General features: G+C 35.0%; 1 protein-coding gene across 1 annotated transcript; it reads right to left on the bottom strand.

Annotated features, from left to right (window-relative positions):
• Positions 1-49,010: 49,010 nt before the first annotated feature.
• LOC129256970 (DNA replication licensing factor mcm2-like) lies at positions 49,011-69,336 on the bottom strand. The gene is made up of 17 exons (XM_054895203.2): positions 68,893-69,336; positions 63,397-63,584; positions 62,620-62,789; positions 62,101-62,186; positions 61,309-61,483; positions 60,773-60,992; positions 60,315-60,522; positions 59,674-59,808; positions 59,096-59,287; positions 55,135-55,228; positions 54,566-54,816; positions 53,952-54,116; positions 53,451-53,609; positions 52,609-52,761; positions 51,621-51,803; positions 51,003-51,158; positions 49,011-50,592 (listed from the first exon to the last, which is right to left on the bottom strand). Exons 1-17 carry the CDS (start codon positions 68,896-68,898, stop codon positions 50,482-50,484), a joined length of 2,652 nt encoding a protein of 883 aa, XP_054751178.1. The 5' UTR covers positions 68,899-69,336; the 3' UTR covers positions 49,011-50,481.
• Between the last annotated feature and the right edge of the window lie 723 nt (positions 69,337-70,059).

The following is a 70,059-nucleotide window of genomic DNA, read 5'->3' as shown; positions in this document are numbered from 1 at the left end:
GGCAAACCCTGGAAATATGAGACCAAAATGATTGGAAACAAAGAAGTTATGGCCATTTTACTTTTTTCGACTCTTCAATAGATGCAATGGTCACTGACGCGGAACGAAACAGTGAATTATGAAGGATGTTATCGTAGGAAAACCTTGAAAATATTAGACCAAAAGGAATGAAAACAAGGAAATTATGGCCATTTTACTATTTTGAATTTTTCAATAGAGGGCGCTATTTTTAAAGTTAATAATCACTGAAGCGTAAAAAACCAAGGAATTAGAAAACATATTACCATCAGCAAACTCTGAAAATATTAGACTGAAATAAATTAAAACAAGTAAATTATGGCTCTTTTACTATTTTGCACTTTTTAATAGAGGGCGCTATTTATTCAGGTAGTGGTCACTGATGCGCATTACTACGTTTGAATTATGAGGGATGATACTTAAAGCAAACCCTGAAAATATGCGACAAAAGTGATTGAAAACAAGGAAGTTATGGCCATTTTCCGATTTTCTTAATTTGCATTTCAATAAATATGAACATTTTGAACGTAGACTATCTTGGATTTGAATTTAGGGCAAAAAGGCATTTTGAAGGGCAAGTAGTATTTTTTTCATATGAAAGAGCAATTCTTAAATAATCTACTGCAAATTCGGTAGCATGCAGGATGCGGGAGTTAGGACGAGATTAGTAATGGTATGGAAATGGACTTGAAATGGACAAAATGGCGCCTGCACTGTCATGCATGAATGATTTTAGAAAATGACATAAGAGATACACAACAATGCATCCCGGACATAATGTCTACCAAATCGGAATTAATTTGGATGAGGAACGGAGGCAGGGGAGGACTAACAAAAATTACATGTTAATCAAATTGGATTTTGGCAGATTTTGCACTCCATAGGAAGCTACATTCTCGAGTCAACCATTTTAGACCATATGGCACCTCATAGGTTAAGTTCGTTTTTGAGTGAAACCGATCCCATAGACATTGTGTACAATTCTGTTGTTGATATGTGTGCATTGTGATTAGTATACCATGTGTTCAGATTGGCTTATCTTGAAATTTTCTGTTGTAACCTATGTCGTATTTGGTATCACTAGAAAGAGCATTTCAATGTGGTGACATTGATACCACTTTTATTTGTGCGCAAGCAATAGACCGGAAGTAAATGCCATATAAAGAAAGACATTAAAAATGAAAGTTTTTAATCTGACGTCAGATTTTTGTCAGTTTCTGTTACAAAAGGTTGACAAACGGTTGAAGTATATATCAATCCTCATATCTGCCAAGTTAGAAAGAATAAGCTTCAATAATAAGAAAATAAGAGCAAGTTGAAGTTGTGCTGGCATTATAGTGCATTCTTGCATATTTTGCTGATTTTCGGGAGCATTTTTCAGATATTTCGTCAGTGGTAAGGTATATATTTTTCTAAATGGCATGAAAGGGCATATCTTGAACACCCTAAATTTAAAAAAGGGTACGGGTTTGGCCATGCATGACGCAATGAGGAGCATTCAAAGGTAAGCGTTTTTGAAACTTTAGAGGGCACTATTTCAATAACGGAAGGTCAGTGATGTGTGAAAACTAAATAGTATGTATGATATGGTACCAGTATCAATTCCTGAAAATATGAGCTCGAAATAAATAAAAAAAAGAAAGTTATGGCCATTTTACGATTTTTTAACTTTACATTTCAATAAATATGAAGTTTTTGAACAAAGGCTATTTCGGATTTGAATTAAGGGCATGAAGATGGCATTTTAAAGGTCAAGTTATGCATCACAGATGATGGAGCAATTCTTTGACTATCTATAGCAATTTGTTAGAAGTCTGTAGCATGTAGGATGGGGGAGTTAGGACGAGATTAGTAATGGTATGCAAATGGATTTGAAATATACAAAATGGCGCCTGGATGGTCATGCATGAGTGATTTTGGAAAAAGGAAGACGAGAGGCACAACTAGGGATGCTGGACAACATGTCTACCAAGTTTGGATGAATTTGGATGAGGGACGGAGCCAGGGCAGAGCTAACAAAAACCATGTGTTAAACAAATGGGATTTTGTGGAAGAAGAAGAAGACGACGGAATAGGAATACGGAACAAGAACAATGCAACGTCGCCATTGGGCGTCAATGCAAAAAGAGCATGAAGAGAAGAGCAAGGAAAGGGGAAAGAAAAAAAAACCAATGGCTACAGATCACATTGAGGTGTCCAATATAGTGTATATTGTACATGGATACAAACAGGTACAAATTTCCACCAAGCTCATAAAACTTTGGTATAACAAGGAAGTGGTTCATCAAAATACACATAGAAATATACCTCTGAGGCAATGTGGAAAATAATTGTCTGTGAAATATGTGTAAAACTAAAACACTTCAATTTATCAATAAAATGTTTTTCAAAGTGTATTTTCCGTGTTTACAGTATATGATAACCACCAGGTATCACTAAGCCACCACTACAATGAAGAGGGGAAGTTACATCAAGGAAATTCAAACTGATTTCAGAAGAAATGAAAAGACACTATTTCTTCCAAAAAGGATACAATTATGCTGACTAACAGTGAACAACAATTCATGTCTGTTTCATTATTATAACTGACTCAAACAATATCAATTTATAGGAATCCAGAAAAGGGTTGTTTTCTGAGCTAATCAATCTGTGTTGAAGGGTGCATGTATCTCATCTTTTCTTACAAATTGGTCTGGAGTTTTGTACAAACTAAATGTGAAAATCCTTGATTTGAGGAATTTCGCTTTTCCTATGGAGTAAGTAACAGGGAACAGAAATGAGAGAATAGGATATGTTTTGATAGAAGAATAATACAAATTTAGGGTGATTTTGAAAACCTTTGAGAATTGAATATTGTTTGAATCTTATCCCTAACCCCCCCCCCAAAAAAAAAAAAAATAATAATAATAATCAAAAAAAAAATTTAAAAAAAAATTAAAAAATGCTGAATAAAAACTGTGGTGGTTGGAAGTCAATGTTTTTAAGAACAGTGTTTAGGCCTATAGATACATGAAGGGTTACAAGCAGCCTAGAAGCAAATACTTGCAAGTACCTTCAAGTCTTATAAACTTACAAAACCCAAAGAAGCTTTATGTTTCTATACCTACATGTAAATTGTACATTCGTGTCTAACATCACCATTATTACAAAATTTATGAATAAGTTGAATGGGTCAAATATCAGCTAAAATATTAGCTCATTAGAAATAATATTGTACTGTATATGACAGTCCAATTATTATTTACTATCTGATTTCTAATAAAAAGCAAATCATATAATTGCAAACATCCTGTTTTAGAGGTAGAATTTACAGCCCACTGAATTGGTTTGGGGTTAAAAATAACACCTAATATTGGGCATATGATGGTTTCAATAAAAACAAACAGATTAAACAATGAAAACATATGACTTGCATTGAAAGCTCACTGCAGATTTGTTTAATACATTATGAACAATGTCACAAATTTGACAAATAATACAGCTTTTGATGGGTAATAGATTACATTATTCATGATCAAAATGATTAGTGATGTCACTGAATTTGAGTTTTATTTGAAATAAGTCTATCATGTTGTTTATGTGTGAAATTTCACTATCAATGTAAAGTTATTGAATAATTAACAAAAACGAGCAAATGCACACATGTATATAAAAACATATTTATAAGTTCAATTGGGTAGTCCACCCCAAAATTCAATTAACAATGATTAACAGATCTAAGCATAAGCATACATGCAATTATATAGAGTACAACAGGAGTACAACAGAAGTACATGTGATATCATAAAAGCAAAACTTTGACATTTGAAACATTTTCATCCTCAGTCACATTTTTGTATCCAATTAAACCTTTAACTTTCTCATTATTATACATTTAATTTGAAAAGGAGACTAACCCTTTAAAACATCATCACTTAATAATATGGACTTTAGCCTCAATAAGTTTTCAATACCATGAATCTTCCACATATGAATGATCCATCATGCAAAATTCTTTTCCTCAAACAAATTTTACAAAGAGAATGAAAGGTTTGCAATATATTTCAAAACATGACAAATTTGGCATCCTATAATCATAGAAATTCATAAATTTATCAAGGTTAACATGTTAGGTCTGCTTATTGTACAGTGAGATACTGAGCTTACATTTTAGAAACTTCTCATTTCCTCCTTACCAGTTACCCATACAAAACTAATAAAATAAATACCTCTGAAGTCAGAGTATTGTCATAGTCAATAATTCTAACCATATTGAACTATAAAAATCATTCAGATTTTAGAATTAATATGGGGTGAGAAATAGAAACAAAATAAAATGCACAGAAGACAGTATTTTCTATTTATGGTTTTGGTATTTTTCAAAACAGTATGGTTGTTTCATGCCTTATGTATGGTGCCCAGCCCCTTGATCGATATTTTATTATGGGTCAAGTCCACCCCAGAAAAATGTTGATTTGAATCAATATAGAAGTATCAAACAAGCATAAGCCGGAAAATTTCATAAAAATTGGATTTAAAGTTTTGCTTATTTTTCACAGAAAGTTATATGCACAACTCAGTGAAGTGCAAATGAGAGAGTTAATGAGGTTCCTTTAATAATTTAATATTCACTAAATTAATTTTTCTATTGTTTGAATTAAACAAAATTTCAATTTTTTTTTTACAGATTTTGACAATAAGGATCAACTTGACTGAACCATAAAATGTTAAAACAATGGTAATGCCACATGTTCAGGGAAGAAGTAAACTTTGTTTCATATGACAATGAGGACAAAATTTGAATAATTCATATCTCATACTACAAAAGGAATAGTGAGTCGGTGATGTCATCAGTCACCTCATTTGCATACTAACCAGGACATGCATATATAACTTTTAACTGTGAAATTAAGCATAAATTAGAAATGTTATTTTCTTATTTTACATACAATTTTCACGAAATTTTCAGTGTTATGCTTCAAAGTTTTTCTCTTTTAAATGAAATCAACTTTTTTTATGAAGTGGACTTATTCTTTAATGCATAGGGTGGAGTGAGTATTGGTTGTGCACATACAACCATTACTATATAGAATAGAACCTCACTTTATTTTTCTGCAAAAAATCTTAACACTTTAATATGTTTTGAGTTTTGACCCAAGACTACTGATACAATGATTTAAATGAATGTTAAGAAATTGTGTCAAAAAATATGGAGAAGGATTTACACATGCATGTGACTGGCATGGATTAGTGCTTTTTTGCATGAAAATGGTATTTTATCAAAGAGTAACAGATTGAGAAAAGTACCCAGAAAATGAAATTTGTTACAAATAGACCTAGGCCTACATGGATATACATGTATCATAAGCAGGTTAACATGTACTTTCCAGTTTGCTATGCATGATTCGTCATTCATTATTAAAGCGCAGTACCTCAGCAGAAGGTCTACAACATTCAAGACAAGCAGTGGGGAGTATAGTCTGTGAAATAAAACACTCATCTCTTGGGGCCAACATAGGCATTAGATACACGTTTGTCCTTTATAATTTGTTGATGATCTGCTGAGCTATAATGCCAACAATCCATTTATACATGCCCAAGAAGCAACATTTTAAATTGAGTTTCCATTACATTACCTTGCATAGGATTCACAAATGCAACATAAATTATATAACATGCAAATATAATATTTTACTGACAACATACATGTAGGCCATCAACGATCGTGCAATGTGAATACTCTCAACTCTTTGCCCAATAGACAAGCGATCCCAAAAACCTGTATAGTTGAGCAGATCTACAAATACAGGAAAAGTGCAATCAGAACTCCATAGAATTGTATTTTTCAAATCTGATTTATCTCTGCGTGGATTTCAAAATGCTGCCTTTGAAAATGAGCAAATATGCACAATAGGGCCGTCTGCACCATCCCGAGTTTTCAAATTAGCGCGCTATTTCTAATCTGGCAAATTATCCCGATCTGAAAAATCTCGAGATTGTTTGCAATGGAGACGCAATTATCGTGCTAGTTTGCAGGATTAATCTCGAGATTGCAATCCCAAGTCAACTCACTCGAGATTGGACTCGGGGTAATTTATTCATGACGTCAGTCCATAATGCAATTCACGTTCCACTTCCACCTTGGTCAAAACATAAACACATCGCGATCGTACCAAACACATGCACTTTATACACGCGAATAGACCTTATCACAAATAGCGTTCATCGTTTCCCCAATCAGCAACTATGGTGTCCCACCAGTGAATGGATTTTGGGAGAGACCAGACCGATGGGGGAGGCGCTCATTATCGACGATGGTCATAGTCAATAACAACACTGACAGCAGTGTCATCTTATTTATTTATTTATTTATAAATTCATTGCAACCATGACAGTTGGATTATTGACAATGCAAAGTAGTACAATTAAATACACAATTACATATATGAAAGAAATATTTAAAAATTGGTGAGAAATATGTAACAATACTGTACATTAATACCAAAACAAGCAGGGAAATAACCAGCATAAAAAGGAAAACGGAATATGAAGAATAAGCAGGGAATGAAAACAAGAATATCTATTCAAAGTTGAAAAAATACTCACATGAAACAGGGGGGGGGGGCAAAAAACCTGAACCGCATTTCTTTATAAAAAGGTCAAACCAGATCATTCAGAATAAATTAGGATGGTTAATAGGTAATTCGGGTGGGAAGGAGGAAGAGATGGGGAGAAAGTAATAAGGAATATGAGAAAGAAAAAAGAGAGAAGAAGAAAAAGAAGATGAATATGAAGGAGAAGCAGAAGAAAAAGAAGAAGAGAAAAAAGAAAGTTGAAAAAAAGGAAGTAGAAAGAGAAGGGGGAGTATGAAAAAGGGTAAGGGGCCAAAAAGGAGAAGGAAGGAGGAAAGAAAGAAAGAAAAGCAGGAGGGAGAGAGAGAGAGAGAGAAGATGAGGAAAAGGGGAAGGGAGCATAAAGAATGAACCTGGAAGATGTATCACTTTCAAGTATACAGACTTAACATTAATGTTGTAAATCGGATCAAAAATCAGATCGAAAATCGGATCGGCAGTTAAGCTTCTAAAATCGAAATCGAATCGAAAATCGAATCGGCGATGTTTAAAAACAAAGGAATACATCAAAATGTTGTTCGCGGTCGCGCGCATCTTCCTGACACAGTCACAAAGACGAATGCATTGGAATGGAAGTCGCCAACATGCGCGATCGTTTGGAACATGTTTTAAAGCCATGGGTTTTGAGGTGTTATTGCTTTAAAATAAACCGAGTGACTTTTATTAGAAAGATAAACGAAAGACGCATCTTCCGAGCAAAGGCGCAAAGGAAAATAAAATGAAAATATTTCTCATAGATCACAGGTTAATGAACGATCGGCGGGACATCTTTTAGAAGTATTTTTAGGTGCTAGCGATTTAGAATTATTGGAATGATCTCTTACGACGCATCATCTTAAAGTCGCAAGTGCAATTAAAATGAAGTAGACGACGCAAGCACACACGATGATTTGAAATATGTTATTAAAATGTTTTAGGTAGCTAGCGTTTTCAAATCAATTTGAAGTTCACGGCGGGGTCCGCTATCACCACGAGGTTGAAGAGAAGATGTCTATCATCATAAAGGGGGTAAGAGAGTAGCGCAGTAAGCTCCGTCAGTAGCACGATCTTTAAAAGTTCACGGCGGGGTCCGCTATCACCACGAGGTTGAAAATAAAATGTAAATCATCATAAACGATGTAAGAGAGTAACGCAATGAGCTCCGTCAATAGTACGACCTTTCAAAGTTCACGGCGGCATCCGCTATCACCACGAGGTTGAAAATAAAATGTATATCATCATAAACGATGTAAGAGAGTAACGCAATAAGCTCCGTCAATAGTACAGTCTTTAAAAGTTTCTGGCGGGGTCCGCTATCACCACGAGGTTGAAGAGAAGATTTATATCATTATAAACGATGTAAGAGATTGGCGCAGTGAGCTCCGTCGGTAATACGACCTTTCAAAGTTCACGGCGGCTTCCGCTATCACCACGAGGTTGAAAATAAAATGAATATCATAAACGATGTAAGAGAGCAACGCAATAAGCTCCGTCAATAGTACAGTCTTTAAAAGTTAATGGCGGGGTCCGCTATCACCACGAGGTTGAAGAGAAGATTTATATCATTATAAAGGGGGTAAGAGAGTAGCGCAGTGAGCTCCGTCGGTAATACGACCTTTCAAAGTTCACGACGGCATCCGCTATCACCACGAGGTTGAAAATAAAATGTATATTCATAAACGATGTAAGAGAGTAACGCAGTGAGCTCCGTCGGTAATACGACCTTTCAAAGTTCACGGCGGCATCCGCTATCACCATGAGTTGGAAGAGAAGATATCTATCCCCTTAAACATTGCCATAGATAATACCGCGACTTTCTCCCTGAATAATGCGACCTCTAAATAGCTAGCACCTCAAAAACAATCTTGAAATATGTTCTGAGCGATCACGCACTGTAACCAGATCTACGCCGATTTTTTATTTTCGATTTTTTCCTTCAAGGGGCATGATCGAAGATCGGCAAGTGATTGCCGATTGTGGTGAAATCGAATGGAATCGGTTGCCGATTGCAAAATCGGTTACAAGCTTACTTAACATGATAGCAAATCTGGGAATACGCAATATTTAAATATGAAAATGTATGTATAACATCAAGAGACTGCTGATCCTTTCAACTGGGTAATAAATAAACTCATTGTCTAATGCGCCACAGACTATTCTTGTTATTGAAGGTTGTACAGACACCAGGGGATAAAACTCTGTTTGTACCTCTTGTTTTACACGTTGGCAAGGGAAATTGTTTTCTGTTCCTAAAATCATACTTATACTCTTTCTTTGATGGAAGGAGGTTATTTAAGATATGATCTGACTTTTGCAATTGGAGGAATTGCTTTTTACACATGATTTTCCTGCGGTCGGATAACAATTCTAAGTTTAATTACACATGTATTTGAGTGCCTCAGTATTCGATAATTGTGGGTTGATTATACGTATTGCTCGTTTTGTACAGATTCCAGTAATTGTGATTGTTCGTTTGTTACCCCCCTTCGCAAAATGTGAGCAAATAGCATTTCTTTCCTCCTCTCTCTCTGTTGTTGCCTCCTTATCCACCATGACATTAAAACCATCATATTTAACGAAGAATACATCACTTCTTCACTCGCTGAGTGCGGCTGAGCTGAGAGGATTGTTGCATGACACCGGTCGAATTCGGCGAAAGTGCTAGTGAAAGGAGTACATTGATTGCATATCGCGGGAAGTTATTCAAAAGCGCGCGCCGTTGAAACTCCAAGATCCGAAAGTGCGCATGCACGGAATATCCGGCCTGTTGCCTTGCTCGAGCAGGAATCGCTCATCTTGCGATGGTGGAGACAGGGTTTCTTGAATCTTGAGATTAATCGCGAAGAGGGCCGATCGGGCTAAAATCTCGAGATTGAGCAAACTCGGGATGGTGCAGCACCGCCTATTGATAAACATTTCTTGAGACCGACACATTATTAAGACCATAAATTTGTCACAAGAACTTTGATAAAATATTGTCAGGGTATGATTCCAGCTGAGGAGTAAGTTTCCTATATCTTGAAAGCTGGAATTGTTGATTTGGAACACCAGGACAATCCAAGTTAATTTTTTTGGAGAAGTTTTCATTAGAAGCATCATATAAAGGTGCAATTTGTGGAATATCTGCCCTAACTCTTGGAATATTTCTGGTATTCCATTATGAGCCATCAAATATTTAAAAATTCATAAACTAAAAGGTCAAGGAATATTTGAATTTTTCAAAGAATCAAAATAATCATGCATTGATTGACATTTCAACTCTCATAACAGCAGGTGAAATTTTGTTCTTTCTATCAATCATGCAAAAATAATTGAATGTCAATATCAAGATGTAAACCAAGGTTTGAGTAAACTAATTCCTGAATAATCACTGTATTCTGATTTCTTAATATCAATGCTTGATGGTTTCAGAAAGACCAAGGGGTGATGGATGGGGGCTCTAATTCCATTAAACAACTTATTTCCACCTTCAGTAGTGAAGTGTCATACCTTCAAAACATGTCAAAAATTACAGTAAGCAAAAGCTAATATAAACACAGTCTGATGAACTTAGGAACATACAAACTTTTCCCCTAATTTACACTCTAACAACAAATCAGTCAAAAATGACTAGTAAATATGGTCAGCTGGGTGCAACTTTTATTCTAGTCATATTTGACTATTTTCTAGTCCTATTTTACTAGAACAGAGTTATTTCTGACTAGAATATATGTCAGAAAGGTGATTACCGGTATGAGTGATTGTCATATCAGTTGCACCCAGCTGACTACTGGTCTAGTCAATTTGACTGATTTGTTTTAAGAGTGTATGGACTACTTTTTTTTCAAGTGACCCTATTATGCACTGTTTTTGTCTTACATTTCATTTCTATATTTTTCAATTTAATTTCCCCTTAATTACTTTATTACTATCTGCACTGAAACAATCTGCAAGCCTATAGTATCCCATCTGCTTGACCGAGAGAGAGAGAGCAATAAGTAATCTTACACCAACCAAGAGAAGTAAACAAGAATAATTTCATGGGAAATTACTCAAACCATTACAAAACAGTGAATGAAACTAGAAGTACTGGTCTAAATCAGTTGTTCATTGCACTGAAAATATTGTACATGAAATTCTAGTTTCGATGGATTGCAATTGTGGTTTTCAAAGAAAGTAAAATGACAGTACAGTGAAATACCAATGAAATGAAGTCCTTGGGATCAATACAATTTCTCTTTGTATTGTAGTGGTTACTCTATTAAGTTTGCCCCCCTTACCCCCCCCCCAAAAAAAAACAAACAAACAAAACACCATCAAACACAAAACTACATGTAGATGTAATGAGAAGTCACACAAAATACTTAAGAATCTGTTTGATATTGGAAACAGATATCCTGTCTATTGAACAGTTGTTTGATTGAAATAAGCTAGTATAAGCTCAATTAAGCACAAAGCAGATTGGGATTGGAGTAAAATAAAAAGATCATTATATGATTTGCAAAGTATGAAGAGATGATCATTGAGGATAATGATGGTGGTAGTGTTGGTAAAGTTCATCGTCACTGTAGTCATGGAGGAAGAGGAGAAGGGTCAAAGGAAGAGAATGCTGAGAAGAGCACAATTACAAGTTAAAAATAGGGGTACTCTGGGATGAAAATAATCATAATAGATTGAAATTCAACAAGTAAAATGCTGAAAATTTCATCAAAATCTGATAACAGATTTTATTAAGTTATTGAATGTTAGAGTTTAGCAATAGTTTGTGAATACTGAAAACAGTACATGTATGCATGCCATTATAATATACAAAAGGTGGGCTGATGATAGTCATGTGCAAACTTTCCTTTTTCTTTTAAAGGTCAAGTCCACCTCATAAAAGTGTTGATTTGAATCAATAGAGAAAAATCAGACAAGCATAATGCTGAAAATTTCATCAAAATCGGATGTAAAATAAGAAAGTTATTACATTTTAAAGTTTTGCTTATTTTTCACAAAATAGTTATTTGCACAATTTAGTCACATGCGAACGAGAGAATCGATGATGTCCCTCACTCACTATTTCTTTTGTTTTTTATTGTTCGAATTAAACATTATTTCACTTTTTGCAGATTTTACAATAAGGACCAACTTGACTGAACCATAAAATGTTAAGCAATGGTAATTCAACATGTTCAGTGAGAAATAAAACTTTGTTTCACAGGACAATGAAAAGAAAATTATAATATTTCATATAATAAAATACAAAAGAAATAGTGAGTGAGTGATGTCATCAGTTCCCTCATTTGCAAACTGACCGGAATGTGCATATAACTGTTTATTTTACATCCGATTTTGATGAAATTTTCAGTTTTATGATTGTTGGATTTTCCTCTATTGATTCAAATCAACACTTTTATGAGGTTGACTTGACCTTGTTATAACATGAACAATAACATTTTCATACATGTGTTTATGATATGTCTCCTTTGTAATCAAATAAGTTGCAGTAATGATTATCTTCCACATTAAATCAATTGTCAGTCCATTTTCCTTCATTCTTAATGGACAACATTTGAATTAATTTATTATTTCATAATTCATGTAATATAATAAATGAATAAGTGGGCATATAACATCCTCAGCCTGCTCATTGCATATTCATGAAGACAAGCATAAATGCATTTCATCAAAATAATGCATGACTTTGAAATGTCATAGCTTTATCAATGGTTATTGGATATAAATTAAGTTTTCATTAAAATATTTTTTATACTTCCCTGTCTATCATAAAGAATTCATAAACTTCATTCCTATAGTGGGATATGAACTACACCATTGACATAAGAACGTCAAAGTTTGAGGTGAGTAATTGTGAATCTATCAGGATTGGGGAAACAACAATCAAAGTTCAGCAGAAATAAACCCTTCTGGTACAACATTGGTCATCATTTTTTTTTCAGTTTTCTAAGAACACAGTCACGTCTGCGGATTTTGTAACATAGCAATTAGCATGGAATAGATGGAGATAACTTTACAATCATAATTCATAATCAAAACCAAGTCAAAATAACTATAACTTAACTATCATTTTCATCCAAAATAATAAATGAATGATGTCACAAGCATTTTTAAAGGTACATATGTATTCTCAATTATAAACATGAAGATAAATGGACAACTACCGTATCATGTATAATGTTGGGAGATTCCCCTTCCAATATTAAGGAGTGATGAAGAATGGTTTATAATCAAGAATTCATGAACTTCATACCTCTTTGAAGATGGGATGCTTTAGGCCTACCATTGCGAAAAATCAAATACACAGATATTCAAAGTTCAAAGAATTCTCAATCTATCAGGATTGTATGGAACAATCAAAGTTCAGCAGAAATGAACTCTTTAGGGTGTACCATATTGGTCATCGTTCTTCTGAGAATACACTCACGTCTTTGGAAACTGTTGCTTCTAAATAACAGTAGTGGTTTGGGAAGTAAGGGTTAAATTGTAGCCAAAAAAAAAATCAATTTTTATGACATCTTTGCATTTTCCTTCTTTGACAATCGGTGACATTTCTCCTGAAGATTTGAAGACATTAACTTTTTTCATTATATAATTTTTTCCTAACATTTGTTTAAAATTATAATAAAAAATCAAAATCTTAAATCGCTTGAAATAAAGCATAATTGGTAATTGTATTTCTGCCATCTGCAAAACTTTGCATGATGAATACCATACAAAACATGTATGGGTATTTGCATTCTTAACAAAGCATTGCACATAAAATTGCAGAATTTGGTCTATTATTCTTAAGAAAATAAATGAAAAAAAGAAAGGTTTCACTTTTAAAAAGAAGAGCACTCAGCCTAACAGAACAAAACAATTTAATAGTGAAAAACAATCACCCCTTCTCAATGATATAAATGGTGATAATAATAATAATAGTCATTATAAAAATGTGTATTATTTCAAGAATCAATATTGGTCAAAGCGTGTCACATGACATAACATTCAACTTTTTTGCGAAATGCACAATAGTGCAAAAAGTGTGCGTTGCACAATCAGACCAGTGCTATTACATGTACATGTTCAAATTCAAAGAGAACATAAAAATGAAAAATAAAACCTATTAATGACTTGTGTTCCTGTGTCACTATTTCAAGAAAACAAATTAATGCATTTGCCATGTCATGAGTGAAAGTAAAAACAGTGAAAATTGGTTTCTTCAGATTGTGCACAAAATTCATCCAACGATATTCAAATTATACTAGCAACTCATGTGGGCGTGAACAAACGAAATACCTATCCTCTAAAACGTTCACACATATCAACTTCAATAATTCGTACTTGAAATGCAGGGGCCGCGGAAAGGTCTTGAAAGTGGGGGGGGGGGGCTGACCATGAAAAAAACACAATCAGGTGGTCCATTTTATGTTTTTGTACACGGTTTTGGAGAAAAAAAAGTGGGGGAGCTGAAGCCCACCCAGCCCCCCCCCCCCCTGTTTCCGCGGCCCCTGAAATGAATATCTGAAATTGTCAATTCCACTTTGTTGAATGTGTACTTCTATCGAAATATATTGAATCACGTACCCCTCCCGACCAAGGGTTGATTTTCCAATCGCCATAAAGGTTTGCAGCCACAATCACAGTAGACACATCCATAAATTAATATTAATTACATTCGCTCCGAACATTGACTTAATTCTTTTCGCCAATCCCCTCCCCCACAAAGTCACAAACATCCCATCATTTTCATTTACATTGCGCACGGCCACCTCTCATTATTCTCATTCTCCTTTACACAAATTAATTTCAAATAATATTTTATTTTAAATCGTAGTTGTTACCGGGAGTTGTTAAGCAATTGTACAACGAATTCATGAAGCATTCACTGTGATGACTAAAAACATTTCTCAGGACCGTGACAGGTGCGTTCCATATTTAATTGGCAGGCAAAGAGTAATAAAGAACAATACAAATGAAAATACACTGTACGTATAACTCACATTAAAAAATGAGTCGTAATATGATAAAAAGTGTGAATAATATTAATAAATATTACTTATGAAAATTATAACAGATTCAATGAATATCTGAAGAAAAAAAAAACATTCCAATTAAATCAGTTTTGGATCCCATCTAATTTTGGAAGACTCGGATCCCCGCGGATCAAGGATTTTGATGCCATGTGCGATTTGTATTCTGTATGTGGCCGTGGCGAGCGCGAGTGCAGTGACACAGAACTTTATTGGTAGACACACCGTCGCGCAATTAATCAACACTTTCAATAGATCGATGTAGAGATCAAGACTTTGGAAATTATGGAGTAAAATTGGAATATAAATGTGAATAAATCATTTTGCTGTAAGTAAATGAGTTGGACATTATATCAATCCATTCCTGTGGCTTTGTCATTATTAACGTGATCGTTTAATAATTTTCTCAATTCGCTCTACGGCAGTGTCATCAGAAATGCATTCAATGAATTTATGTAGATGTAGCTATATAAGGCTGGGGCCTGGGACGAGATGAAACTAAATTTCGATCGAATTGTTATATTATTTTTGACACACTTTACTTTTGACAAAATAAGTGACAATATCAACTGAAATTCGTAAAATCTAAATTACATTGCCCAACCCAGTAACCCACGGTACCCCTCTCTCCTCACTTTATTTTTGAGCGTATTTACTACCATTTTAAAGACGTAAATAATGAGAGCAATGCGATACGCAAATGCGAGGTAAACATCTTCGCGCTTCCTACATAAGAGAAAGAGAGTTAAATTGGGCCTCGAGTCGAGGTCGTATCGTATACAGCATAGTAGCGAATCAAAGAAATCCCAGGAAGAAATCGTGGACGAAATAATCGACAAGTTTATTTTAGGATCTGAAAAGCAGATTGGTTTTTTTTTAATATTATTCAGTTTTTGTGTAGATCTAGGCCTGTTTTACAGTTGTCGGCCACGGTTGTCGGGGAAGTTCACGGTTGGCGGATTTGCTCTGAAAATTTTCAGGGTTGTCGACGCCCGCCAACCGTGACGCATGGTAGCGAGAACGTTGAGTGCAGTGCAATACCTATCTAAGGCTGCGTTTATGCGACCTCAAGCCAGAATCATGATTCAAAACACAAACATGAATCACAATATCACAGAATCAGCATTTAGACGACTTTCGTTCCAATGCTGTTTCTCCTCAGATTCGGGCCAATCCAGTGCGCATCACTAGTGCGCAGTTTGACAGAGGAAGTTTTCGCACGTGTTTCGGCTCTCGAAAAATCTTTTGCTTCCAGAATTCAGTTCTATACCTCATTTTGTTTACTTCTATCATATAGGGTCCATATGCTTCTATTCATCTTGTTAGTTTATCCAAAATGGTGTTCGGAAGTGAATTTCAGCGTAGATCCAATTCAATATTGATACTGTATACTCAACAACTGAGATCATTGTCTGTCCAGTTAATTCATTTACTAGAACTTGAAGTTGAAGACTTGACCAAAAATGAAAAGTAGTGGACGATGCGATGACCAACACAGAACTTGAACATGACAAGAAATGCATGCGTAGTACACAATCATGTACATACAAATGAGCATATAGAGCGCCTTGAGCTTGGCAAGAGTCAAACCGAAAGTAGCATAGAATCATGATTGTAATCACGATATCGTTTATTTGAACATTTTCGTACGTGATTCTGCAGAAACGTCTTTCCAAACGCCCCTTTTTTCGTGTTTCATGTTTGTGATTCTAATCATGATTATATTCAATTTCGACTAAACGCAATCGTGATTCTGCAGAATCATGATTTGAATCATGATTCTAGGGTAAAAAAGTGGCGGATAAACGCACCCTAATGCTACAGTCACATTTCCCCTACGACGGCCATATGGCGAGTCGAAAAGAGCAGTTTTATTCATTTTTATTCAAATCACCTATATGTAGCTGAATTTCTTCTCACGTACACTGTTCTGTGTATTATTCATATAATATCTGACAGAAGACGTTTCTACCTTGGCACGGATACATTTTATGAAGAGCCTAAACCCGGGGAGGGGGGGGGGGGCCACTTCCATTGACGAGTGGATACCATGCGCGACCACAAGGTCTCTAAAAGCACCCTAAACACGTATTTACCATACTCTGAAAATGCACCACTTAACAAGTATTGGCGTGTGAAACCCCACCCTTAACAATTATTGGAAACAAAACAATACTATCGGCAAGTCGGTCGGTTTTACCTTTACCTACATCATTGGGCTTAGTACAGCCTCACTCATGCAAATCGTACTCTAAACACGTCGTGTTGACTCTTGGGGCAAAATGAACATCCTTTATAAGACATTTTATTCTTGATTTTTTATACCCTCGCAAATTTGACCCTAAACACGTAGCTTTCCTATCGAAAATACATGTAGATACCCTTTTTTCATTATTTTAGTGTTTTTGACATCCTTATTACGTTACGTACGTAACATGCCCTATCTTGAAAAAGACATCCTTTTTACGTTTTTTTGGTTGCGCATGGTATCCACTCGTCAATGTAAGTGCCCCCCCCCCCCCCTGGGCCTAAACATGCTCACTGATGGTATGCCAACAGCCTCAACTAAGAGAGATGTATGTTACATGTATGCATGAATATGATCTACTTTGTAACCAATAAATAGCACACATCCATCTATTCATATTGATTTATAATTGAGGGCCATGGGAGTAATGATGTAAAGCACTATGCAAGGACATCTTCTTCAATTAAGCTCCACTAAGAAATCATCTTCATGGCATCAGTGGTACAGTTCTCATTACTAATTGTGCTCTTGATCACAGAATCAGAGTTGTACCGGGAAACCTCGTCAGGAGGGGCAAAAAATTGCTGCTAACTTTTATTTTAAAAAAGGAGATCAGAGGTCATCAAAATATTCTGGAATAGTGCTGGAAATTTCTGAAAATTGTGTAACATACAAATTTTAAAGAAAATTTTGGTTTTGAAAGGATACATTTCCACACTGCAAAAATACCAGTCTAGACCGATACACATTTTGCTGACAGTTTTCTGACTGCACTATAATTTCCTCATTCACCCTTTGATTGAGCTATTATAATTAGGCAAAATATTAAAGTTCATTAGAGTTTTAACATTTAAAGAATGTGAGATTTCAGAAACAAAATATTAACTTTGCAAAATTTGAAAGTTCAGAGAGCAGGATAAACAAGTAAACAAGTACCACCCCCCCCCCCCCATCCGCCTTTGCCAAGTGTTTGAAATCCACTGCATTTATAAACATGCATGGTATTGTGGATTTACAATGATTAGAAAGTGAGAATAAATGGCAGTAAGCCGTGTAGCAATGGTTGAGCAAAGCCCCTCACTGCTTTCATGTAGAACCAGGAAGAAGATGATAAGGGATTTAGAGAAAGGAAATCCTGTGCATTGTAACAGGCAGCCAAACACCATGGCCATCTTTCACATTATAAATGAAAGGTAATGCATGGTTAATAGTCACTGTATAGCCAGTTAAAGGGGAATCCAACCCAAATAAAAACTTGTTTTTATAAGGAAAAGAAAAATCAGACAAGTTGATAGGTGAAAGTTTGAACAATATTGGACAAACAACAAGAAAGTTATGAATGTTTAAAAGTTGTAAATATTGGTAATCACTATACCCATGGAGACTTCAAATTGGCCGCATATGGGATGTCATAGTGATGTAAGGCAAGGACTACTCTTCCATGTACTCCAATGCATATTATGGCTAAAATGTCATTTTTCCCAAAAGTTTTATTTCAAATTATATTTTTCTTTCATGAGAACATAAAACAATGTACTACTCGGATTATATTTAGATTACTGCCCCAGGGGATTGGGTACTTAGGAGAAAACCACAAATCCCTGATAATAAAGTACATGGCCTATGGGAAAGTTGTCCTTGCCCCTTGTCATAATTTACTTACCCAGTTGCCAATTTGAAATCTACATAGTATTAGTGATCTCAATTTTAAAGAAGCTATAACTTTCTTATTGCTTGTCCGATTTCTTTCAAACTTTCACCATTCTGTTTAATTTATTTTTCTCCTTCCCAACACACCATTTTATGGCCAAAGCTGGATTCCCCTTTAACTGCAAATTTATCATGTAACAAATAGAATTTCGGGATTTCCTGGCCTTGAACTGCTTTGCATTAAAAGCAATTTTATGTATGTTGTATTTAAATCATTTAATGTAATATTATGGCTCAGTTTTTTTATAAGTATAATCAGCATTTGAGAATAGAGATTTGTTGTAAGAATACTGCAAAGTTCTGTGCATGATATCGTATGAAATGAGTGAAAATAATGACTTAACATCAATCAATACTCTATGCATAACAAATGAATTTTCAGGGGAAAATAATGGCAATTTTTCTTCTAATTGTTGCTTTGAAAGCAATCTTCCTCACACCACTAGCCATAAAAAAAAACATGCCCCAGATTTATTCCCCCAACATTAGGTGGTTTCAGACCGCCTCGAAGTTCGTCAGTTCCAGTTATTCTCTGATCGGGAAATTTACCCCGATCAGAAAATACCAGGTATTTTGGTAATGTGAAAGCAAACTACGCGTAATATCCCCGAAAGAAAATACCCGCTAAATAGTAGGTACTTGGCGAAATTACAAGAACTTTCGTGGGGATTTTTCCAAGGTTGTGGGTATTTTGGCAATCTGAAAGCAAACTACGGGAACTTGTATCCCATCGATCACCGCGATAAGTGAATTTCCGGTTCATAGCCCGCGCTGTTCGATATGCGAGGCTAGCTGATGTGAGGCCTACCGAGCGAGCAAGCCAGCGCCAGTACAGTGCATGCAGCGATAAACATACGTACACTTTTCATGCGACGTGACTCGGGGTTCGACTTTGACTAGGCGGTTGATTCTTCTTCTTAAAAAGATAGTTTTACGAATGAAGGGTGATAATTACCGGTATTCTAAATTTTCATACCAGATGACATCGCACTGGAGTGAGGAGGCCACCAAGGCCTTAATTTCAATGTGGAGAGAAATCTAGTGCAATTGCAGATGATCAAGGGAACAAATGATTTGTGCATACGATTGAGTATAGTTTGTACGTGCTAGAGCTAGGCTGGCCGCAGGTGGATTTCCCTCCCCGACCGTCCCCGATCGTACCGCTAAAAGCGCGCGCTTCTTCGTCTGCTACCAGACAGTACTGCGCATGCTCATAACTTCGAGAAATTTCCCCGAAGAGTGTGTTTCGGGGCGGTCTGAAAGCTGGAATTATCTGGTATTTTTGAGCATGTGAATGTTCTCGTAATTTAACAGGGATTCTTGTGATCGAGGCGGTTTGAAACCACCTAAAGTCTAAGTTCATTGACTCTAAATGACCTTTGACCTTAGTCATGTGACCTAAAACTCAGGGGGGATGTTCAGTAATTCTTGATTACCCTTATGTCCTTATGTCGCCGCCCCGTTGGGAAAGTGGCGCCTATAGTCTTGTTCTGCTATGCAGGTGAGACAAAAATGTGTTTTATTGGATAAATTGACTGATTTTACACTATAACTTAATTCGATCAGGTGCCTGATCAAAATAAAACATGTGCATTTTTTTTCAGGATATAATCTTTGTCAGTTTATTAGCCTTTAATATAATATCCAATTCCTAAATAATGTAAAGCAAGTTCTCAAACGGCTATCTCAAATGAAAGAAAAAATTACCGAAAGAGGGTACTAAATTTAATTTGAATCCTAACTGCAAGAAAACTGCCATATATTTAAATTCTAATGGGTAACACATGCATCCAACGACTACTCGCTTTTGCAATATTTCAATGTTAAAAATGAAGCTCAGGTATGATTTGCATCATACTGTCCATTTACCAAAGCTTTATAGGCTTTGACAAACATAAAGCCTCTTCTATAATTAAAATTCAGATCTCAACCTAATCCTTCTCAAGGCAGGTAAGTTGAGTGACCCATGACATTTCTCTACTGCACTTGTTATGAAAATCAGTCTGACAGTATGTCTGTACATGTACATACTGTCAGACTGATTGTACAGTATAAACTCCAGAGATCCAGGTAACCCATTTTTCCTAAGTGACAAAATCATACAAGTACTCACAATTGCTAATAAGTATATTTCTTCAAATTTCTTAAACTGTCTTATTATTAAATTGTTTTCTATAGAATCAAATGAGACCTCACTGGGGAAAAGGCAGATTATGATAGTGTACATGTATGTATTTCATTATTTTTGTGTTATATTTTGTGTAAAGAGCAGCAAATTGAGAATCTCATGTCTTGCTTCAATTTCACATCCTTAATAAGTCATAAAACTGTGACTAATTTGCATCATGCTCAAATGAAGGAGCCAGCCATTTATTAGCAGCAGTATTGCTTTGGAATGGGTTGTGAACCATATCCCAATCCCAATCTCTTCTTTTAATAATTCCCCCGACTAGTTTTCTTCAAATCACTTTCCAATCAGGTCGTGTTGTTCATTTCCAATGCAAACTCTTCATCCCAATAAAAGATAATCCATACTTCCATTTTGTTGAGACAGGAGAATGATTTATTCCATTAATAGGACACTTTCAGTTTCAAGAATTTCCAACAGAAGATTAGTACTAATTATTACTACTGACCTACGAATGTACCACATATTCACATTTGAATACTGTTTGGGTATTGACATATTTGTGAGATTTTATGCTTCATACTTGGAATTTTCAAAATTCAAATTCAATATTTAGATATTAGTATTGTATTTTTGGCTGCTGATAATGATACACTGATTTCTTAATATGTTCATAGTTACAATATAGATGTATGGCAGGGGTTGCAGGCGCCCCATCACACACTTACGGACGTTCAGTAGTAATACAAAATATAACCATCAGGTTGAGTCTAATGATTTATTTGTCTTTCATGTAAATAATATTTTTTTTTGGCCACATTCATTCAATATTATCCTTCTGAATTAATCAAATGTTAACTTTTGTGTAATGGATAGGATGAAAAAAAATCTCAATCAAAGTGATATACTATATAATATGGTCTACAAAGAGAAAAGGACTGTTCCCTATAGGGCTTCATGTACCAGGTACTTCCCAGTTCAATTTAAACATCTCTCTTCCTCTTTGTAATTGCACAAAACAAATGTAATGGCCAATTTAGCAAATGAGAATACAGAGACTAATGGCCTTATTTGCGATGAATTTCAAGATTAGCATTTCAAACCTGATTTATTGTGCATGGTAAAAGTTAAAATGAGATTACGCTTGGTCTCCGTTTCCAATTCCATGTATGAATCCTGCAAGATAACAAATTAACTATGGTACATGTACCTACAAAGCCACTTGTATAAGAGGTTTACAATATGACTTATTCTACTATAAGGATTCAACAATTAATAAAAACCAAGAAAAAAATAGAAAGCATTCTCTCCTAACAGCAGTTAATTGAGTGGTCTAAAACATAACATGGGTTCAAAACCAAGACTGAATCCAAAACTGCCCTTTAGATTTTAAGAGTGCATTAATTATTATTACCAAGACCTGATTGAGTGTAAAGAGATCAGTTAATATGTACTTTTGTTGCTTTCTGTATTTTACACACATTCATGATTTTGTACATGTACATGTAGCTGCATTAAGAAAACATGTGTCAACAAATAAAAAACACAAACCACAGTGTAGTTTTGTCAAGTTCCCTCCCCATAATACTATAAAAGGATGAGATATAAAATATGAATACAATAATTATTTTAAATACAGGATAAAATATTTCATGAAAATTTTCATGGAGGTAGAATGGACATTCACTTCTAAAAGGTGAAAAATTCCCACCACAATCATCTCACTGAACGATGAATGCTTTAAATACGAATGTTGCTTTTATGAATTTTGAGTTGCGAACTCTTTAAAATGTTTGCTTGCGAGATAAACATTTACTTGTGAACTGCTTTAAAATGATAAAAATATTTTAATAAACATTCAACACACATTTTTAATATGTGGGTCTATTTTATACAGGAACCATGTGGTCGCTTTTACTGGCAAATAAAAGAGAACTTAGTGACATTATCTTACAACCGTTTGTGAATTATAAGTATTGCACATGCAAAAAACTGTTTGCGAAAAAACAGATTCACAAATCTTTCTGACAAGAAAAACTGTTTGCAATAATTAAAAATATTCACAAACTTTCTTGTAACAACCTTTTACTAACCTTTTGCAACCTTTTTGCAACAATCTCAAATTCACCTCATTCGATACTCCATAGACTTGAAAATACAACCAATCTCTATTGACTTTGTAGATTTGTTGTCACATTTCAAATATACTCCCCAGATCAACTCAATAGATTCTTCTCTCACATATCTATTCCCCCCCCCCCCCTCCCTCGGGCAGAGCAGAAAAGAAAAGCTGTGAAGGCTTCTTTATTATATAACTACTGCCCTTTTTCTGCCTCATTAAATATAAAGAAAATGCAACAACTGCAAATTTTTTCATGCTCTTAGAAAACCCAAGCGAGCTGTCTAGGTAATCAATATAATGCATCTCCTTTTGAGAGTTATTACTTCTGCTTGTCAGATCTTCTGAAGCTCTCTCAAGTCTCTTTTTATCAAATGAACGATGAGAATTTGCAATTTTGGTTCACATAAAATGATTCCAGACTCTAGAGTGAGCAAATATGTCTGCATTCTTGGTGAAATTGGCAATGAGGGAAATGAACACTCTATTTGACAAAAATGTATATGTACTTCTTTATATTTTCATTCAATTGATTCAACTGAGGCAAATGAAGAGTATGCAACACTATGAAATTGCATGTAAATAAAGGGGAGAAAGAAATAATAATTATGGTGGTATGAACAGCTAAAAGAACAGAAGTGTGTAACAACTACTTGACACGATATACGCAAATATTAACATTTTTTCTGAAATCATAGAACTATATACAGTTAAGTAATGAACAAAAACATACTCTACAATAATGATGATGTTAATGATTATGAAATTAAAGGGATGGTCCGGGGTGAAACTTTTCATATCTATAAAAAAAAAGAGTAAAATTCACAGAGCAAAATGCTGAAAATTTCATCAAAATTGGATAACAAATAACAAAGTTATTGATTTTAAAGTTTATCAATATTTTGTGAAAACAGTTACATGCACATCATCATGAATATTCATTAGGTGGTCTGATGATGTCACATCCCCACTTTCCCTTTTCTTATGTCATTACATGAAATAATATATGTTTCATTTTTCATACATGAAAATGATCTCCATTATGATGAAATAAGTTGCGACAATAAATAACTAATGTATCAGTTGTCAATCCAATTGTTTTAGTTCTTGGTAAAAATTTTTGAATAAAACTAATTTCATATAATAAAATACAAAAGAACAAGTTGGGATATGACATCATCAGCCCACCTAATGAATATTCATAATCACATGATTTCAATAAAATTTTCAGCATTTTCTTTGGGAATTTTACCCTATTTATTGAGATATAAATATCTCCAGCCTGGACCATCCCTTTAAGTGTATGAGTACAGTATATATGAAATATTTGATTAGAAATGACTTCCACCATATAGGTATAATGGTCATACGATGCAGAATTTTCAAATACTAAGGCAAACAGACAACAAAGATCCCAAATCCTTAAAATTTTAATAAATATATATAAAACTTGCCAAATATCCAAATCAATACATTATCAAACAAATAAGAATCCAGCAAGAATAATGGACAGTGGTTTGCCTCAATTTCCAAAGTCATTAGATGAGTCTTGACTGTGATTAATTCCCGGGGGGGCCACTTACATTGACGAGTGGATACCATGCGCGACCAAAAAAACACGTAAAAAGGATGTCTTTTTCACGATAGGGCACGTTACGTACGTAACGTGATAAGGGTGTCAAAAACACAAAAATAATGAAAAAAGGGTATCTATTTCGCTAGGACAATTACGTGTTTAGGGTCGAATTTGCGGGGATGATAAAACAAAATTAAAATGTTTTATAAAGGATGTCCTTTTTGCCCCAACACTTCGTGTTTAGAGTCCAATTTGCGCGAGGTGTAGAAGGTGGGGTCGTACTAAACCAAATAAGGTAAAGCCGACGACCGAAGGACCCGTAACAATAAAAAACATTCCTACTTGTTTAGGGGTTCATTTCAGGGAATATTTGCCAACAGTATCGTTTTGTTTCCAATACTTGTTAAGGGTAGGGTTTCACACGCCAATACTTGTTAAGGGGTGCATTTTCAGAATATGGAAATTACGTGTTTAGGGTGCTTTTCGAGACCCCATGGTCGCGCATGGTATCCACTCGTGAATGGAAGTGGCCCCCCCGGGGATTAATTACAATACATAAAGGTCTTTGTCAACCCACCTGCATGACTGATTGCCAATCTAAAGTTCATATGGAAATGACACTCATCAACAATCCATTCAAAACAACCTTAATCACAAGACAGTCAGCAGGTGTGAAAGAGATAGCTCAATCATATAATAACCTTCAACAATAGCCTCCTTTGCACAATACGTACCACTTTAAAAAAAAATCATTATGATACAACTGAAAAAATATATAAAATATCGCAGTCATATTTTAAAAATAAATCAATCATAGGCTATAGTTGGGATACCATTAGAAAAAAATGATCATAATACATAGGAACAACATAAGAAAAAAAATCAATTCAGAATTGGAATACTGGGGGGATCCCTGATGGAAAAGCAGCAACTATGTCTCGCTCCTAATTGGATGTTGCCTCATTTACTGATTTTCATTCCAAGACCCAAAGAAAAAGCTAATTGTAAAAGTTTTAACAAAGCTAAAGTGCAGTGAAAAAAATACATGGGGGCGGCGGCCGAATTCGCCTCGGAAATGCTTAAAGTCGCCCTCGAAATCACCCAAAATCATGCTTTCGGGGGCGACATAAAATCTGAATGTCGCCCCCGAAATTATTGCCGAGTGATAACAACTCAACGACCCACTAGCGCCATGTGCTCGAGCTCTGCTTACCATTTAAAAATCATCAAAAATCCACACTCAAAATCATGAATAAGCCTTGAAAATAGCGAGGAGCGCAGTTTCAAATTCCGAAGTTGCGTCTTTTTTTCTGTACCACATATTTCCACACACATGGTACCAGGTATGGAAAAAAAAATCAACGCGACGGTCGGGAAACAGTTGCATGTATAGGGGTCCATTATAACTACCACCATGTGTAATTTCTAATGCACATGTTTCCCCTACAGATATCACAATTCTGTGATAAAATAATTCGAATTACACAGGAAATAAATCACAGAGTCTAGTAACCTATCACTGGTGAGTTGTCATTCGGCTTTGCTTTTCAAAACGGCCTATTAACATCCAAAATAACTTACCTTATTTATTAATTATAACTTAAAAATCATTTGTTTTATTTTTCTCGGGGATTTGTTAAATAAATATAGACAATAAATCATCAAACAAAGCTCCATCTATTTTACAAGGCAGGCGGCAGGTGCACGCATTGGCGATTGTATTAGCTAGCCAGTCTGAGCTCTGTCTCTCTACCAGAGCTCTGGGGGACAATTCGCTCAGTAAAGGCCTCGATGATGGTGATTTTCTGTTTCAGACAGAGTTTACATTTCAGGTATATTATTCAAAACTGCCAATAAATTTTGATGATTTCTTCATTGTCATGTATATTTAAGTTCTTAATGAATACATTCTCACCAAATTTAGACTCCCCCATAGAGAAATGCAATTTTCATGGAGATCTGCGTTTTCAAAGAACTTCACGAAAAGTTAGGGTATCTGGGCCTTTATTACATGTACATGGCCGAGTACAGGGTATTGTACTGGAATAGACGGAGTAGAAATTAGATATTGAATTCATTTATATCCAAGTCCAACTCACAGTCACACACACACACACACACACCCAAGATTCTAAGCATGAAAAAAATAACTTAAAAAATCATACAATATTAAACAAAAAGTAAAAATTCATCAATAAGTGAACAGGTATTCCTCAAAATACAAAAAAATAGCATTCAAAAAGAGCCCCCGAAATGCAAAAAGTAGCCCCCGAAAGGAAGAAATGGAGCCCTCAAAATTTGACAAAAAATTTAAAATGGAGCCCCCGAAAAAAAAAAAAAATTCCCTGCTTAAGTGTACAGTATCAGATTTATGATTCAAAGTCTAATAAGAATCCCTCCATTAAACTTTAATGTTGAATTGAAGCAAATGGGTCTGGAGTTCTCACTAAAATAAATGACATGGATTATGGTTTCAAGACATCAGATTAACCACTGGCTCCACTTCTTCAATTCATATCGTTGCTCTTGAGGGAAGAATGAATTCTGATGTTCCTTTTCTTTTTCAATTCAAGCAGGGCCTTTCAGCTGTAAACTGAGGCAGGCCTTTGAATAATATATTTGACAATTTAATTGTGACCATGAGGGACAAGGTAATTTACCATTAGGGACATGCCTAACAAGTCTCCACAAGATGCAAGGCTGTCATAAATTATTGGATTTGCTCCTTCTTTTCCAGGGCTCAGGCTCTTATACATAGTTCTGTTCACATAACCAAGTATGTTTCTGCTAGAAAGAATGTACCACACTCTATACATTGCTGAATATGTTGTGATGTCAAAGAAAGCATTGCAGAAAATCTCTATGAATAGCATTTGAATTTAATATAGTCTTTGTAACATGCATTTTTCTAATACATGTATACACACCGAATCAGTGTTCTGTTGACAGTGGTGTGCATTGGTCAGTCCCGACTGGCACAGATGATTTGTGACCACCAAATACCAACCACCATAAAACTGCTTCTGACTGCCATTTCAAATGAAGTGTTTCAAACCAAGTGTTGGAAGCTCCTTGTTCAAACACAGCTCTTTTCAAAGAAAAATTTTACTTGCATTAATTCCCTTCTTGTTTTATTCGAATAATTTACAATAAACATTCTTATATTTGTATTAGTTTATATGATTTGCCATTGTGAGATAGTTGTATAATTCATCAACTAAGTCAACAAAACTAGCACATCGATGATGAGGAGCTCATCCGGCATCTCACAACAAAATTTAACACAATTTTTAATTTCAGCACAGTTGACACTGTAGTGAATTAAATTGGTGACATAAATTGAGGAAACGGAATTGAAATTGATGAAGAAATGACATAAAAGAAGCATTTTTTGGTGTTTTATGAATAAATTTCGTATTAATTAGCATAAATAATTTTCTAGTCAAAATGTCTAAATTCTGTGTAGAACCTTGGTGAACCTCATGTAGCTCTCAGTTGGATCAAAAAAAAAATCAAAATCAGTCATCAAATAAATTAATATTTTTTTGTGAGTTTTGAAAAATATGCATAAATTAGAATATTTGATGAGTTTCAAAATCCTGTGTTGAAATTTTGTATCCCCACCTAGAGCTATCATATAAATCAAACAAAATTGAAATGAAAGAGAAAAAGCATTTTTTGTGATTTAAGAATAAATTTTGCATGAATTAGCATAAATAATTTTCTAGTCAAAATTTCAAAATTCTGTGAGAAAATTTGGTGACCCTCATGTAGTTCTACCAGATGGATGAACAAAAATCAAAATTGGTCAACAAATAAAGAAGCATTTTTTTTGTGATTATGAATAAATTTTGCAGAGATTAGCATTTATAAATAACTTTCTAGTCAAAATTTCAAAATTATGTGTACAAGTTTGGTGAACCTCAAGCAGCTCTACCAGATGAAAGGGAAAAAATCAAAATCGCTCAACAAATAAAGAAAAGGCATTTTCTGTGATTCATTACTGAATTTCAAATAAATTAGCTAGCATAAATAAATTTCTACTCGAAATTTCAAAATTCTTTGTAGAAGTTTGGTAAACCTCATTAAGTACCAGATGGAAGAAAATAAATCAAAATCGGTTAACAATTAAAGAAGCAGCATTTCATGTGAATTTTTAAAAATATGTATAAATTAATTTTGCATATATTAGCATTAAAAATTTTCTGGTCAAAATTTCAAAATTTGGTGTACAAGTTTGGTGAACCTCATGAAGAAAACCAGAAAGAAGCAACAAAATAAAATCGGTCGACAAATAAAGAAGAAGCGTTTTTTTGTGAATTTTGAAAACTGTACATAAATTAGCATATTTAATGAGTTTCAAAATTCTGTGTAGAAGTTTTGAATCCCCATCTAATGCTATCATATAAAGCAAACAGAATTGAATTGAAATCGGACTTGAAATGACGAAGAAGCATTTTAAAATTCGGTCAACAAAGAAAGAGGCATTTTCTGTGATTTATGAACTTTGCATAAATTAGCATAAATAATTTTCTACTCCAAATTTCAAATTTCTGTGTACAAGTTTGGTAAACCTCATAAAGCTCTACCAGATGGGAGAAAAATAAAATTTGGTCAACAAATAATGAAGCATTTTATGTGAATTTTTAAAAATATGCATAAATTAATTTCACATAAATTAGCATAAAACTTTTTCTAGTCAAAATTTTAAAATTCTGTTGGGAAGTTTGGTGAACCTCTCATGAAGCTCTACCAACTGGAAGCAAAACAATCAAAATCAGTCAACAAATAAAAAAGAATTTTTTGTGAATTTTGAAAAATGCGCATAAATTAGCATACTTAATGAGTTTCAAAATTCTGTGTAGAAGTTTTGAATCCCCCACCTAGTGCTATCATGCAAAGCAAACAGAATTGAAATCAAACTTGAAATGACGAAGAAGAAGCATTATGAAATTGGGGATGGACGCCACGCCACGGCATAAGCTCATCTGGCCCTTTGGGCCTGATGAGCTAAAAAAACTTTGTATTGATGTGAATTTGAGACACTGCACAGAATACTTTGATTCAAATTGCTTCATTGGAACAAATTAAAAAACTGTAGAAGTTGTCTTTTCTCTATACAGATAGAACAGGGTAGCCATCCAGAGAGATGGATTATACCATAATAGAAAATAGGTAAACCAAAATGAGTAAAAAAGAAAACCAAGAATAAAATAGGAGTAACAAACAGGCAGGCAGAAAAAGCGTTCTCAAACAAACATTTGAGGAGATGATACCTGGATAAGGAGGACGTTGACAGAAAATGGCACTTAATCAATTCAAAAGAGGATAAAAACAGAGGGAGATCTATATATGCAAAGATAATAAGATGGTTTTAAGTAATAAATTTGAGATTTATATCTGAAGACAAATTCATTCCACATCTGAAATTGAATCCATTTATCTACACAAATAGAAAGATAATCTTCTCTTAGGAAAGAAAAAAAAACACTCAGGCTGGAAAATGGAATTATGATATGGCTTAAAAGCCTCTCTGCTTCAGTCATACCAATGAAACCAATTCCAGACTGCTATTACAAGCTATTATATTTAATGGTATATCATTGGTCGATTTGGAGTTGGTTTCGTTGGCGTGACTGAACTATGAGGCTGGTGTATGACATGCATACAGGATTTATTTTAGTCCACACACTGCATTTCATGCTGCTTATTCAGTTTAAAACAAAAGGTCCATCACCTTTAATTGTTCATCTCACAAACTTGTATTTTCTGTATGCACTCAAATCACTGATCAATGGAATGCTATTATTATTAGCATGAGATCCGTTGGTAGTATTCTTGTATTTGGAACATATTTACAAGATTTTGGTGTTTCTCAAATAGTAGAAAAAGAAAAAAGAAGACAGAAAATAGAAGGTAATATTATTCACGATTGAATGGCATTCAAATCGTTGGTATGGCTCCAGACAGCTTCATGCTTCATTAAATGCAGTCAATGTCATCTGAGACGTAGGACGGGAATTACATGAATAGGGCCGTCTGCACCAGCCCAAGTTTTCAGATAATTATCCCGGCAAATTATCCCGATCTGAACAATCGCGATATTATTTGTAATGGAGATGCAAATATTTCACGATAGTTCACTGGATTAATCTCGAGATTGCGATCCTAAGTCAACCTAGGATTATTTGCAAAATAGCACGCTATTTTCCAATTATCCCGCTAATTCGCAGGTGCAGACGCACTCAAGATTCGATTCAGGATTATTTATTTACGGCGTCGGAGCACGAATTCCTCTTCTTGCACTGATGGAGTAAGGTTTCTTGAAGCTCAAGATTAATCACGAAGAGGGCTAATTGGGCTAAAATCTTGAGATTGAGCAAACTCCGGCTGGTGCAGCGCCGCCTAATGATGCTCTTTTCTACAGGACTTTTGTCTGAACCCTGACTAAAATTTTCTTGGAGATGTCACTGAATCATACATGTATGAGTGACAAACCTCATGTGCAATGATTCCATTTTTGTACATTAAAAACAGTGGGAATCAATTAACTACAAGTAACTTGGCAAAGAGTTGTTAGTTTGAAGCTCATGATTACAAATGTAAAATGAGTATGACTTCAATGATTGAAATACAAAGACAGCTAGTATAGGAGATACAAATCTCTATATTAGCAAAATCTATTACTGATAATATTTGCAGCAGACGACCAGTATGCTTGTCTGTAATTGCAGCATATGCTGTCTATTTTGACAAAAGGGAGCGAGTAAAAAGAGTTATTTCCTGTAAAATAGCAAAATGTATCATGTCATTTTAATATAAATGCCAAAATATAAGCATTAATGTTAACCAGTCACATATCATTGCAGGTTTTGTAAAATGTAAATAAACAAAAATAAATTTTGACGATTTACACTTCCTTCCTTTTGCCAAGGGCAGTAATATCTTTTTTTTACTGTTATTTTTTTTTGCTGCTAGGAATGTTAATGATTGAGAATTATAATAACCTATGTGACTGCATATATAGCTTTGTTGTGTAAATAGTTGGAGCTACATGTACTTGGTAGCCATCACAACATCAACAATGAATGAGATAACAAACAGACCTGATATACATGTAAATACCTTTGTATTCTGAAGTTCCAAAATGATCAAACGAAAGATCCTAAATTCAAGTGATATTGGTTTTATTCCTGTATAATAACTTCCAATACTGTCAAAAGATTTATCTTCTCGTACTCTGTGTCACTAAGCAGCAACCAGTTTTAAATGCTGAGATTCATTAAACTACATATGGTCTTATGATTCATCTAGCCCACATGCTAGCAGACAGGCCCTAAAAATAGAAATCCTGAAAGAATTATTTATCATCATGAATCCTTCCTCTCAACAATCATAATCTAAACAATCAAGTGCATACACGTGCACTACTTTGTTAATTTAGTGTGTGGGTCAATCAGAATTAGAACATGTAGAAACTAGAACTGCAATCGTTTCAGAACGATGTGCATGCATTGACGCGTCTGATTGAAAGGTCAAGTCCACCTCAGAAAAATGTTGATTTGAATCAATAGGGAAAAATGAGACAAGCACAAAGCTGAAAATTTCATCAAAATCGGATGTAAAATAAGAAAGTTATGACATTTCAAAGTTTCGCTTATTTTTAACAAAATAGTTATATGAACGAGCCAGTTGCATCCAAATGAGAGAGATGATGATGTCACTCACTCAAAATGGCGCATGCACTGTCATGTATGAATGATTTTAGAAAATGAAATAAGAGGTACACAATAATGCATCATGGACAACATGTCTGCCAAATGAATTTGGATGAGGAGCGGAGGCAGGGGAGGAATTAAAAAAAATTACATGTTAATCAAAGTGGATTTAGGACATTATGCCCTCCATAGGAAGTTGCATTCTCGAGTCAAACAGATTTCGTCCATTTTTTGACCATGGCCGCTCAACAAAGAGAGAGAAGGGAGAGAAAGACACAGAGAGAGTGATATGAATAAGCATACAAATATCCCTGACAGTTCATAAACGTAACTCAGTGTAAAGTACATAGCAGAACGATGTGCATGCATAATACGTTATGCCATAGACATTATGTACAATTTTATTGTTGATAATATGTGCATTGTGAGCAGTATACCATGTGTTCAGATTGGCTTATCTTGAAATTTTCTGTTGTAACCTATGTCGTATTTGGTATCGGTGGAAAGAGCATTCCAATGCGGTGACATTGATACCACTTTTATTTGTGCGCTGGCAATAGACCGGAAGTAAATGCCATATAAAGAAAGACATTAAAAATGACAGTTTTTCACAATAATTTTAAGCTGACGTCAGCTCTATGTCAGTTTCTGTCCCAAAAGGTTGACGAACGGTTATAGTATATATCAATACTCATATCTGCCAAGTTAGAAAGGATAAGCTTCTATAATAAGGAAATAAGACCAAGTTGAAGTTGTGCTGGCATTATAGTGCATTTTTGCGTATTTTGCTGATTTTCGGGAGCATTTTTCAGATATTTCGTCAGTGGTAAGGTATATATTTTTCTAAATGGCATGAAAGGGCATATCTTGAACACCCTAAATCTAAAAAAGGGTACGGGTTTGGCCATGCATGACGCAATGAGGAGCATTCAAACGTAAGCGTTTTTGAAACTTTAGAGGGCGCTATTTCAATACCGGAAGATCAATGATGCGTGAAAACTAACTCGTAAGTATGATATGTTGCCTGTAATAATTCCTGAAAATATTAGTTCGAATTGAATAAAAACAAGAAAGTTATGGCCATTTTAGGATTTTTTTACTTTACATTTCAATAAATATGAAGTTTTTGAAGGAAGGCTATTTCGGATTTGAATTTAGGGCATGAAGATTGCATTTTGAAGGTCAGGTTATACGTCGCAAATGATGGAACAACTCTTTGACTATCTATAAGAATTTGTTAGAAGTTTGTAGCATGCAGGATGCGGGAGTTAGGACGAGATTAGTAATGGTAAGCAAATGGACTTGAAATTTACAAAATGGCGCCTTGATGGTCATGCATGAGTGATTTTGGAAAATGGAAGACGAGGTGCACAACTAGGGATGCTGGACAACATGTCTACAAAGTTTGGATGAATTTGGATGAGGGACGGAGCCAGGGTAGAGCTAACAAAAACCATGTGTTAAACAAATGGGATTTTGTGGAAGAAGCAGAAGAAGAAGAAGACTAGAACTGCAATCGTTTCCGAACGATGTGCATGCATTGACGCGTCTGATTGAAAGGTCAAGTCCACCTCAGAAAAATGTTGATTGGAATCAATAGGGAAAAATCAGACAAGCACAATGCTGAAAATTTCATCAAAATCGGATGTAAAATAAGAAAGTTATGACATTTCAAAGTTTCGCTTATTTTTAACAAAATAGTTACATGAACGAGCCAGTTACATCAAAATGAGAGAGATGATGATGTCACTCACTCAAAATGGCGCATGCACTGTCATGCATGAATGATTTTAGAAAATGAAATAAAAGGTACACAATAATGCATCATCGACAACATGTCTACCAAATAGGAATGAATTTGGATGAGGAGCGGAGGCAGGGGAGGACTAACAAAAATTACATGTTAATCAAAGTGGATTTTGGTACATTGTGCCCTCCATAGGAAGTTACATTCTCGAGTCAAACAGATTTCGTCCATTTTTAGACCATATGGCCGCTCAACAAAGAAAGAGAAGGGAGAGAAAGACACAGAGAGAGTGATATGAATAAGCATACAAATTTCCCTGACAGTTCATTAACGTAACTCAGTGTAAAGTACATAGGAGAACGATGTGCATGCATAATACGTTATGCCATAGACATTGTGTACAATTCTATTGTTGATAAGTGTGCATTGTGAGTAGTATACCATGTGTTCAGATTGGCTTATCTTGAAATTTTCTGTTGTAACCTATGTCGTATTTGGTATCACTGGAAAGAGCATTCCCATGCGGTGACATTGATACCCCTTTTAATTGTGCGCAAGCAATAGACCGGAAGTAAATGCCATATAAAGAAAGACATTAAAAATGACAGTTTTGCACAATAATTTTAAACTGACGTCAGATTTTTGTCAGTTTCTGTCACAAAAGGTTAACGAACGGTTAAAGTATATATCAATACTCATATCTGCCAAGTAAGAAAGGATAAGCTTTAATAATAAGGAAATAAGAGCAAGTTGAAGTTGTGCTGGCATTATAGTGCATTTTGGGGTATTTTGCTGATTTTCGGGAGCATTTTTCAGATATTTCGTCAGCAGTAAGGTATATATTTTTCTAAATGGCATGAAAGGGCATATCTTGAACACCCTAAATCTAAAAAAGGGTACGGGTTTGGCCATGCATGACGCAATGAGGAGCATTCAAAGATAAGCGTTTTTGAAACTTTAGAGGGCGCTATTTCAATAACGGAAATTCAGTGATGCGTGAAAACTGACTCCTATGTATGATGTGGTACCAGTTTCAATTCCTGAAAATATGAGCTCGAATTGAATAAAAACAAGAAAGTTATGGCCATTTTACGATTTTTTGACTTTACATTTCAATAAATATGACGTTTTTGAAGGAAGGCTATTTCGGATTTGAATTTAGGGCATGAAGATGACATTTTGAAGGTCAGGTTATACGTCGCAGATGATGGAGCAACTCTTTGACTATCTATAGCAATTTGTTAGAAGTTTGTAGCATGCAGGATGCGGGAGTTAGGACGAGATTAGTAATGGTATGCAAATGGACTGAAATTTACAAAATGGCGCCTAGATGGTCATGCATGAGTGATTTTGGAAAAATGAAGACGAGGGGCACAACTAGGGATGCTGGACAACATGTCTACAAAGTTTGGATGAATTTGGATGAGGGACGGAGCCAGGGCAGAGCTAACAAAAACCATGTGTTAAACAAATGGGATTTTGTGGAAGAAGAAGAAGAAGAAGAAGAAGAAGAAGAAGACGACGGAATAGGAATACGGAACAAGAACAATACATTGTCGCCGTTGGGCGTCAATGCAATAAATGAATAGGGAACACCTACATGTATGCCCAGTCCCCAATGGAGTATCTATTGTTTGTATACAATCTATCGGGAACTTGGTAGAGCCTCTCTGCCATATATGGGTATCAAATATGCAGACTTGCGTCAATCTTTAACCAACTTACGACAATGGGACCTGTTGGTTCAGTGAGCAAGGTACACTTCCATTGTATTTGGGTGGAACAGCATTGAATGAACTGATGATACCAGAGTGCTACCAATGTTTTAGTGACCTCAGTTCGTGGAAAAGGTTACATGCTATTTTAATAAACTGTGGTAATCCTCTTCAAAGCGTCATGAAACTGAGAATTTGGATGGAGAACTTTTCGGAAAATTAATCGTAAGAAGACAAAAAATATGAAAAGCAACAATTCAATAGCAGTTTACAAAAAAATGCTTAAATTATAAGCTGTAGTTTAGGAATTTAAATGTAATCTTCTGTAATTTATGAAGCATTTATGCATATTTTAAAATTATTTATCATTTTCAGAATAAGATCATTAGTTTGTTACCAATTTTGCTATGGTCAATATCATTTTAGCATTTTGCAGGAAATGAGGAGTACCAGTATGTAAACATTTGACTTGCACTGCATTCTATTCATGCAATCATTTATGATTTACTCATCATTCACTTCTTAATTTATGTGTACTCTTTAACTTTTTATATATTTAAACTGATTTATTCATTCATTCATTTATATTTTTCATCTATTTCTCAATTTATTATTTCATTCATTGATCTAAAAAAATTCATACCAATATAGTATCAATTTATTGACATCAGTCCATACCATAAGTGCACAATTGTACATGTATGCAGAGAAACAAACTGTAAAGAAAAGCCTTAGAATCTTTATTTGCTATTTATAGTCAAACTACATATTACCTTCATGAAATTTAAGGTCAAGTCCACCAACTCTACTACAGCAAATTGAATGAAAACAGAAATGTCAAACAAGAATGACACTGACAAATTCATTGAAATTGGATATACAATAAGAATGTGTTGACATTATAAAGTTTTACATTTGCATGAGATATTTTGTTTTAATTCCTCCAATAGTGTAGAATTGGCTTGATTCCTAATGGAAAACATAAAAATTCTCAAGATCATAATTACATGTGATTTGGTAAATATAATGATTATCATTAAAGCTATAAAAATGAAAATGAAATATCAAAATAGCAAATCAATACTAGTAACTGCATGATGTAATTCGCTACCTCATAATTCCCTACTGACCAAGAATTGCATTTTTTTTAAGTGAAACTGAAAGAAATGCCACAATTTTCTTAATACATACTTCTGACTTTGATTAAATTTGTAACTGCTTATCCTTTTTTTTTTCAAGTCAACCTGTTGTTAGTATGGACTCTTGCACTTTGCCTTAAAAAAAGAGAGAGAAAATCAAACAGAGAGAGGGATGATAATGAATCTCTAGGAAAACCAATCATGATATAGAATAGGCTTGATAAAGAGTCAGAGACAGCATAGGGAATAAAAGTACGTCAGGGGGGAAAACAAGTTACAATGCAAAATGAGTAAGAAATAGAAGGTTCATATGGCTTGCTGGCTGGCTGGATGAGTCATTGGCCCTATAGCTCAAAATACCAGCACGGACTACATGCTCCTCCCACCTGAATGACTATTACTCATTGCTTTTAGTTCTCGGCTACAGTCCCACATGGCTTGAATCTAATGTATTCAAAGACATCATGTCAACAAGTACTGAAAAGGATACCTAAATGTACACGTACAAGGTCATACATGTACAAGCATGCAAGGTTTATAATATAAAATAATAAAACATGCAATGCAATATAATTTAGTACCAGAGGCAGAGTGGTGTTGTTTATACTCACTAATTTACAGTAAGCTTATATCTCTTTAAAAAAAAAGAACTACATAAAAAATATCCCTCTAAAATAAGGTACGGGCACAAATGGGTGACAAGAATCTTGTTGATCAATAAAAAGTGCCAGATCACACAAAAAATATATACTAGTATTCACTCTGAAATTGTAGTCTTGATTCTACATGTATAATTAATTCTCAATTCTGCACCATGAAATTGTAAGACCCAGCAAATAATTTGCTGTTATAATATTTTTATTGATACTGTTTTTGCTGGTTGCTAAAGTTAACCAAGTTAATATGCTGAAATATGCTGTTTATCTATTGATTGACCAATTGATCGAAGGATTTTATTAAATATATTACCCAACCTCAATGACGCAACAATTAAATGTCTGGTTTCAATCAATGAAACATTAAAAAACAATTGCATACATTCATACATAATTTAATAGAGTTGAATATTATAATATTTAAAAGTGAATATTATATTGAGATTGGTATTGTTTGTTAGAATTGAAGATTTTCTGCTTGCAAACTACTTTACTTGTTCCATGCTTTGTTATCTTATTCTATAAAGCTACAATCCCACTGTAATTTAACAAACTGTGTTGACATTTTCATGAATATAAAAGACAGAAAAAACATTGACCAAAATTCAACACATAAGCCTACACAAGAACCAATACAGCTCATCATTCAGCACACTGAATGTACAATGTTTTATCTTTAATTTGTACTCAAATTTAAAACATTTTTCACTATAGAAAAGGTATGCAACTGTTGTCAATAAATGATATCAATTTATTAATGATATATTGGCACCAATTTAATAATGTGATGATGAATTAGTTTGTGCATTCCGCCACAATAGTGCAGTTGAAGCGAGGAAACTATAAAATCTAGGTTCTTAATTTACATGTATGTCAATATGACATGAAAATGTAAGTTTATGTACAAAGAGGTTTAAACCAAAAAATATTGCTATTTACAGCTATGGACAAAGAAATATATGATTAAGTATACTGCTTAGAAAAAATATCAGGAGGGTTTTTGAACTAAAATAACCCTGAATAGCCTGAAATATTATCTTTCAGAACTTCTAAAGCCTCCTTACAGTCACAAAGCCATAATACAACCTTTCACGATCTCTGAAGGGTGAAAATCAAGCAACTGTACATTGAACTATATTGAGAATCTTGACTGGAAAAGAAATTAAATAATCTGTTTGTTTTCCCCCAGCACTTGATAACCCAAGGTTATCATTTCACATTCACTTTTTTATTCTACTTGATGAAAGAAATACCCATTTCCTCATTTGTGATGGTTGCCATGGCAATGCAACATCTCAATACCTCTGACGTATACTGGCAAAGTGGCAATAGACCAATAGACTTGCATTATGAAATCCTAAGGCCACCACACAACCATTCATCTTTCTTTTATTAGAAAATATTATAAGATATTGAAGAAGAAAAGGAGTTTTAATGGTTGAAAATATTTCCTCATCAGATCTACTTTTCATCATGAGAAGAGAGAAGAAAATATGAAATTTACAGATCTACATAAATAATAATAATGAAAATAATAATAACAATAATAATTCATATTTTATTCTTCGAGATAGAAATCAAAATAAAATTTATTTTTGCTCAATTGATCGTGGGCCGGGCAGCCATTGAGCAGCTAGACTGACGTTGCTATATCCCTGAAATCATTGAACACCAAACAGGGTAGCAACAACTATCTTTTTTACTGTCTTTTAGTCTGACACAGGCAGGCCCTGTCTTACAAAGAGGATATTGATCTGATCAACCACAACTATGGAAAGCAATATCAAAATCTAAAATGTATGTTTGTTCAAATTATTTTCTACTGAAAATGTCTTTTCTTGAAAATTCAGTGTAATGATAATCACACTGAATTTTCAAGAAAATACATTGTTTACAAAGGACATTGTGCAAATTTCCTGTAGAAAAAAATCATGATATACATGTACATGTAGATGGACTTCTATACATATTTGAGGTACATCGGATCAACAGTAACCCTTTGTAATATAGGGCCCAGACCTTCCAGTTGTGAGGCAAATTCTATATCAACAATTGAGCCAACACAACAGTGACGTAAGTGGCAGATTAATGATATTCATATTATGATAATTTCTTGGAATTCAGCTTATGGGGGGGGGGAGGGAATAGAGCAATGAATTCAAGAAAATAAAACAAAATTACTATACCACTACTATGTTAATAATGTGTAATAGTTGCTCAGTTTTTTAGCTATTTTTTTTTTCATTTCACAATATCTTACCTACATTACCAGTTTAGAGACCTATGATCAATTTACCTTTTAAAATTTTTTCCTACTTATTATCCCTTGCGACTAGTTTGTTATAGCTTTACCAAGTATTTCAAAATGGATAATGGAATAATACATTTATTAATATTGAGAATGGGGTGCATGTGTCCCATTTCTGCTAAGTGATATGCAAGCGAGACAAAAATGTAACTCATGTAAATCTCACTGTTACCCAGACACCTTTCTGATTATGCAAAGAAGAGTATTATCTTCTAGTAGTATGATCAACAGAACTATCATAGTACAAACAAAACTATTAATACTTTGATAAGATTAATACCGAATGTCTATTTTTAAGAAGACATAAATTTTTTTTTTAATGTGCACTTACAATATACAATAATTCAAAATAAGTTCAAATTCTGGTATAGCAGTGCGCGACACTGGCGCCGGCCGAGACTAGTAAAAATTGCTGTCGGGCCAGTAACTTTCCAGATATAGCCAGATTTACTGATCCGACATGACCAGTAAAAAATATATCAAACTGAAACAAATGATATTTTCTCCTCTTTTGTAAAATAAAAAATGACTCTAGCATCTTAAAAAATAGCTCTCAAAATTGAGAAATGGCTCCCATGAATTATGTTGTGTGTGTGGGTATGTGTACTGTTTGGTTGTATGTTGTTGTTTTTTTTTGGGGGGGTCAATAAAAGCAATAAAAGACAGCAAAATAAACTCAGGTCTTTTTCCATGTTTTTCTCTATTTTTGGAGACCAGTAAATTTTAGGTTCGGACTAGTAAAATATGGAAAAACTGGTCCGACATGAACAGGTTGGACCGGTAGAAAAAAAGTGTTAGCGTGTAACCCTGGTTATAGAAATCTAATTTTGATAGGAAATGGTTGGAAACAATCCTAAAGTGTTAAATCACACGCCAGAATGGTATTTTGAAGAACAAAATTAAATTAAAATAATTCAGGCTTGCTTGAAATTATATTCATTTCATTTAAAATCAACGGCTTTTCCTGGTTCAGCTAACACAGGTAAACAATGTGTCGGACTACACTGTAAACACTAACAGACTTGTATGCATTTTTCAGAATTTTTATTTATTTTTCCCATTACTTGTAGGTATACATTTTCCTGAAATATTGTTTGGCAGATATAAAAAAATCCTTTATTTTTCATTTTTAATTCTGTGTAATTTTTGTTCAATTCTGTGAATATTTCCTTTGTTTGTTGTAACCAGTACCAGAGTTTATCTTTAAATTTTATCATTGAAAAACACTTGCAGTAACATATAAGAATAGTGTCAGAATTATTACCAGTATTACTTGTTATATTTATTCAAATTCAACACAAGTTGCAAAACATAGTTTAACATTATTTGTTTTAAACAACTAGAGGTATTAAAGTCACCATTCAAATTCAGTATTCCTGCTGCTGCACAGCCACTGCAAATTGGTATAGTATACAAAAAAATCAACATGCTCAAATTCCTCAACCAGAAATTGGAAACAAAGACCTAATTGTGTGTGTACATATAGTTGTTTGATTGCAACTAAGAAAATAAAAAACAAATCCAAAATATCCAGTACTGTTTATAGGTAGAAAATCAAGCTGCATTTTGGAGATGTGTTTGATGTCAACTCTTTCTGCAACAGACAAGTATTTAGAATCCAGTTTGCGTGAATTGAATGTTGCCAAGCCAAGAAATCCTTTCTATAAAACATTTTACGTCATCGATCTAACTGGCTTATTATTGGTCATAAAAAAATCATACTTGTACTTGGTCTTGAAAAGGCAATATAAATTATACTTTTTTTATATACCTTTTTCCCCTCTTATTTTTTTAGAATAACTCCAAAGTTCATTTTACTCTCTATTCTGGAAAAGGAAATGGAATACCAATTCTCAAAGAAAAATGTTACATAATGTATTAACTTGCAAGAGTTCCATATACCCCCCCCCCCCCTCACTAAAATTGAAGAAAAAAAATCATTAATATGCCTTTAATAGTAAGAACTATTACAGTGTAGAGCTTAGAAAAGGAAATGGCTTAAATTTATAAGCAATCAAACTATGAAGGAGGATGTACTTTTCTCAATAGTCAAATGATTTCTTATAATAAATCATAACCTCAGAATTTCTCCTTACCAGGCCCAGGTGCAATTAACTCGGGCAAAATGCCCGATTTGTTTTTAATTTTCAACGGTCATCCATGCACGTGGAGACAGAGTTCATTCTTTCATTAAAAAGAATCATTTGCTTTTATTTTTGCCGTATGTGAAAATACTTTGCCGTATGTTTCCAAAACTTACTCTCGAACTTTTTCCAGACATATCTATACCCCGCATTGAATATTCATGAAATTCGCTGTGCATATTCATGAGATATGTACAGATTTGCGTGCCAAGTTTTTGCTGTGCTGAAGACTTATTTTTTGAGAAATCATTGTATGAAAATGGTGCTCTGACACAAAATAACAAGGAGTTATGATACCAGCAAACTCAATTCCTGCTCACAGCACAAGGCGGGCCCTATAACACATGACGTTAGAATTGATTGTATCGCTAATCATACACAATAAACGGTGCAATTAGCTATGGGACTCAGCCCTGCAATCAATCACTAGCCTTTCTGTTAAAGTACGTCCGGGGCCAAGTGTTTACATGCATTCGAACCGTACTTACAGAGCTGAATGAAAGTACAAGGTAAGCATAGAAATGTCCCTTTTTCTCTTTATCATCGGTATTTTACTTAACTGACATACGATTACCGTGATCAGTGATGAAATGAAGCTTACAAAAAGCTACATTTCACTGGTCAACTTGCTAATACCTACGCTGCAAAACCAAATTCTCGTCAAATTGTCTGATGTGAATAGGGATTTTGCACGTTATGGCATTGACTGCTTCACCGTCCAACAAACAAAAAAGTGAGTATACGGGACTAAAGTTGGGTGATGACGTCATCGTTTTCAGTTGGCTGACTCTGCATGAAAACAAATTCATCAGGTCGGAAATCACAAGGAGTTGGGTTATTTCCAGACACCAAGGCTCGACATTAGCGGTGGCCCGGTGGCCCGGGGCCACCAGAAATTCACCTTGGGCAACCATTATTGAAAAAATATTAAGTTTCGGTGGCCCGAATCGGGAAGCCAATAATTTTCAGAATAGCGCAATTTTTCTCCCCATTTGGCACGCATTTATCAACTTTCTACAGTTCAAATTGCAAGCCAGTTCGTCATGCGCCCTTTTTGTCGATCTACACACAAAGTTGGCCTACCGCTATAGCATTAAGTAGCTTTTATCCAGCCGGCCGCGCCGGCCGGCTGGCGTGAGCTTTGCATGCTTGAAGCAGCTGTGCGTTAGCAGCCTATTCAGACTCACGGAGCTGCAATATGAAATGTTGCTGCTAAGAAATCTTCCACAGAACTGTGAAAATCCAGGTCAAAGTCACATTTTACACCAATGAAATGCACTTCTACAGACCTTTTTGCTAAAATCTGGTGTATCCTGATTATTTGCAAGCATTAAAAAGAGGAATCATGACCTCTCTTTTGACTCGAAAAGACCGATTTCCAAATGAAAATAATACACATAAAAACACATAGGCGAGTACATCACAGTCCCACGTGTGCATTTGTATGTATGTTGTTACTTGGTTTCTTTCGAAGCTGTGTCTTTTCCGGTCTTTTCTAGCCAAAAATAAACAGACAGTTACTTTCTTTCTTGTTTATAAATGACTTCTTAAACAACTCTTGAGAAAGTAAATACTTTGGGAAGGCATTTCATTAATATGAAATGTGAATTTTTCCAACATTTTGGCAAATATAGGGAAGGAATTTTCTCACACTTTTTTTTTGCAGTTTATTATTTTCCTTCATTTTTTTGACAGTGGTTAAAACATTATACCCATTTATTCATTTTTAATGTTTTTCTTTATATTTTTCGGGACACCAAACTTTAATATCGGGCCACCAAAAAAAATTATTTGAAGGTTTTGGTGGCCCGAACGGGCCACCACCAAAAAAAGTTAATGTGGAGCCTTGCAGACACGTTCCGTATCCTGTGTTTACAAGAACTGATTTTTCACAAAAAGTTACCTTAATAGTTACTTCCTGAAATATCTTAGTTTCGTTCATGCCGAAGACAGAAAAATGTTAAATTTTTTCATGGAGAGTTTTTGACATATTTTTTGTATTTTTACTTCACAAAGGACAAAAACTAGCTGAATAAACAGTCAAAGTAATCATTCTTCTTTCAAAAAATATAATCGTCAATCAGATTCATGGTTATTTACAAAAGTTATGGCAGTTTTGCTGCGACACTTTCTCAGCGACTTCAGGAAACCCTCTCGTTAACTTCGAGCGTTTTCGAGGTCAACTCAAAACAAAATCAGCCAATAATTGCATCTCTCCACTTCGCCCGTTACTTAGCAATTTTCATCTTTTAAAACTTTTTTGTACATGTTTGTATAATACACTTGCAGCCATTGAGAAGCATACAATTTTTGCATAGGACAACAATGTCTGTCTGTAAATGAGAGTCTCGATACTACAGACAGAAAGTTTCGGTCCAGACGATTAGACCAAAATGTTGTTACACTATGTATGTTAATGTTAGTACGAAAAGTGACTCTCCTTTAATAAAAAAGTCTTTTTCTGGTAGAGGTCTAATTCTGTTCCTTTCAAACTTGAACTAAAATGGAAATTTTTAAAAATAGAAAATGTCTGTTTTGTCATAGAAAATGTACACACAAAAAAACATAAATTTTAAATTTAGAAAAAAAAACTACCATTCACCATTTTACAAAACCAAAGCTAAATTCAATGAATTTTGCATTGCACATGAAAAGTAAAGAACCATAACAGATTTTCTATTATGATATACCAATAATTGGAAAATCTCTTTTCCTATGTTAGTCTTAAAAAAAACAACTCTCTCTGTCTCCTTCTCAGCCAAAAGTACCGGTATTTGTATGCAACAACCAGATGCTTCTTCATGGAATAGTACCCTTGACAAAAGTCTGGGAAAGTGCAACCAAATTATCTTTAAAACTTACAAAACATACAATGAGATATGAGCCAATATGATGCTATATAGGGTCTAGATCTAGATTTGAAAAAAAAAGCAAAGTAAAATAATGCATATGTTTCTCATCCAGGCTTAAAAAAATTTAGCCATGTAGCCAGGAAGTTAGAACTACTGACTGTAGTGTAGACTTGATCCGTTATATTGCAATTTGCATGACAAGCCGAAACATCACCATTTATTACAAATCATAATGATCAGGGACCACCAACATGCACCTGAAATTATTGAGTTTACTTCCCATCACACTTCCGCCTTCATAACCGTTCAACTTCAGCAAACATCAAGACTTCACTCGCAAATTCATTCCGGTAACTGCACTGTGAAGAGCGGAGCACACCGACACATCACCGCCTACCCGCCCCTATTCATATCACCACGGACGCGATAAAACACAGCGGCGAAACTTCGCAAAGTTTTGCTACGTGTATTGGATAATGTGAACACAAGATAACTTTCTAAGGACAAACATTACCGGAGAAAAATTCAACTGATAATAAATGGTGGAAAATTACTTACACTTCAGTCACCTTAGCAATATTTTGTTTGGCTTAATTTCGTCAGTTTTCCTGCTCTTTATGGACTACCAATCGTAATATTTGTCCTACAACTTCGCTTCGCTTCCGCGTACACTAGCGCTAGCGTATAGCTAGTTCAGCTTAGTCGATCTCTAACAACGTTCCACTGCTTTATATTTACGTTGATGGCAGCATAGCAGAATAACTTTTTAGATCAGTAGTGGCATATGCTCGCTTTCCCCCGTCTCTTATAAAAATAAAACCATCAATTTAACTTTGCTACCATCATCATCATCATCATCATCGTCATCGTCATCATCATCATCTTCATCATCATCATCATCACCACCAACACAGCCACCATCATCATCATCATCTTCATCATTATCACTATCATCATCATCATCATCTTCGTCGTCGTCGTTGTCATCGTCATCATCATCATCATCAGCATCATCACCACCAACACAGCCACCATCATCATCAACATCAACATCATCTTCATCATCATCACCATCATCATCATCATCACCACTACCACCACCTTCTTCTTCTTCTTGCTTTGAAATCAATAGACATATCGTTAATTTTGTCTTCATGATAGCATCATAGCAGGGGCAGATCCAGTATTGTCACAGGGCGGCCTAGGAAAAGAAACATTAATGTTTCCCCCGACATGCAGGCAGCTCGTTGTTTATATGTAAGGGGGTATCCTACAGACCAAGTATCGATCGGTTCATGTGAGATTTGTTTTTCACTACAAAATCAAAAGAAGACTAAATAATTGACACGAAGCGTGAGTTGATTTTTTTACAGTTCATGCACGTATATAGTCATGGGCGGAAATCCCAGGGGGACGTGCCCCCCTACCAAAAATAGTAGGGGGGACCATAGGCGGCGGAAGCGGGGGGGGGGACCTGTCCCCCCTAAATTTGAGTTGGGGGACGACTCCCCCCCCTAAATTTTTGTTTATAACCTTTTTTTTTTTTTTTTGCTTGTCAATTTTTTTTCCCGCGTCCCCCCCCTAAAATTTTGGTTGATAACCTTTTTTTTTTTTTTTTGCTTGTCAAAAAATGTTGGTGGTCCCTCCCCCCTAAATTTTTGGGCTTCCGCCGCCAATGGGGGGAGGGGGACACAATATCAAATGTCCCCCCTACTATTTTTGGTCTTTTTGGTCTTTTATGATGGAGAAAAATACATCACTTCACAATCGAAATACTATGTATTTTGGACCAAATGACCTTACATTTTGGGTGAAAAACTTTGTTTGTTTTTTTGCTTGTCAAATTTTCCAGGTCCTGGTCCCCCCTACCTTTGGGGACAGATTTCCACCCATGTATATAGTCCTTAAAACGGAACAACAATTTTTTCATTTATTTCGATTGTAAACAGAATGTGCGCATCTCACTAAAACAAAATATCAATATACTGACCTGAACAGGGGACTTTTAAGACCGAAGTTCGTGTATATATATTTTTCTTCCTTTGAAAAGTTATTATAAAAACGGATTTCTTGGTATATACTGTAAAATTGCCGTTTTAAATTTCAAGCACGCTGTTTAAGCCTGTCACTCTAACAACTACTATCAAAACTTTAAAACAAAACTGTTCAATGTTTCAAACAACTTGATTAAGACTTTGAACTATAGTTGTTTTAAATCTAAGCAACAGTTTATAGAGTGACGGGCTAAACAGCGTTGGGTCTAGCATTGTTATTGTCTAATTGTGGGCAGGGCAAGGGGGGGCAGGGAAACAAATCATCAACATTTTCTCTTGAAGAGATGAAAACTGTTTTATTTTGTGGGGGGTGTAATAAAGACTTAAGTTTAAATACAATTATTTTAGCTTAATCATTTCCAAGATAGGTATTTCACTGGTCAAATAAATCGAGCGCGAATCGTGAACTAAAATTGTGTTATATTCAGACCTGAATGGGCGCATTTTAAGCATTCTTGCAATCATAAACAAAATCTTTTATCTTATCAATTTTTGTGAATAATACGGGCGCAAGCCGCATGCTGGTTTTTATCATAATTCTGAGCTGTAAAGGAACATTTTTAGGGCTTTTTTTGAAGTCGAAAAAAATCACGAAGAGGATACATGTGTCAGAAAATAAATAATTCAAGCGTGGAGCGCGTGCTTCTTTTATAAGATTAAGACTATAAAAAATGTGATTTTCAAAACTTTTTGTCATCTTGAAGAGGAAGGGGCGTATAAAGTTTATTGTGAGGGCAAAGCGAGAGTTGAAATAAAATATATTTTAAAGCCTGTTTGTCGGAATTTATGATGATACGTATTTCCTGTAATAGAATAATGCGATGATCGTGACGCGTGAGTTGAAATTGTTGGGAGAAAAAGACCTGAAAACGGAAAATTTAAATCACTTTTCGTGATCAAGAACATGTTTATCTCACAAAATAATGAAAGTTCGAGGCTCCATCATAAATATTTTTGGAATATTGACTTTGAAAACATTGCATTTGTCAAAAGCACCATTTAATTCTCTTCGACAGGATATGAATGTCAGTTCAAGCAAAGCGAGTGGAATTTTTATTTTTACTATATGTGACCTGAACCTGGCATTCATCTCCCTTTGTTTTATTCACATTTCTCTTTCCATTTGTTTCATATTCTCACCTTTCCCCCGTTTTTCCCCATTTTTTTCCCTTACATTCCCCACTTTTTCCTAGATCTGCCTGTGAAATAATAATCATACTTGCTTCATATTGGCAGACTAGGGGAGCAAAAGCAATAAAAAAAAGAAGTGGGGAATAATAAAGATGAAGAAGAAAAGGAAAGGGGGAATATAACAGTGATGAAAATGAGTGGAGGGAGAGAATTGACAAATGGAAACACATTCATGAGGATTACATGGCACTTAATATTATGTCAATATACAAGAAATATTTCAGTTCGCGCTTCGCACTTTCATTAGTTGTTTTGTAAGATAGCATTTTGTTCATAAATGTTTAAAACTTACCAAAATCAATGTTTTCATGCAATATTATAGCGCTTTTCTCTCACATAAGTTAGCCATTAACTTACTCTAATGAGTTCAGATGTTGTTTAAAATGTCCTTTTCAGGTTAGTAAATTCAACTGGTGCTTCACGCTCACATTGTTTACAGAGTTCTGACGAATTACGTCATCTAAAAATGAAGATCCCCATTGGACAATGTTAAATCTGTCACTGCAGCAATGAAGCGCTTACATTCTCACAAGTCTACTAGTAAGTTGTACAAGACGTTCATTAGTTTCAAAAATGTTATTTTGTTCTCTTTCACTTTATATAGATTTGTCATCTCTTCTCTCCTTTTCCCCTTCTCCCCCTCACTTATATTATTTTTCTCTCCTTTATTTCAAGAGCATTCGTACTATATCTCTCTATTTCATGTAATTAGGATCTTTCCATCAGAATTAGGATGTTTTTAATATATTCTAGATTTTTTTCCATCTTAAGCAGCACTTTTGCAACACATTTGTTACTCGGAAAATTATTATCTGAGGTAAAGTGGTAAAACTGAAAACAAAGACAGATAATCTTGGGAATATATTTTTGTCTAATAACCATAAAAATAATTTGTCAAAGACTTCACTTATGTTCCTAGACTCTTTGATTGGTCTCCTTGATTGGTCTCACAAAAAAAAGCATTTTCACCACAAAAAAAAAACTATTCAAAACATCCAAATCCGTATTTGCCCGCTCTCTCATCAACCAATATCTTTGTCTCTCAGATCAAACAACAAATGCAGAATCATGCTCAAAATTACCAACATGTGAACAAAGGGGTATACTTCTTCATGAAATATATATACATACACATACTCGTACAGATTTTATTTGTAGATGTAAATGACATGAATCAGATTCACACAATCTACTGCTTTTAGTTAACAAATACAAAAGGCTGGACTCCTAATAGTTGATACAGATAAATATATATATATATACACCAACAAAATGGACAAGTAAATTACAATATTTATACATACTTACAGTAAGCAAACACATATTGCTTATAAATACCTTCAAAATTAAAGAGAGTTATTTAAATTGAAGTTTGTATCTCCATTCAGTGAATAAGCTTAGTTCTTGAAAGTTTTGTAGTGTATTTTTTTCTTCAAAATTTGAAAACTATTAGTACAATTAAGATTACTTTTTTTTTTTTGGGGGGGGGGGGTAAAGTCTAGGCAATTTCCTCTGAAAACTAACAAGGAATTTTGAATAATGAATTGTGAGCAAGAAGAAATTTGACAAGATCTATGTTACAGCAATATTCCTGATAAAACAAGGTAACAATTCTGTGGACAGTTAAATGAGAATGGTCAGCACAGAGAAGACATTCTGATTTGTCAATGAAATGCCTCCCCCCATCCCAGCGCTTAAATACGTTCCCCATTCTTAAACATGTAACAATATTTCTGCTAAACTAAGGCACTATAAGGCATCCAATAGTTCCATGGACTTTTTTTTATAAACCATAATTTCACTGTATTATATTTGTATTTATTTTGTTTTATTTCTCTGCTCTCACAAACACCCAAACCTCTCCAAAACAGTTTGAAAGCATGGACCCTCATCATGAATAACTTGAGATATCAATAGGCTTCTGTCCACAGTACTCATAACAGCGACGCTTAACTTTTAAGACTTCAAAGTACTGTTTACTCTGCCATGTGTAATAATTACAAAGCACATCCCATCAAATTATTCCATTTACCTAATAAAATAACTAGCCCTGTCCCTTTACCGATTTGTTATGTTACATATCATATGGGCAATTACGAGGATAAGTCTTTATTGTGAAAATGATATCTATGGTTACAGTATGTAGTCTCAAATGTTCTCATGATTTTATGACAACTCTTCAACGCAAATTGAGAATGAATATGTGTGCAAATTCAACCTTCAACTGGACAAGATCAAAGTTGTTTCAATAAGCCTGTGGAGTATGATACAGTCATTGTCTTATCTGGTATCTTTGTATCAGATGATGATGGGGTAGCATACATTACATGACATCCAATGATTTCTAAGAAGGTAGACACTTGGGGCACTATCAGGAACCACTCACAATGTACAGCTTCCAAATTAAGTTCAAGAACTATGTTAGCAACATGTAACTATCATTTAGCTGGAAATAAAAACGAGTTCAGAATTGGATTGTGAATGAGAAAGCGGTACCATTTTCTCATCAAAGTTCTGCATATTCCAGTTACACTATCATTGATGATAGAATACAGAATGGTGACTAGTCACTGCTCAGAACGACTGAACTATTACTTTCCTCCTGGTGTCATGAGTGAATTTATGAAGTTTAAAGACCTCGCTCTCGTAGAAAGCAGACAGGTTGAGAATGTTGATCTGACGAGCCTGTAATTACATGGAAGATAATAACATATACAGTAGGTAAGCTGAAATTAATCATAAAGTATTCATAATAATGTAAGCTTTAATACTGGACAAGCATCAGAATAAATGAACTCCTTGTCATTTATTTGTTGTCATTAATACAATGAAGAATATCAAAGGTGATATGAAGGATAAAAGTGAATAAATTATGATTAAGCTTACAAAATCAGCAGTAACTTAAATGAAGACATCAAACAGGTTCATATCAACTAGTGAACCCCTCAAATCTTCATATCAGCAAATTAGAATACTTGGATTTCAAATTTTTATTGCCAAAATCAGTGGCAAAGGTGAAAATCTTATGAACAAACAGAATAAATAGAAGTGACATGAGCTTCATACAATAATCATAATGAAAGCAAAATCCTCACCTTATCAGCAAGATCTTTTTCTGAGATCTCAACAATGTCTTGCTCTGTACCATAACGTGTCCTGTGGAATGACATCTGTTCCTGTACCAGCTGTTTCAATACAAACAGCAACAGCTCATTGTTGTCTCTTCGGAACGTCAGGTAACGGGAGAAATTCTAAACAAAAAGTAAAAAACAGATAAGGTTTATTTCAAGTCAAACGACCAAGGAACTGAGTAATATCCTTTTGATGAGACACTTCCCCACATTGCTTTTATAGCATTTTCTAATTGTTCATATATATCCAGAAAATATGGGCAGGTTGCAACAATTTTTCTTCTCTCATGCTCATGAATGTAAAAAAATAAGGCTCTCTAAAGCTGGCCTTGAAAACAGAACTGAAGTATTTTTAAGCCTAAAAGGTATTTGTGGATACAATTACACTTACCTATGGTAAAAAGACAATGAGAAATGATAAGCATTCTTTTTTTTCATTATATTCAGAAATCTGCAAAATTCTGTTTTGTAGATTAATATGATTACATTCATTAAGTTGACATATCTGAATTTATCCCATATTCATTATTCATACATTAAAATTCATTAAGAGGAAAGATAAAAAGACCAATATGAACGCACCTTGCGCATACTCCTCATGATACTGTATTTCTGTGTATCTATAAAGCTTTCCAGCATGACCCGAATGGCCATATTCACATCATCTTCATTGACGTACTCCCTCAGATGCATTCTTGCATTAGCCTCTGCCATACGGATCACAGACTCAATGTGACGAACTGTGATTGGAATGCTTCCAGTTGCCTGAAAAATAAAAATCATTAATTGCTATTAATATGAAAGGATTCAGATAATGACATCTGTAAACAATATAAACAAGATAATACAATTCGTTTATAAACAATAAGTATTTGTTTAATGAAAATTTGACTTTAAATCTAAATTGAGAACTAGTAGTTTAAGGAGTTAATTTCAACCAACCAAGTTAAGTGATAATTTAGAAACTGTTACACTGACGATAAATGAGCTTTTAAAATTTGATCTAAAAACTGTGGAAAAACATATAAACCAAGACGTTTTTATCCTCGGAGATGAATCTAACATTTCAGTTTCTCCAAAAAATATGAATTACGGGGAATTCAGTATTGAAAGCAGGGCTTGAATTGGTATCAATGCACCTCACGTTGGCCTTTTCAGATTTATTGAGCACTAATATCATCAAGATTTAGTGTTCATGCTTTAAACAATAAAAGGAAAAGGTCCTTCAGAAAAGTAGCTTTTGCCCTAAACTTGGCCTTGCAGGGAATAACTTTGCTTTTATACAAATTCGAATAGCATTTTTGGTCATAAGATCTCTCAACTAAGTAATGTAGTCCTATATAAAAATATGCTCTACAAAAGACTTTATGCATAGCATTCTTTCAAAAATATGGATCAAATTGCCATGCGATACCAGGGAAATTATTCCTTGCCTTGTGAAATTTGGGAGCAGTTATATTATCTACATCTAGAACAATTAAGCTGTATTATAGGAAAGTACCATTCAGAAAGGTAGTCTTGCCCTGAACATACGCATGGCCAAATTTGTCTATTTGAAGATGATCCTTACCATGGATTCTCTGCGGAGATCAGAGTACATCTTAGCAACCTTGTCCTGGTCCATATGATGAAGCTTAGGATGAACCTTGTCCTTGGCATAGATCAAATACTTCTTCAATAACTCCTGGGGGATCTTCTCTAGGCCACTAGTGGTAGGTAATTCCTGATGTATCAACAAATGTACAGAGGAATGAGAAATGAGCGGGAGACAATTATATGATGTCATAAAGACCCTATCGAAGGGTTTTAGATAGATGGAGTAAGAGTATACCATTTGAATCATGTTTGAAGCTGCCAGCAGGATCCAAGTCATGAATGTCCTGCTAAATCTTTCTTGCAGGCCTGCCCACATGAAAAATTCCCAGATTTAACAATTTAGCAAAAGAAATTCTTGGAACAATAGCCCGACAAACCAGTTACAAACTTAAATCCTAAACACATCAAAATTTATTCAAGCCTAAACCATAACATATATCCAGCAACCAAATGTCCAATGTCAAAGAGAAAGTAATTTGAGGATCAACTGCTTTAAATCTTCTGAGAAACTGAACGAAAAAAACATTGTCTAAAAAAAAGGGCATGAACTAATCAAAATGGTAATGATCAAGTCATTGCTCCATAACTGAACTAGCCATCGGATCTCCTCCAAACAAAGCCTGGAGCAAATGTTCTTTCAAATCATAATTCAGATCCATTTATTCAAAGTCTACACCTCTATAATTTCCGTAGTAAATTTTTTTTTCTAACAGGAAAAGATAAAAATTAGCTTTATGCAAACTTAGTAAATGATGCAAACTTTTTAAGAGATCTATTCTGTTTATCATGATAAACCTCTGACAAAGCACTACTTACAGGTAATTTGTCTTCATCAGTGTCTGCATTTGAAGGATGATGCCTGATATGACTGTCAACAACAAATCTAGCAAGCAACTCATCTTGTACAGGGTCAACGGTGTCTCGAACAACACACAGAATGTCAAAACGAGATAGGATGGGTTCTGTCAGGTCAACCTGAAATTAAAAACAAAAAATAAAACATTTACAACATGATCAAAAGGAAAGCTACTGAGATTAAAAAAAGGTAATAGAGAACGACAGGAAATTAAAGGATGTCCTTTCAGATCAACAAGTATTCCAGATATTTTAAGCACACCACATAAAGAGCATTAATAAGCTCACATTTTACAATGTACATGAACAAAGTTTGAAACAATGATCACATTATTACGTTACATACTACCTCTACTACTACTTCTTATTATTAATAATTTTGCCAACTGATATGACCTAAGGTGTAGATTTGCACTTGATTTCTGGATGGGTAGTGAGAGGTCTTTCCTTATTTTAACTTACATTTTCTGAGAAGGTAAGTGAGGGATTGTATCTTCCTCCAATGGGGTTAGCAGCAGCCATGATACTGCATCGAGCCTGAAGTGAAGTGACGATGCCTGCCTTGGAGATTGAGATACTCTGTTGTTCCATAGCTTCATGGATACTGGTTCTATCTGCATCATTCATCTAGGTGTAAATGACAAAGAAAAGCACATTTGAAGAACAGTGTAAATACCTGACATTAAAAACTAGACTATATGAAATGAGACGAGAAAAGTGATTTCCATAGGCAGGAGGACCTTATACACAGGTTCCCTATGAGCCATAGAAGAACAATGTTCATGAGAATAGAAAATTGATTTTGGTATTTATAAACAGGTAATCCTTGTAGGCAAGTAGTTACTACAGCAGATTTGAAATTAAAAATGATAAACACCACTTAATTGGCTAACACTAATCTTAATTTGTTGACTATCATCCAATTGAAGAATACTATAATTGTTTGATTTGTCTGCTCATATTTTTCTGACAAAAATTAGAATATTTCAATATATCAGTCAATCATTCCTCCAAATTTGTTCCCACAAAATATGATTTCAAGAAATCATGATATAAAGAATGTATTAAGAAATTACCTTATCAAATTCATCAATGATACACACTCCCTTGTCAGCTAAAACAAGAGCTCCAGCTTCCAACGTCCACTCTCTGGATACGGGATTACGCTGAACATAGGCTGTCAGACCAACAGCAGAAGCACCTTGACCTGTTGTGAACACTGCCCTTGGTGCGGTCTTCTCTACATACTTGAGGAACTGAGATTTAGCTGTACCAGGGTCACCACAGGCTAGGATGTTGATGTCACCACGTACTTTATGCTTCTGACCTGCAGAAAGTGTATTCATATGAAGATAGAGGCATGGGAGAGAGAGGTCTAAGTTTCAATCCCCTAAACATAGCCCTAACCAAAGCTTATTCCTAACCCTATGATCAACTACAATAGCAAATCTGTACATATCCTGTACGATATCAAATTCAGTTGGTTGCAAGAGAACAAATTATATTGCTGATTATCTCTAGATTTAAGATAAATGCATTTAATAGAAAGAATAGGCCTACGTAGTTTCCAGATATTTTTATAAGTTAGAAATACCAAGAATGAAAGTTTAGACAAAAAAGAACAAAAATAAGGTATAGAGCTTACCTGGATTCTTGGGTTCTCCACCAAATAAAGACAATGCTATCGCTCTCTTGATATCATCATGTCCGTAGATAGAGGGCGCAATACTAGCAAATATCTGAGGAGGATCAAATAGATTACAGATAACTATTAGAGATAGAGCATTCTTTTCCAAGGAAGATGTCCAATGAGGATTGACAAATCTTGGCTGGATTCACACTGGTCTTTAAGTGTGATACCCTCTACAGTGCATATCAAAAAAAAGTTTACACTTAGAAAAAATCCTGTAAAATCATATATTTGTAATATCCTGAAGATTTTTCCACATTTTAACATTGGTACAGATCCATTTAAGCAAATGACGATATAACTGTCGAAAAATATTTCCGCTTGAGTGAGCACCACTTACTTTTGAAAAGTTAGTGAAAAATGATTTGTTATGCGAATAAAAGTAGACCTTAATCATGACGAACACGTGGAATTTAGCTAGTAAAATTGATTTGAAGATATAATTTACCTTTTTTAACCTGTTTCCTTGCCCAAAACACTTCGAAGAGTGCATTGCGCCCCACCCCACTCCCCACACACTGAGGCCATCTCGACGATTTTTGCTTTACAATGAGCTGTGATTTACATGAAATGGCTTAGGCTTGACTTTCATTTTGTTAATCATTGTCAAGCTTGGGAAATGTGTGGAGAAACAAGTATTAAATGAAAAATGAAATGTAAACCCTCTTTATATGATAAAAACTCATGAAAAAATGCTGGAGATGTCAGATATAAACTTTTGTTCAGATTCAGTTATGTCCCCAGATCCAGCTGGCACAAAAAAGGGTAAAAGTTGTGCTTTCTAAGTGTTAAAATTTAAATTTGGGTTGCAAAATTGTTGCAAAATGCTTGAATGTATCCGTTTTATTTCAATTGACTAAAAGTGCAAGGGAAATGTCTGAGAAATGTTTCACAGGGTAAGTTTGATTTCGCCCTTTCCCCTTGACACAGCGTGGAAACGAGCATTTCTGCGAAAACAGATTTCTGCGAGCTTTACAAAAATGGACAGTGCTCACTCAAGTGTAACATTCTGTCAAAACTTTTACTTTCATTGGATAGATGAGACCCAAACCCAAGATTATATGTGAAATAATTACCCACATGTTGTATATTTTTTAATTCTCCGGGCCTTTTTCAAATTTTTTTGATACGCACTGTAGAGAAACCCATATCTGACATCCCTGCAACCCCCAAAAAATGAAACTAGCACATCAATGATGTGGAGCTCATCCGGCATCTCGCAACGGAATTTAACACAATTTTAATTTCAGCCCAGTTGACACTGTAGTGAATTATTTTGGTGACATGAATTGAGGGTATAGAATTGAAATTGATGAAGAAATTACATAGAAGCATTTTTTGTGATCTATGAATAAATTTCATATAAAATAGCATACTTTTCTAGTCAAAATTTCTTAACTCTGTAGAACCTTGGTGAACCTCATGTAGCTCTCGGATAGAACAAAAATAATCAAAATCAATGAACAAAATAAATAAGTCTTTTTTGTGAGTTGTGAAAATATATGAATAGATTAGCATATTTGATGAGTTTCAAAATTCTGTGTTATAATTTTGTATCACCACCTAGAGCTATCATACAGCAAACAAAATTGAAATTGATCAACAAATGAAGGAGAAAAAACATTTTTTGTGATTTATAAATACATTTTTGCATAAATTGGCATAAATAATTTTCTACTGAAAATTTCAAAATTCTGTGTAGAAGTTTGGAGAACCTATTGAGGTTCTACCAGATGGAAGAAAAAAAAATCAAATCAGTCCACAATTAAAGAAGCATTTTATGTGAATTTTCAAAAATATGCATAAATTAGCATAAACAATTTTCTAGTCAAAAGTTCAAAATTCTGTGTAGAAATTTGGTGAACCTCATGAAGTGCTACCAGAAGGAAGCCAAAAAATCAAAATTGGTTAACAAATAAGGACGAGCGCCAAGCGCTAAGTCCCATTCGGCCAGGGTCCAGGGCCCGCCCAAGGGCCCTGGAAGCTCTAGGGTTCTAAATGGTCTCTGATGCAATCTGAGCCTATTTTAGGGATCATTTTCCCACAAATTTAGTTCAAGTTTTGGGCATTTTTTTATGTTGCAGAGCCTCAACTTACAATTAATTCATGAAAAATATTTATGTCTTGATGAAGTCTACAAGAACATAATTAAACAATACATCGTGCTTTACCAGCGACATTGATTTTGCGAAAATAATCCGAGAGAGACGTTCCACTATAGTCTTTGTTCTCCAACCACTTCCACTGGAATTTGTTCTTGATTCCACTGTCTATTTGCTTAATGTTGGTTCCTCTTTCAACATCCATACTTGAAAAATTGTGATTAAATCCACATTCCACAATCGAAACGGAGTCTCAGCTCAGAATAACAACGTTAATTAAACGGGAGCGCGAAAACACCGTGTACGCCCGGTGTAGGCATACTCATCGCGCAGCGAACGCATAGCCATGCAGCCCATGCCATTTATCGCTTTGGTATTACACTAGACTCAAATACAGTCGTTTTCTCAAAATTCAAAGTTACGTTCACAATCCATACACGTTATAATGTACGGCGATCAGTCAACACCAATCACATACATACAGTGCAGTCTAGCGTAATGCGACCATATACACACACATGCACAAAAAAACCTTGATTAAAACTAGCATTTAACTGACCGGCTCGTACGAGTCTAATTCCATTATATCACAGGATTTTTTCTTGCACAAAAGCTTAGGTACATATAACGGCCGTACGGAGCATAGACTTCTCATTGAACGGCCGGATCTGGTCGTAGACAGTTCTGTCCGGCCTGAGAAAACTCGACCAGCCGGAACTTAAGGTCGGAAAAATGAAAAAGCCGGAATTCCGGCTATAGCCGGAACTCTGGCATCCCTGTGATTTATGAATTTCGCATAAATTAGCATAAATAATTTTCTACTCCAAATTTCTAAATTCTGTATAGGAGTTTGGTGAACCTCATGAAGCTCTACAAGATGGAAGGAAAACAAATCAAAATTGGTCAACAAATAAAGAAGCATTTCAAGTGAATTTTTAAAAATATGCATAAATTAGCATAAAAATTGTTCTAGTCAAAATTTCAAAATTCTGTGTAGAAGTTTGGTGAACCTCATGAAACTCTACCAGATGGAAGCAAAAAATTCAAAATAGGTCAACAAATAAAGAAAAAACATTTCTTGTGAATTTTGAAAAATGCGCATAAATTAGCATATTTAATGAGTTTCAAAATTCTATGTAGAAGTTTTAAATCCCCCACCTAGTGCTATCATATAAAGCAAACAGAAATGAAATCCGACTTGAAATGATGAAGCATTTTGAAATTGTGGACGGACGACAGACGCCACGACACAGCATAAGCTAATCTGGCCCTTCACGCTGGATGAGCTAAAAATGGGAAGACAGAGGCTGAAAATAGGGACACTGCAGGGTTTCCTATACATTAATATAGTAAAAGGGAAGGGACACTGCTTGAAGTAGCTATCTCTCTCTCCCTCTCTGAAAAGCTTTAGTGGTCACACAGAAGAATAAATATACAGTGTAAAAAAACCCAAATATTCCTTATCCCATAGTAATCATTTTCCCTTAAAAACCACAATAATCACCTCCTTGAATTCATATGTACTGGTAAACACCAAAATTTAAACTTGTCTGCAGTTACAAACGTAGCAAACCAAAACATTTCAAACTGAGCTTGGGGACCAATACAACTGATAAGTTCTCTCAATTCTAAACATCTCAAATTATTATCTTCATGAAACTTGAATACACTATAACATATTACAGATAACATTGCCTTGAGACTTTTATCAAGCTGGCTGGTACCCAAATTCATATATTTTACCAACTCTGAATAGCACTTCTTCACTTATCTGTCTTAAGTTTGTTCAATTAATGTTGTTTAATAACTCTCACCCTTTCTCCAATGCGTTCATCTCTAGAGAGTGCTACTATAGCCTTCACATCATCATCAGTGAGTGCACCAGCCACCATCTTATCATCTTTCTTTGTGATGTAGTTTGCTTGGATGAGTGTGGCAAACACAGGAAACCCATTAGCTGTGTTCAAAGAGCCATCATAATTGTTGTTGTATACTCCAGTCAGCTCCTGTGAGCACAAAATATGATTTTCAAGTGATATTTGGGTCTCTTCAATGTGAGGTACACCAATAATAATCAGTATTGAGCAATACCTCCACAGATGCAGAACATTCATATTTTCACTAGAATAAAAAGAGATAACCATCTTGAAATTGATTTTCTGATAAGAGATTTTCTTTGCACTTAATGACAAGATCAAATTCAACTTGCCATTATTCTCATTTACATTTGAGATATCTTACACCATGTGCACTTAATGTCTCATTACATGATGCACACAATACACTTACAGTATTCTCTTAGAGGACTAATTCTCCACATTTTCAGGATATCTAAACTAATTCGGTATATAAAGAAATGATTTCTTGCAAAAGCTGCTTCTTTGAAACTCACAATTTCATCTCCTGGTTTGCAGCTATCCACTAGATCAGCTAAGAGGATGGCATCTTTAGATCTTGGAAGTCTTCCAGCGGCAACCTTGCCTGGACTCTCCTGAATGGTGATACGCTGATAATTCTGATACAGGGTCTGGAGAGGGGAGAACAATAAAAAGAATATCTGATAATTGCATGTGTACATTGTGATGTTGTTTTATGCTTGAAAAAAAATCATTTGAAATGTTCAACAAGATAAAGCTTTCAAGGTAAGATTTTGCAATTACTTTTATACAATGTTATAAATTCATGAAGCCAGAGACTTGATGTCTGTAAAATATCGTAAGTATCATCCATTAAGATATATTACCTGTTATGTATGAATATAGATACATCTACATGTGAAGATTTATTTTTGTCAAGGAGCAAATAAATACCCAGCATATTCTAAAACATAAATTCCATTTTACTTGGGGGGAATTTCAAGGATAAACTCTAGAGATTAAAAGATGGAGAGCTATGGATTGAGATCTCTGCATAAGAATGTTTAATATCAATAAAGAAAAAAAACCGAGATAGTGAAAAACAAAGGAGGCAGAGAAAGAGGAAAAGGCAAGAAAAATGGAAGAAAAATGCAGTAGATTATATACAAATTAATACCTGTTCCATATTGATTTCAAAAGGACCTGTTGACTGACACTCGGGACAAGATCCTGGTCTGACCTCTTGGTTCTGGCTCTGGTAAAAGGGTCCTAGGACAAAGCCACATTTAGGACAGTCATACTTGATCATACTAAGCTGGGGCATGATGCCTGTTGCACTTGTTACAACCCCACTTGTTCGGATTAGTTGGTTCAGATGAAGTTGCCTGAATGTTGATTGAAACAAAGATTTAAAAAATCATTTTTAAAAATCCATTATTTCTGAAAAAATAATAAAACCACATGACTTTATCATAAAAAAAAAAAAAAAACAGCCTTGAAAAATATAGGCTGTGTGAGGAAAAGATGGAGAAAACGTAACTTGAAGATATTACCTTATTTGGTAAGCAATCAAAGATTAAAAAACACTGAAAAAACAAAAAACACACACAAATGAATATGAGATTTGATACAAACCTGAGCGATCTGAGCTCTTCAACAAGTGGCAGCTCTGCAATGCGGACATGAATCTCCTTGGCAATTTGCTCATACTTGGGAAACATTGCCAGGACAACTTCCTTGGCGGCTTCATCAAAGATCTTGAGCATTTCAGTTGGTGCCTCAGGCAAGAAGTAGGCCAAGACCTGCTCCTGTGAGGCCAGGATGTTGTAATCAACAACCAAACTCTCTTTATTACCTAAGAAACACATGAACAAATACATGAATTATAAAAAACTTTTGGATGAAACATTGGTAAAACTCAGTGTTATAAACTACTAGCACGGCAACCATTTTGAATGGCATTACACTGTACATAAAGTGTAATCAATAACACTCCATGTTATGAAATATAAAACCATTAGTACTCAAAATTATTTTCAAATTACTCAATATTCTTAACATGTACATGTTTTCTTTCAATACCCAATATGAGACTCAAGTTATTGCATAACTTCATTTACTTAATTTAATTTCATCATGGTGAATTCCAAAAGATAATCTACACTACTCACCTTCACACATTTGTCTGATCTTCTCACGGTAAAGGTTATGACCCTTGTCATCAACGAATGTACAGAGGAAGTTCTTAAAACGATTGTAGATCTCGAGACGAGGAGCAGCCAACGAGACCCACTCTCTGACAGAGTGACCCTTCATGTCTTCTAAATTCTCTATACTCTCAATCATCTTAAAAAATAATAAAGAAGATGTACATATCTATAGATTGTGTTTCTTTAGATTTAAAGTATATATGTTCCCGGTTTAGGATTATAATTTAATATTCTAGATGAAACTATACTCTTGAAAGAGAATTATTCAGCTATAACATGAAATAATGAATTGTAAGGTTATATAGAACTTAACATTACTAGAATATGAAGCTAAAAATGGGATACCAAAACATGTTGCTTATAAATGTTTTAACAAAGTGTAATTTTACTTCCAACAGACTAAAATCATGGATTTCAAAAATACATTTGCATATGTTTTCATTGACTGGGTTAATAATCAATGTTTTCAAATAAAACTTTAGTTGATGCAATTAGCAATGACTTCACAACAATTCTGCTTGGTAGTCACACTACACCACATCACAAAGAATCATAAAGTCACAACTAAACCACATCAGAAAGGACCCCCCTCATACAGATCACGACAATGATATGAATGAAATATCTCAAGAACCATTCAAAATTTGTGGGATTTTATGTCAGGCACAACATGTCAAGTAATATGTAGCCAAGTAATATGTAGCCGAGTGTTTCATTGAGAAAAATAAATTACTTTAATATTTGATACCATACCTCTTCATCATCCTCAATGCCCTCAGCAGCTCTCTCTGCCATTCTTCTCCTTCTTGTTGGTCTCTCATCTTCTTCATCACTCTCCTCTGAGAATCACAAAATGGGAAAATATAAAACTTTCTTAAACAAATCCTTAGGTTTGACATATCAACTAATATGTGGAACCAGGAAACAGAATTGTTGTTTCTCATAAGAGATTTAGAAGTTTCATTTGTTTTCGTTTCAGTTACATTTGCTTCCTTGCTTTGGAAAACAGCTATAAATTCCTAGAAATTCACTGAATTATGACACAAAAGTGTATTTTTTTGTAAAGTAATTTTTTGTGAAATAAACATTTTAATAAAAGTCCCTACTTCACACATACATTTACACTACCAGTCACAATGCTTTGAATCACTATTAGCTGTTAAAACTAGAGAATAGATTCGGTCCACTGAATCTATTGTTCTCGTTTTTTAATGACTGGTACTGTAGGTGTAGATTTTAAGTCTTAAGAATTTCATTGGTTCTATTACTGACCGTAGAGGAGGCCAGGCCTCATACGCCCTTGAGCAAGGGCCTCATCTCGATCTCTCTTTCGCATCGCTCTTTCAGCCGCTACCCTATCCTCTGGTGCCATACTGTCATAGTCTTCTTCATCAATATTGTCTGGGTCAAATCGATCCAACTCTGGAATGGCACGGTAATCTCTGTGAATTTCATGTAAAATTATAAAATAGTTCAGTTATCTTCTAGGAAAAGTAGCTCAAATTAATTAATATGAATTTTTATGCTAAAAGTGTTGTTCATTTTTACAATATCCATCTTTAATATGGTTGCATCAAGTACAAAGCAATATCATAACAACTATATTAGACCTCAGTTGAAAGACAGTCAAGCTTAATATTCTGGGGTATGAGTGGTCAAAAGTAAAAAGATCTGAAAAAAGGCAGAAGAGTATTGAAAAAGTCTGAAATACAAAGGGTTCCCATATTTTTGTAGAGGAAAGCAAAAAATAAGTTGAAATTTTTAAGCTGAAAAAAAAAATCTGAACTCTCACACCCTTGAATATTAAAACACATCAAATTTAACTAATTCACAATTCATTTTGAAAAAAAAAAAACATGAATAACAACATTTGGATCAAAGATTTTTAATTTTTTTTTTAACAAACATGAGCAATATATTTTTAATCAAATCATTCCTATGATTTAACTTGAAAAAAATCCATGATGGGGAAAACTCTTTTCAACATAATTTTATGTTTACTAGTACAAGGAGAATATTTTCACAAATTTTCATATTCATGTAATTTACCTTTCAAAATTTGCTCCAAAGAGTTCCTCGCCATCCTCTTCCTCTTCCACATCTGGTGCTCCTCCAGGTTGTAGCTCAGACTCATCTTCAAATGGAGGAAGGTCACTTCTACCAGGACTTGATGACAGTAGGCCTGATCGGTCTGCTGCTGGACTGGTGGGCTCTGAAAACGGCTCAGATGTACGATCCTGAAACATGAACACAAATTAGTTTTAAGTATTACCTCTGTTATATGCATAGATCTATATACCAACATTTGACAGGTACTTTTTTTGTATATGCACATAATTAATTAGGGCTAATTAACATATAACACATAAACATATAAAAACAAAAAAATTACCTTATTTCTTAGAGGAGATCATACCGATCAAAATGAGGTGCAGCCTGATGTGGTTTGCATAGATATTAATTTTTGTGTGACACCCCCAGTTAGCCAGGAGGCTCCTAGAGAGTAACAAGTGGAATGCCTCTGGCGGTGTCACCTGCATCACGCAATTCAATATAGCAGCAGTGCTGACTTTGAAAACTACAATAAAATAATTATTCACAAAAAACACCATTCATATGATACAATACTACGTTCATTGACATTTGACCTTGATCATGTGACCTAAAACTTGTCAGTGATACTTGATTACCCCTATATCCACATTTTATACACTATATCTATAAACTTTGAAAGTTATCTAATAATTACCTCTAAAATGGCCAAAGTTCAATGACCTTAAATGACCTTTGACTTTGGTCATGTGACCTGAAACTCGCATGAGATGTTCAGTGATACTTGATGACTCTTATGTCCAAGTTTTATGAACTAGTATGTCCAAGTTTTATGAACTAGACCAATATACTTACAGAGTTATGATGGGAATTCAACAAATGCCCCCAACATGGCCAAAGTCCATTGACCTTGGTCATGTGACCTGAAACTCGCACAAGATGTTCAATGATACTTAGTTACTCTTATGTCCACGTTTCATGAATCAGATCCATAAACTTTAAAAGTTATGATGGTAATTCAACAGATACCCCCATTATGGCCAAAGTTCATTGACCTTTGACTTTGGTCATGTGACCTGAAATGTGCAAAGGATGTTCAGTGATACTTGATTACTCTTATGTCCAAGTTTCATGAATCAGATCCATAAACATTCAAAGTTATGATGGTAATTCAACAGATACCCCCAATTTGGCCAAAGTTCATTGACCCTAAATACTATTATGTCCAAATTTCAGAATAATAATAATATAATAATATTCCGCATTTATATAGCGCTTAATACATCGGAACGACGTCTCTAAGCGCTTTACAGACATATTATTACCCCGGTCATCGGATCCTTGCATGCCCGCATACAATGTATGCACCTTCTCCACTCCCTGGGGAGCATTCCAACAAGAGTTCCAAGACTCAATTGCTAGGCATACTACATAATTATAGGCTTTCACATCCTACCGGGTACCCATTTAACACCTGGGTGGAGAGTGGCAAAGTGTGGATTAACGCCTTGCCAAAGGACGCTAGGCCATGGTGGGATTCGAACACACGACCCTCTGATTACAAGGCGAGATTCAGAACCGCTACACCACGACGCATCCATAAACTTTCAAAGTTATGATGGTAACTCAACAGAGTTGAGTTTTCTCAGGTAAAAAGTTGTATGCAACAGGCCCCTGATGTCCAAGTTTCATGAACTAGGTCCACATATTTTTTAAGTTATGATGACATTTCAAAAACTTAACCTTATATGTAGGTTAAGATTTTGATGTTGATTCCCCCAACATGGTCTAAGTTCATTAACCCTAAATGACCTTTGACCTTGGTCATGTGACCTGAAACTCAGGCAGGATGTTCAGTAATACTTGATTAACCTTATGGCCAGGTTTCATGAACAAGGTCCATATACTTACTAAGTTATGCTGTCATTTCAAAAAATTAACCTTCGGTTAAGATTTGGTGTTGACGCCAACGCCGCTGTCAGAAAAGCGGCGCCTATAGTCTCACTCTGCTATGCAGGCGAGACAAAAATTATTCACCAACGTGTGCTTTCTCTTCACGGAGCCAGGAATTGCGTCCCATTCATGTACGTGTACCAAATGAAAAACCTAAAATTTTCGCCCTCAAGATTTCTACTTTCCTTCTAAAAGATCTAGCCCTAAATCATGTGAATGGAATACAACTTCATTTCCAACATTTATACAATATTGATTTCATTTTGAGACGCATATCCTCTGATATACTTTATCAAAAGCAACACACAGCAGCGAACATTAGCGCTATGAAAATCATTGCAGAAACAAGAAAACAGGCGTGCATAAACATATTTTTTACGTACATCGCCAACAACCGCTCACAAAATGCATTGACATCACCGTGCAGATCAGTATATCTACAGCAAAAAAGCAGTTAAAATTCGATGGAGAAATGTGCGGAAAAACGTTAAAAATGCATCTTTTTCGGACAGTATTGATGTCGATAGTCGCGCTTACCTTCGGTCAGAAGTTGATTTTCATTTGGGCGTAAAATTCTAGAGGATTGGAAACAGGTGGTGGTCGTAAAATGCTCTTATAGAATGTCCATTTGTCATGTTTCCCGGGGGGGGGGGGGGGGGGGGGGGGACTCAACCAAAAAAGTATGCCGTGGGCGAGACAAAAAACGGGGGCCTTGGAGCGGGCTTATTGTAAAAAGGAGGGTCGGAACAGGCTTCGGAACGAAATGTTTGTGAAAACATGAACGGGTCGCCTGCGTATGCATCCCTATGGAACGGTCTGTTCTAATTCAACATGTCCTATCTCTAAGCCTCCCTGCTTCAGTTAGCCAAGCCTTCACCTCTGCTCATCCCCTCATCCTTGCCACTAATATCTTATTACCCTCCTCGCACCTATCTGTCACTCTTGCTGCCAATGTTATGACCCACTGCCTCAGATACATTCTTAAAATTCATCATATTCGCTTAGTCTTAGAGAAATTACTTCAACACAACAACCAACCTGTGGATAGCCGCTGATCCTCAGATACCTGGGGAAGAACAACAAAGAAGAAGGAACGTGCATGCAGCTAGCCCGGCAACACGGGCGCCGGGTACGCTAGCGCAGAGGCGACGGTCGGACAGCCCTCTGTGGCCACTTTTCACCAAAACTGCGGCTCATTGTATTACATCAAGCGCGGCCGGAACGGCACAACAGAAAATATGCGAAGCTTTGGTCTTTTTGGAGCAGATTTCTTCCTTTTTTCTCGATAAGAAAATGCTATGCTTTGGAGCAGCTTTCTTTGTTCTTTTTCTCAATAAGACAAAAATGCTATGCCTTGGAATGGAAATTTGAGTGTAAAAATGGGGGTCCCCTCCGCGGCACATACCCACTATGCATTATATATTGAGTGCCCCCCCCCCCCTGGCCCGGGCATGTTTGTAAGTAATATAGGTCCATCAAGATCTAACTGTTAACGAGTTCAGTTAGATCGACTCTAGATAATTAAATTATTGGACTTGCCTACATAGACCTAGATCTAGACTATTACCGGCATAATTGTACTTGATGCCCCCAGGGGACATCAACTTTTTTACCTTGATTCGTGGATCCTCGACCCGACCCTGTTTATCATCGGCGAGTTGATATCCATCCGCGCGTGGTTCGGTTGATCGCGCAACAAATAAAGTAATTGGGGGCATCAAGTACAAGTAATATAAGAGAGACGAGCTTTAGCTCTCAAGGTTACATTAGCTATCAAGGTTAATTTTGCCAACAAGGTTAATTTTGGCTACAAGGTTAATTTTGTTGAAATTTTTGGGGGCATCAAGTACAAGTAATATAAGAGAGACGAGCTATAGCTCTCAAAGTTACATTAGCTATCAAGGTTAATTTTGCCAACAAGGTTAATTTTGGCTACAAGGTTAATTTTGTTGAAATTTTTGGGGGCATCAAGTCAAGTAATATAAGAGAGACGAGCTATAGCTCTCAAGGTTACATTAGCTATCAAGGTTAATTTTGCCAACAAGGTTAATTTTGGCTACAAGGTTAATTTTGTTGAAATTTTTGGGGGCATCAAGTACAAGTAATATAAGAGAGACGAGCTTTAGCTCTCAAGGTTACATTAGCTATCAAGGTTAATTTTGCCAACAAGGTTAATTTTGGCTACAAGGTTAATTTTGTTGAAATTTTTGGGGGCATCAAGTGCAAGTAATATAAGAGAGACGTACGTGCTATAGCTCTCAAGGTTACATTAGCTCTCAAGGTTAATTTTGCCAACAAGGTTAATTTTGGCTACAAGGTTAATTTTGTTGAAATTTTTGAGGGCATCAAGTGCAAGTAATATAAGAGAGACGAGCTATAGCTCTCAAGGTTACATTAGCTATCAAGGTTAATTTTGCCAACAAGGTTAATTTTGGCTACAAGGTTAATTTTGTTGAAATTTTTGGGGGCATCAAGTACAAGTAATATAAGAGAGACCAGCTTTAGCTCTCAAGGTTACATTAGCTATCAAGGTTAATTTTGGCTACAAGGTTAATTTTGTTGAAATTTTTGGGGGCATCAAGTGCAAGTAATATAAGAGAGACGAGCTATAGCTCTCAAGGTTACATTAGCTCTCAAGGTTAATTTTGCCAACAAGGTTAATTTTGGCTACAAGGTTAATTTTGTTGAAATTTTTGGGGGCATCAAGTACAAGTAATAATAGAGAGATTATTCTCTAGCTATCAAGGTTAATTTAGCCAATAAGGTTAATTCGTTTCGACGATGTTATGAAGGCTTGCGCGGCTAGAAAATAGAAAAAGAGGGGAAATGGGGTTAGTGGAATGTAAACTTCTGAATAAACATGCTGAATAACTGGAAAATTTGGGGGCATCAAGTACAAGTAATAATAGAGAGTTTATTCTCTAGCTATCAAGGTTAATTTTGTCAACACTTCTAGTTCTAGGATTACTCGCCGGATCACTGCTTTCATCAATTTTGGGGGCATCAAGTGCAAGTAATAAGAGGATAGATGAGGAGGCAAGGATGCGCGCTCATCTAGATGCACCTGTTTGCGCATTTGTACTCGCATCTCATATGGGGTGCGCTAGCGCAAACCAGAACTACTTTCTATTTTTTTTTATAGTGAGAAAAGAAATGTTTACATTTTGGTAACGAAGAATCATCGGGAAATCAAGGAGTACCAAAAGGTAAAAACGTTGATGTCCCCTGGGGGCATCAAGTACAATTATGCCCTGATACCGAGACTCTAAGTCTAACGGTCGCGACGTTAAAACGCAAACGCCACGATCAGGAGATGTAAAATTTCCACCATTTTTAAATACCCATATAACAATTACACACGTGCAAACCATACCGGTACCGGTAGGCGGCGGTACTTAAAATGTTAAATCTAGTAACACCCGCATCACAACATCAACTCGCAACTCGTCTCGGTCTGACTATCGGTCTTCACATCAGGTTTCTCATTTATTAAACCATCCTCAGATTCAATATTCTTTAGAAAAATACAATAATACTTACAGCCATCTTTTCTCAGATATAACAAAATTTGTTGCAGTGCAATCGGTCTGTGGAGATTCACTCGGAGTTTGTTTTCTTTCTGCACCAATGTTCACATGTGTAGAAATTCGCGGCCAGCTGTTTCCCGCAATAGGACACTCGTGATCAAAATCCCCGCGAAACTGTTGAGCAAAACGAAGAAAGTAGTCTGCGTAAACAGACTCTGAACACAGTAAACCAGGTTCAAATTAATTTTCCACTTTACATTTTTCACATTTACCATTGGCGGACCCATGGGAAAGCTGCAGTAGTTCCATATTGGCGGTGCAAAAAAAAAAAAAAAAAGTGAAGGAAGGGGGGATATATTAAAGAGAAAGACGAAAAGTGAATGAATTGAGGCTAGCCTAGGGGAATAACAGACCAAATTAATGCTGTGTCTCCATCGTTTTGTCGGTTTTTCTGCTGGACTAAGTAGAATTTGTTATTTGTAATTATTTCTCTATTTTTTAAACAATAGATTTAACTTGTCTTTTAATTCACTTGATTTATTTTGCTATAGCTTGCTTCGAGGTCTATGCTTCGATTAAGTATAAAATCTAACTCCGGGATCTAACTCCAAATAGGCGAAGATAGTTATTAGGGCCCCGGTTAGGGCCTATACTTATAAAATCATGTTCAATACACTTATATTTTTCAATTAACGCCTTATTCAAACAATACCTAAATATTAGGTAAGAGCAAGTAAATGTTAATATCTATTTGTGTTTGAAATTGTTTTGAATTTGGGTGTGCAAAATATTTTATTCTTTAGTTGAATCAACGAAAGAGCATCATTGAACATAGTCATGACACGTCTGATTTCTTTTTAGGTTTTCGGAAAATGTTAATATTATCAATTTTATTTGTTAGGATGAACCGGTCGCGTATAAATGTAAATGTTCGAGTACTTCCGGTACCTATCATTTAGGCCCTACAGGCATAGTGACAATGCATTAAAGTCTAATATTTGGATAAAAATGTCTAAAGTGAAAATGATGCCAAAATTACTTAAAGTGGGACGATGGGGGAACGGACTTTCGAATAACGAAAGTCCACTCCGGCACTCCCCCCTCAGTTTTTTTGAGTGATTGTTTTACTCAATTGAATTAAGTTGTTATAACTTAATTTACTTGAGTAAAATTGATGCAA

The sequence above is a fragment of the Lytechinus pictus genome, chromosome 3 (genome assembly GCF_037042905.1).
Source record: "Lytechinus pictus isolate F3 Inbred chromosome 3, Lp3.0, whole genome shotgun sequence".
NCBI lineage: Eukaryota > Metazoa > Echinodermata > Echinoidea > Temnopleuroida > Toxopneustidae > Lytechinus > Lytechinus pictus.
This window is presented reverse-complemented; position numbering and strand designations above follow the sequence as displayed.

Bases quoted from the DNA above. Each gene is read 5' to 3' on its own strand.
- LOC129256970 (XM_054895203.2), bottom strand. The intron at 61,484-62,100 runs GTATGGTATCAA...TTATTTTTTAAG, and splicing joins GCATTGAGGATGATGAAGAG to ATGATTGAGAGTATAGAGAA. The intron at 60,523-60,772 runs GTTTGTATCAAA...ATCAACATTCAG, and splicing joins GAAGAGCTCAGATCGCTCAG to GCAACTTCATCTGAACCAAC.